At 42.1% G+C, this 72,089-nt stretch overlaps 2 protein-coding genes across 2 annotated transcripts in view; one reads left to right on the forward strand and one right to left on the reverse strand.

Annotated features, from left to right (window-relative positions):
• Nucleotides 1-5,832, reverse strand: part of ccdc80l2 (coiled-coil domain containing 80 like 2) — a 12,026-nt gene extending 6,194 nt beyond the window's left edge. The window contains exons 1-10 of the mRNA XM_034095442.1: nt 5,229-5,832; nt 5,066-5,154; nt 4,212-4,385; nt 3,943-4,094; nt 3,362-3,664; nt 2,936-3,176; nt 2,616-2,772; nt 715-851; nt 182-333; nt 1-64 (exon numbers count right to left, since the gene is read on the reverse strand). The exon at nt 1-64 is cut by the window's left edge and continues 40 nt beyond it. Coding sequence (XP_033951333.1) covers nt 1-64; nt 182-333; nt 715-851; nt 2,616-2,772; nt 2,936-3,176; nt 3,362-3,664; nt 3,943-4,094; nt 4,212-4,385; nt 5,066-5,154; nt 5,229-5,508 — 1,749 coding nt within the window. The 5' untranslated portion in view covers nt 5,509-5,832. The remainder of the gene's footprint in view (nt 65-181; nt 334-714; nt 852-2,615; nt 2,773-2,935; nt 3,177-3,361; nt 3,665-3,942; nt 4,095-4,211; nt 4,386-5,065; nt 5,155-5,228) is intronic.
• A 2,896-nt stretch (nt 5,833-8,728) lies between these two features.
• On the forward strand, nt 8,729-35,994 carry nnt (nicotinamide nucleotide transhydrogenase). Its single transcript, XM_034095280.2, has 22 exons — nt 8,729-8,818; nt 10,727-10,941; nt 13,639-13,868; nt 14,053-14,270; nt 14,351-14,438; nt 14,529-14,617; nt 14,849-15,036; nt 16,997-17,130; nt 17,211-17,402; nt 18,262-18,415; nt 19,361-19,522; nt 22,342-22,452; nt 24,354-24,499; nt 24,646-24,841; nt 25,722-25,955; nt 26,901-27,061; nt 28,131-28,310; nt 28,550-28,709; nt 30,792-30,873; nt 31,828-31,946; nt 32,398-32,513; nt 33,470-35,994. Exons 2-22 carry the CDS (start codon nt 10,788-10,790, stop codon nt 33,617-33,619), a joined length of 3,264 nt encoding a protein of 1,087 aa, XP_033951171.1. The 5' UTR covers nt 8,729-8,818; nt 10,727-10,787; the 3' UTR covers nt 33,620-35,994.
• The last annotated feature ends 36,095 nt before the right edge of the window (nt 35,995-72,089 follow it).

Consider the following 72,089-nt stretch of genomic DNA (forward strand, 5'->3'; position numbering starts at 1 on the left):
CTGGAAGGAGTAGTCGTCCTCAGAGGGAGCAGAGATGAGCAGCAGTCTCCTTTTAGACACGAACCTAGTTTGATAACGGGGTATCAGTCAGTGGTGGGTGACATCAGGTTAAGAGATGAGAGGATGTTTTTGTATCTGCGTTGTATTAGATGATAATGAACACTAAGCTAACGTGCAATACCTGAGCAGTATATTATCAGCTTCAGGCTTTTGCTTCCCATTGGAGCAGGACGGAGGGCTCCTCCTTTCCTTTTCTTTTTCTGAGCGCCTTGAGGCAAAGTTGTCAATGTACTCGAACAGAGCAGGACCTGATGGGGGGGCCTCAAAAACTCTCTAGGGTAAAGAAAAGCTAAATAGGTTAAATATTACATGGAATTACATTTCAATTGGTCCTGACATGCCTAAAACAACAACAAAACAAAAACACATCTATTTGTCAATTTCATTATATGTATCAATTCATTACAAACATCTCTTATTCAATTGTGCTCAATTCTATTGGATTTTCTCAAATAAATGAAATGGTGGTACTTGATGTGTAATTTTTAAAACATTTTGTCTGTGGCAGACGAGGTGAATATTGTTCTCAACAGACTGGCCAGCTGTGAACTAGACTACTTCCAGGTGTGATCCTGAGTGGTGCTGAGAACTAGCATGCACACTTATCTAAACCAGATAAAAAGACAATAAAAAGTTCAGAGAAGACTGTTTTACGTTGGGCTTGATGTCGTAGTCTGTGACGGTCATGGAAAAGAGGTCCGAGGACGACAGGCCGAGCTCTGATCTCAACAGAGAGATCAGACCAGAGTCTGAGAAATTTTCTGATCGGTCACTGAGTGGAGGCTCAGACTCTGAAACACACACAACGTAAATCAATGCGGGAACAGACAGTTATCTACATTAGTGTAACCCAGTGCAACCACCGTGTAATCTTCAGGGACTGTATTTGTAGGCCTGTTTTATGGGGTTTTCCGAAAGTTGATTTATGACCAAATACCTACATTCTTCAAAGATGAAGCACAAAGTTTGGGTCTTCTGCTAATTTGTCAAATATTAGCATGCTTACCCTCTAATCTAAGATGTTTTGAGAAGAGGAAGAAGCTTGAACAACATTTTGTTACAACATATGCAAGATTAAAAGGATTCACTGTTTGACAGTTTTGCAATTCACAGTAAACTAAGGCTGCGGCCACACGAGGACGACCGAATATGGCACTAAACGACTGAGGAAACGACAACGGGTCCCAAGGTGGATAGAAATGCATACGCCACTCTCTGGGGGGTCAAACAGCTCCGTGTGTGCGCCCTATACGGACATTTTCAGATCACTGATAGTGATTGCGCAATAGCCCCGCCTCTCCCCACCTCTTCTGCTCACCTCCTCTTACCCCGCGCCAGTGCTGAAGTGTTTCGCCACCAACAACAACAACAATGGCGGATCGCAGAGTTGCTATCGTGCTCCGGACGCTATTGACCATGCTACAGTTGTTTGTGCAACATCTACAGCAATAATGATGAGGCAATAGCCCCGCCTCTCCCCACCTCTGCTGCTCACCCCCACGTCAAAGTAAACTGCACCCTGAATTCAGATTATTTATCTTTCTCTCGCGAGTGAAGTCTAATCTGACAGGACGGAGACACGCAGCTCTGCTCCCCTGCAGCTCCTCCCGCTGCAGCAAAACACACACTTCAAGTCAGATCATCACCCTTAGCTATTTTAATTACCTCTCAAACTCCCTAAACTAGTTATAAATATGTTTATTTTTACAGTCGGCTGGGTCACTGATTACTGGATGAGCTGCTGCATGAGACAGACATGGCGCTGTCCGAAGAGAGGGAGGAAAAAGAGAGGCTCCGTGTATTTTATCATTATATTATATAGAGTCGTTATTCATTTGTTTTAAAGCTCAATAAATAACAAAGAAGACCTTTGACCGGCACTTTTATAATTTTGTCCGGAAGATTTCAACTTTAATACACGCTGACTGGCGAAAAACTCTGCCCGGTTCCCTCGGCCCCCACCGCGGAGAATAAACAGAAGGGCAACCATGACAACCTTGCTTCTTCGCTGCTTTTGTAGAGGAAGTTACAGCGCCACGTAGAGGCTCCTGCATATGTACTGCAGCTTCTCCAGCGGTTGGAGCTAAACGGAGCGGTCTCGTGTGGGCAGACACTATCCGGATAATTATTGCATGTGGACGGAAGCCGTTTGCGATTGCGTTTGCGTTAATCCTATGCGTTTAGCCGTTTTCGTCCTCGTGGGGCCGCAGCCTAAGCCTTTGCCCCTTGGAAACACCATATTTGCGTTTGGTTACACATTGTAGAAAAATACAAAGTGTTCCTCTGTTGGTTTCAAATATTCCGACAGTAGCTAGTTAAAACAAATAGATAATACCTGCTCAATATTTATTTCCGAGATCCTCCATAGAGGGAACCTAACCAAATGTTGTAGATGCAAATGTTCAAACAAACAACATCATACTGCACACACACACACACACACACACACACACACACACACACACACACACACACACACACACACACACACACACACACACACACACACACACACACACACACACACACACACACACACACACACACACACACACCTAGCTGGTGGTGTTGCATAGTTAGCGTGGCGTCACTTCCTTCTCCCACGATGGTCACCATGGTGATCTTCCTAATAGCGAGGTCACAGTGTTGCTTCATGCTGTCGTCGCTCTGCTGGATGTACAGAGTTGCCTCTCTGCTGGGCGTTGAGATCAACTATTACCAGGACAACACCAAAACAGATGCATCTCTCTTTAAATGGATGATGGGGAGTTACTGATCAGGCACACATATTCCTTTAAAGTCTATTTGTTGTGCATGCATTTACTGTAAAATGTGGATCAGGATCGGGTAAAAGATAAGGAAAAAAGGTTCTCACCATTAACCTTCTTGCCCCCTTCAACTTGTCCAAAAACTCCTTCAGGGCTGTTTTATCCTTCTCACTGAACTCTCTGTTGGACTTTTTCCCTCTGCCTTTTCCTTTCTTCCCTTTCTTCCCTTTACCCTTTTTCTTAGAGCTTTGTTTTTCCTGCGTGTCCTCCTTTACATTCTGCTCTTTTTTCTCATCACCGTTTTTCCCGCCATGTGTTCTCTTCCCTTCTTCCACAGCTGAGTCAGGCCTGCAGTAGAAAAGGAAAACATTACTTTGATGTTCGTCCAGTATTGAAAATAGCACCTCTTCCTGGTTTAAATGACTGGAGACAGATGGAAACATAACATCTAAGCAGGATGTAAGTGGAATCAAACATCAGCACACCTATGTCTGCCATGTTGGAAAGATTGACTATAAATATGAACATAGCACCTGTCTTTATTCACTTCTTCGATGCTCTTTGATACAGATGGAGGGCTTTGCACCTTTTGCTGTTTGTTAGAAGTGGCCCCACCTGCACTGCTAGACTCCTTCACCCTCGTTGACCCCTTACGGATAACAAACCTCGACCGTCCACTCAGTATTTCCTGGATTTTACTCTTAAGGGCAGCTTTTCTGTCCATGGGAGGTGTTCTCTGTAAAGCCACAACAGAAGTCACATTCCTTCTCCTCTGAGGGCTCAGTACCTTCTTCTTTTTCCTTTTCATCACAAGCTTCTTTTTAGTGGTTTTACATCTGAGTAAAACAAAACATAATACAGCATTTGTCAGGTCAAATGTATGTCGATTTTTCCAGAAAAACAACTCAGAAACGATCATTGAAATCCTTTACCATGTCACATTTACTTTGAATGTAACAAGCATTCTTCCATTGGTGCATTAACTCCTAACTGAAGAAGAATTTCCCAAAACATTTTTCCTAATAAAAGTACCACTTCAAATTGAAAGTAGACTGATTGAACTTGTAAAATCTTCCTTTGTTCTCTGTTTCAGTAAATGGCAGTATAATGAAACCTCAAGTTGGATCCTTTTCTGGTCATTTTCTCCAGCTTTCTCACAGGAAACTGATCAATGAGCTCCAAAACCGCCTCAATCCGGACCGGGTAAGGAAAGCGCTCACTGGCCCGAAGGTTTTTCTTTAGAACCAGCATGGTGAAGCCTTGCTCCTGAAACCATTGGTACAGACAAGGAGAAACGCTCAGGTACTGAAGAATGTACATACAAACTTTAAAAGGAAATGTTTGTAGCTAGCATATTATGTTGTTGAGCGACTAACTGGTTACCTGGCTGGTTAGCTCCAGGTAATGCAACAGTTTGCTAACTGTGTCCGGGTCCAGGCTCTCCACTGTGGCATCTCCTTCAAAAGTTGTTTTCTGGATTCGACCTTCCATCATGGCGTTCTGGATGATGGTGACGATGAATGTGTCTCTTTCTGCTAGACGGCAGTTCAGCGCTTTCTGAAAGAGTCCGGCAGAGACGCAAAACAAAGAAAAGGAGTTACAGAAAGGCTATTGAAGCCCTGCAATGCTAATGAGAAAAATAATCAGGTGATCCTTTTCCTAATTTTGATTTAACTTTTTTTTTTATTGTTTATATGAATTAAGAATAGGTGTAAAAAGGATTTTTTCTCAGAGTAATCTTTGTAAATGGTTTAAAACAAAGTTTATCTATGACAAAAGTGGAAAAAAAGCTTCGGATCATAACTCTAGGATATTATTTGAAGCGACTTAACATTATTCATCTGTGAGAAATACTCCATGATGACCCCAATGTTTTCTTCCAGGGGACTTTAATTTATCCATGTACTTTAAACACATAAGGTGTGGTGCACTTCAGCCTCTTGTGGACAAAATGAGTATTACAACAACAACAACAACAACAACAACAACAACAACAACAACAACAACAACAACACACACTGATACATGATCCTGACAAGAGCATCAAGATGAAATTGTGACTTCGAAAAAATAATCCGGGGGAAATGTGTTTCACAAGGGACTTTGGAAAGCTTTGCCTGGTAAGAACTTGATTTCTTCTACCTGTTCTCAAATTCCACAAATATTTTCACTTTCCATATTACATTTCTTTTTAAATAAAACTCTAAAGGGTATATCTAAAGAGAAAATAAACCTACCTGCTCCATTTCCTCCAGCTGTTTCTCCATCATACGAAGGTAGTGGTCATTATGGGATGGAGCTGTGATCACCCACAGTCTCTTTTTACCTGGAGGGGAGGAAGGGTTTAGAGGCAAGTAAACAGAAATGAAAATAACACAGCTGATAATTGTATTGTCTTGCCTGCAAAGTCTGCCAGGAAATCCAGCTCCGGAGCCAGGCTGGTTGAGGACTCTCCAGCTCCTCTGTTGTCGCCATGTTCGTCGTCTAACCCCAATCCCTGCTCGATCCCAGGGGGGAGGTCTGAATAGTCTCCCCACTCCCTCACATTGGGGTCCAGCGGCTCCTTGGGCTTGCTGCGACTGATGCCCGGCGATGCGGTGAGCAGACCCGGGTAGCTGAGGCTCCACAGAGCAGCAAAGAACAGCAGAGGCCAGTTTGACTTATTGAAATGAACAATCATTACTGACACAGATGAGTATAGTTGGTTTGTTAATCAGCTGGAAATAGTTAGCGGCTCACAAATCCTCGAGTTAAAAAATGCATTTGTTCTAGGCAGCAGCGTTGCATCTGAAACAGAATGGATTTGCCAGCTCTTTAGAAGGGATTTAAGAATACGAAAGCTTTAAATCATCAGTCGCAAAACCGAGTAATCCATATGTCGAATCCAAATTCAAAACCCCATTAAAGACGGGAAAATTCTGTATCATAGATAAAGCAGGTGGATCAAATCTGACATGAATCTCAAAGTTAAAAGGATAGAAGAGACTGCAGTTATGTTAACCCCTCTTACCAGCAGAGTGGGACTGAGTGGGGAGACTTCCCCCTCCTCAATCACACACACACACACACACACACACACACACACACACACACACACACACACACACACACACACACACACACACACACACACACACACACACACACACACACACACACACACACACACACACACACACACACACACACACACACACACACACACACACACACACACACACACACACACACACACACACACACACACACACTCCTGGTTCACATTATACCCCAGGATCGTTAACAGGAAACTGCTGTTTTTTAGGACTTCAAAGCATTTCTTGAGGAACGTTTTTTTCTTTCTTTCTCCCTCTCTCCTTCTCTTTCTCTCTCATATACACTTACACATTTTCTGTGTGTATGTGTGGTGCTGTTTTGTCCCACAGCTGACTGTTTTAGTGTCCATTATCTATGAAAGAAATGTCTCTTACATTTACACACACATTGTTGCATAACTGTAGGTATCAGTCAGGGGGCTGCAGTAAAGCTGATCTTGACCTTTGACCTCCCTCTAGAGCGGGGCAATTGAAGAGACAATAACCCTGCAAAATCAAATTATTTCCACTATTACACCGGTTAAAGATTGACCGCTTTTGACAGATTTATGTTTAAAATTCCGTAAGTATCTATCAGAGACTGACGGTGCCTGCTGCCTCCCACAAGTCAGAGGAAGAAGTGTTGACAGAATGGCGTAGTAAAAGTGGGTGATAATAGTAAAAGCAGTTCAGCTTAAAGCCATTTGTTCAACAGGAGTTAAAGCTTCTAAATGAAGGGGCTATGACCGTAAATGACCCAGACAGGCTAATGGATGCCGCAGTCTAGAAAGGTTCACACCAGTTCAGAGTCGTTCAGCAAAGGAAAATGTGCCCACAGGCTAGTTAACCCGACAAACTGTCAGGAAAAAGGTTTTCATCCCTCCCCCCGTCGGCCCATTAAAGCTCAACCTCCTTACATCATGACAACATTCAACTAAATCCTGAAACCAGCCATCTATCACTTTTTTTACAATCATCTCAACTATCAATTCTCAACAGAAATCAAACCTAGATTTTTCCCACTGAAAATGATAGGGCATTTTAAATGATCCAAATTCACTCTGTAAATATAATATAGTAAGTCCTCTCAGAGCACAAACACCTTCTTTTTTATGTAATGCCAGGATCAGTCACCATATGTCAAAGATGTGATGGCCCTTGATGTGCAATCACCCAAAATGCAATTGGTCTTCCTTCAATCCTTGTTTTTCAAAATAACGACCTGGGAAAAAACCAATTGGCCTGAAAAAAGAAATAGGAACAAAAGACACATATTTAACGAGCAATATATTATAAACATCTACTAAATGAGCAAGCTACAGTGACAGCAGGTAGTGTGAATTTATTAAAACAATGTCTCTTGAAAGGCATTAGGACTTGAAATGTTTCTCCATCTGCTCCCTGACCTTATAAGTACACATTTTGGTTGAGTTTGTAGTATGAATTTCATTGAGAAAGGAAAGGAAGACAGAATTTGGCAAAAATAAAAGCGAAGACATTGAGGCAAAGCCCACGCAATTAGATGAGCCTTCCTTAAGGGTGAAAGATTGAAATGAAAACCAGGCGTAGCTACAATGCATTCCACTCTCTGAGCCTGATAAAGAGAACCAGATGAACAGTATGTGAGCGAGAGTATTCATACTGGATGAAGTGCATATATTACACTGTTAGTGAAGGGGTGTGCTGTGGCGCACGATTAAATATGCTGAAGATAAGAGTTATTGCTCCTGTTCTCATGAGCAAAGTTTAACAGCTAAAAGCTTAAAAGGAAGGCCAACCACCTTTCATGTGTATCTACAAGCACAGACACACTTCTACCACCACGCCAATTATCTTATAATATATTTCATTATGTGTCATACAAGAATACTGCCCATAAATTGAAACCTCAATGGTAATTCTACTTACTGTATTCAGTTCATTAGATTCTTATTTTCAGGAGCTATTAACAAAAATGTAAATGAAAAAGCAATAGATGACACGATGTAAACTACTTTATTAAAAAGCACCGCTTAGTGGAGAATGTGAGTCTTGCACTATGTTTAAACAACTGAGGCATTGCTCGAACGTGGAACTGATTAGACCTTGAAGGGGCTGGAGGGGGCCCACCGCAGTTCAAACGGCGGTGAAATACTTTAAAAGGAATGTAATAGATTGTTTTAGACCTCTTATGTTAGACATTTCTATTTATATGTGAGTAGATATCCCATCATGACACCTTGACATCTTATAGAAGGGGATACACCACAATAAATACCGAAGTACACAAAAAGGAATGCATCACAGCTACAGTAACAGAAAATTACACTTATCTTTAAATGTATTAATTTTACTCAGTTTGAAATGGCATAGGCTTCAGTCTGCAAAACATACAAAGCTTTACAATGAATACATGGATGTTGCATACCCACAGTAGGCTATATTTCAGCAATGACATAATGTAGGCATATCCATAGCCCACATGCAAGCTCATTTGATTAATATCAGGTTAGAAGAAAAATTACATCTGAAAAAAACATAGCTAGACCAAATATTTTATTTACTTTTTTATTCCACAGTGCAATAGTTTGTATACATGGTCAAAGAGCGCTCCTCTGTGGAACAATACAGAGTTGCAACTTCAGTACATTTTGGGACGGCATTTCAGATGTGCTCTATTTTTATTTTAATCAAGACATTTGTTTAATTAATTTCTTGATTAATACATAGGTCTTTGCATGGTTTGTGATTAAGAAATGTGCTCTTGCATATTGGGTGACAAAAAGTTTGCACCTGTCACCCTGCTGTCACCTGATTTCCTCTGATGCATATTCTCATATGTTCCAATAACACTCCAGTGTCGCCCGCTTTCCCCGTCATCTTCCGGGTCAGCAGACAGTTCGCCTGCGCTGCACAGAGCCAGGACTTTCTGCAAAGGTCAGTCGAGTTTCTGCTCACCACTCTCACTTTTCACCTTGCATGTTTTACCCGTTTGCATTTATTTTCGTCTGTAGGGGGCTTTTTTACTCTTGCAGTACGTCGCATTCATCCAACAGACAGATGTGTGTGTTAGCTGACGGGCTAAAGCGCTAGCTAGCCAATGTTAGCTTTTTGTCCCGTTAGTAATGTGCAGACAAAAGGAGAGAAGTGGGAGGCAGCAGCTGTTTGAATTATAATCATGTTTATCTGTGAGCCACAGGGAAACTGCACTGCATTTAGCCCCAAACAAACACACATTGAATTAACCCTGACACTACGTGGTCTCTGAATGAAAGCACAGGTTGACAAAGTTGTGAGACTCAGATTAATTGGTGATTTATTGGGTCATACATTCAAATAAAGATGCCGTTAATCTGAGGGTTAGCCGTTCAAGTCCTGACCCGGGTTAAATCCTGAACATTCAGTCCAAACAACAAGCGTTTGCACTGTGACGCCGTGTTTTTATTTTTGTGAGCTAATGTTTTGTGTGAAAGTAACATGTTAAATGCATCTGTGTGATATGGAGTCAGATTTGGGTCAATATCTGACTCCATTGTGATTCATATTTTATGAAGACTGCCATACATTTTGCTGACGTGGTAGCTTCATTTTTGCTGACATGAAATAAGAGTTCTGAACACACCAGGCTGCACTGCTCTTCAAACGGCCTGTCTTTGCTTTTTAAATAGTTTCTTTTTAAAAGTTTACATAATATTTCAATTCTTATTTACTTATGAATCAAACTTTTCCTTTTTAACATTTCTCGAAGTTTTTTTTGCCTTTTTTTATTAGCTTCCTTTAATGGTAAAGTCAACTTGAACACACTTGACTAATTCAACTAATAGTAAACAAGACATCATTGACAACTTCAATTGGATTAGAGTAGACGTAGTGTATGCTTTGCACTTTAATATTAACCATTGATTATATGCAATGACATATGATCATTTTACTCGACTACAAAGTCTATCAAGTAGGTCAGTTCTGCAACCATGCCTGCATATGCTAATTTGTATCACCAATTGACTCAACTTTATTGTTTATGCTTTAAAATACCAGCACCTTGTAAAAAAACCATCAAAAGTAATTGGAGTCCAAAACTCAAACGCATCCAGTGTACAAAGATTTATATAAAAAATAGAGAGAAGTAGCTTTAATTTGCTTGAATAAGCCAATTATAAGCAGTTTTTCTTGATAAATCAGCTCTTGTTGAAGCACTAATGAAACTTTTTTTATTCTCAGTTGTCATTTGATTTCTCTTCCTTATCAGTGGCTGTTTTTGACCTTTTAACTAAAACACTCTTTATTCTGTGCACTGTTGAGTTTATTGCCAGTCAATTCTAGTTTAAACCCTACTTCACTAGCCAAGCCACCCCAGTCTATCCCAGTTCCATTATCTCCCTTTAGAGTAAACATGTTGTCCTTCATGCTGTTAACTGAGTCATTCAGTAGGCTAAAATAAAAATAAATGGAACATTGAAAATAACAATCTACAGATACCTATATGAGAGCAAATACCAGATTCCTAATGTGGCTGTCAGAATATGTGTTGATTTAAGTGCACATGCATATAGGGAAGTGTGACCTTTTCAATAAACATAGGTCATTTGTGTGTTTGATCTACAAGGGGAAAAGGTGAAACATATTTCTGTGGAACATGTGGGCACATACTTTCACTTGGGCACAAGTATGAGAGTATGTACAATTCAACAAAAAGCTAATAATGCAGAGATATTAACACATATATTTGTTTCTCTCTCTTTCACCTACATTCATCCTCCTGTTCCTCTTTACCCATAACCCACCCCCCCCCTCCCTCTCCTCTCTGTCTGCTGTTGCTCTATCTCTCACCTTGCGCTTTCACAGGAGGGGTGCCGTTTGTCCTCTATAGCTCCTCCTGGTGTGTGAGTGTCGGTGTGTGTGCACCATGGCGAGTCTCCTTCGTGTTGTGGTGGCTAGCTGCTCAGCCCCTGTGTTCAGCGGCGTCTCCTGTACCAAGCTGCAGCGTGGCGGTGCTATCAAATCATCATGCCTTCGCTTTTTCAGGACCAATCAAGCTCTGGGGCGATGTGCCAGTCCAGGTAAGACACTATGTAGGGCATGGGTATATGTACACAATTAAATGTCAGAAAGCATCTAAGGGTACAATAATGTAAGTAGTGATTACATTTTTTGTTTACATATAGTCAGTGAATTAACAACACTAAGACAATGCTTACAGTAAAAGCGGATATGTTTTACTAGGATGCCCACTGAGGATAAATTCAAAATGTACAAATGTTTTTTCTTTTATATTTATACATATAATGGTACATTAAATCTCTTTACGTTTTTCCTGTTGATCAGGGAAAAACTGCAGTTTGATTGTCACCTTGGGCTCTGGAAATTAGAGAAAGGCATTTTATTGACCAAAAGATTAATAAATTAAGTGATCGATTACTGGAATTAGCTTTAGTTGTGGCCCCATTTTACTACTGATAGAACACCTAAAGCCACACCACCTGTATGTTCCGTTTGCATTGTCATGAACCTGGGTATCAGCTGCAACATGTAGTGGACACATACTGATTACACTAACCTAAAGCTACTCTGCTTTAAAGTGGACAGACAAGCAAACTATTCATATAGTTCTTTCATTGGCCTTGGCAGCTGGTGAATCAAATCTGTCACAGTGATCAAAATGTGATAGTAGTAGATCCTGCTCTACCCATTCATTCATAATTTTCTGCATGTTTATCCCTTCTTTATGTTTTAAAAGTTTACTATAGAGGTCAGTGTTGCTACCAGGATTTGCTCTCTGAACCAAGGTCACATTTAGGATACGATAGTCCCCAGGCATTATTCTCCATTTTACATGCCCCCACTGTGTACACAGTAACCTGGCAGAAGGTGTGCATTTCTGTGTGCGAGAGATATCCAGTACCAGCTGGTTGCAGGTGCTTCATGTCTGCGTGCACTGGGTTCATGACTGGCAGAGGTCTCTATGTGTAGCTGGGTATTTAGGGGGTGCTGGTGACCTGGTTCATGCTGACATTCCTGCAGTGCAGATAGCTTCAGCAACAGCTGGTAGCCTATATTCTGGGCACACAAGGATCAGTTGACAGACTCTCAGACAAGTGGAGGAGTGGGACACAACACACACATTTGACATGCATGTGCTTATGCTCTGACCTCCAGGGAGCCTATAGACATACTGTATAGAGACTGAGTGTGTTGAAGTGAGACTGGATTTTTAATTTTTTGGATTATGACATGGACAAAATTACACCGTGCTCTATGAACTGCCTTTCTTAACTCGCAAGCATTACCAACTATGTAATGGAAATGTTTTGTGGGACGAGTGTTATGATATGAATTAAATAAATAAGGCCAGACTTTTATCATTTAGTCTGTTTTCATAAAGGTACACTGAGGATTAAATTGTTGTTGTTTCTTGCCTGAGAAACATTGTTTGTATTCTTAAGGTCTATTAAAAATGTTGAATGCACTTCATTCCTCAAAGTATTTGGAAATGTAAAGTTGTTTTTAGAGTCCTGAAGATATATACCTGCTTGTTAAAAGTATTCTTCTTAGGATGAAACAGCAGGAGAGTATTGTGCTGCCTGCTTGAAAGCACCTGTGTAACTTAGTTTGTGTATGATTTCTTTAATCTGCATGTTTATAGATGATAGTATAATCTTGATCGGTCAGGTGTATTTGCTGGTATTTACTTAATTGTACTTATACTATATTTTCTAACGAAAGGCAGGCGGCCATGGGATAGACTACCAGTTCTCTGATTTAAATCACTTCAGCTGATTGATAACTGGGTGCTTAATGTGTTGTCAGACACACATGGGACACACAGTGGTATGTGATCGCTGTTGGTTTATAGAGTTGGGTTGAGGGTTAAAGCAAAGGCAGACTGTCAGAGGCTGTTTATGTATAGACAAGGAGAAGGAGGTCCAAAAAAAAGAAAGAGCTGCAGTGGAATTTTCCATAGGAGCAACATGTGACTGAAATAAATAGGAGACGAAAATAACCTTCTTAAAATATTAATAGTTCCGTCTCTTGCCTATTTATTGCTACATGTTTATGCAAGTCACTTGACTCTGTTTTGATCCTTTTGTCCTACAATGTACAAAATAAATCTCATCATAAGCTTCCCTATTGTTGTAAGACATGTTGAATCAGGTCTGTTTCTTCTTCTTGGACAACACATTTGACTTTTATATCGCTTTATGTCTACATCTTACTTTGGTAAATAAGTTAATATCTTGACTATCATTTTGTTATCTTTGACCTGCAGGTGAGAGTTCTTTAGATATCTAACTAATGAAGTAGCACAATAATGGTATGGAAATACATTTTTCAGTTAAAATGTACTTTAGTTTATGACCAAATACTTGCAAAGCTAAAGACATGCAGCCTCATTAGCAGCTGAAGTCTCTGAGTGTTGTAGTTTGACATTGACCTTGTCTATCTGCCTACAAAGGCCATGCACATACAGGACAGTGTTTGTCATAAACATTGTTTTAACTCCACTCGTGTCCGTTTTCTGTAAATATTCTCCTTAAAGCTGCAGAACTATCTGAATATAAGATTGTTTATCTTCAAAATAAATCATTTGTGACGGATACAAGTTGAATCCATTCAATCAATGCAATTACAGTAAAGTATAATTGTTTGTGTATCTGTCTTTATGCTTTTTTTTTTTTTTTAATGTTTTGAATATATGAATCAATGTAATATCTGTCACTGATGTCACTCTTCTGTATTGTTCCCCCTTGCCTCTGCAGGTATTCCCTACAAACAACTCACAGTGGGTGTACCTAAAGAGATCTTCAAGAATGAGCGTCGTGTGGCGATTTCTCCCGCTGGCGTGCAGGCTCTCATCAAGCAGGGCTTCAACGTGGTGGTGGAGTCGGGAGCTGGAGAGCCTTCCAAGTTCCAGGACGAACAGTACATCCAGGCTGGAGCAACAATTAAAGACGTCAAAGATGTCATGGCCTCTGATGTGCTGGTCAAGGTAGGATTTCAGTGGGGGATGGAGGAGGAGTGGGAAGTAGGGTTTTGTGATAATTCAATAATCCAAATATTTCATTCGTTTAGACTATGCTTCTCGAAGAGCTTAAATAAATGTATTAAAACATTCTACCCTTTTATGTTTACTGCTTTTCCTAAACCTTTACAATGCAATAATTCGCTTCCAGGTCCGTGCTCCCATTTTCAACCCTGAGCTGGGTGCCCATGAGGTGGACATGATGAAGGAGTCGGCCACTTTAATGAGCTTCATCTACCCGGCCCAGAACCCCGAGCTGCTGGACCTGCTGTCCCAGAAGAAGGCCACCGTCCTGGCTATGGACCAGGTACCCCGAGTCACCATCGCCCAGGGTTACGATGCACTGAGCTCCATGGCAAACATTGCAGGGTATGTATGTTAATAATGACAAATATGGCTGTTCATACTTATATCTTTATTGCTTGATGTTTCACTCTGTTAATTTATAGGTACAAGGCAGTTGTATTGGCAGCTAACAACTTTGGTCGCTTTTTCACTGGACAAATAACAGCAGCTGGGAAGGTGCCGCCTGCAAAGGTATGTAGTATGAGTGTTTGTCTCTGTGTGAAGGTGTCTATGCCAGTTATAACACATTTAATCCATCTAATATGTCATGTATGCTTATAGGTTCTGATCATCGGAGGTGGGGTGGCTGGACTGGCTGCAGCCGGTTCTGCCAGGTCCATGGGAGCAATCGTCAGAGGATTTGACACCAGGTTTGCTATAGATCCTAATCCTTAAGATTTCAGTCCTGAAGGAAACACACTTCTTGAATGCCCAACAGATTTGTTTTGATAAATTTCTCCATTATGCCCATAGCAACTAATGTCTGTGAATGTTGTTGTGTGCAGTTTTAAGGACAAACAATATTACTCCTGCATGACTAGTCCAGCAAATATATTATCCTTCCACCTGAATAAAAATCCCCTTTCTCTCTCCTCTCCCAGAGCTGCGGCTTTGGAGCAGTTTAAATCTCTGGGCGCAGAGCCGCTGGAGTTGGACTTCAAGGAGTCAGGAGAGGGACAGGGAGGCTACGCCAAGGAAATGTCAAAGGAGTTCATCGAGGCTGAGATGAAGCTGTTTGCCAAGCAGTGTCAGGAGGTGGACATTGTCATCACCACGGCTCTTATCCCTGGTATGCACAGACACATTCACAGCAATAACGCTGACCATAAATACATGTAGAAGGTGAAGGACAAATTGCTCATGCAAACTAACGAAAGGTCATGGAATATCACAGACATGTGTTCTGGGCAGGTAGTCAGAGAATGTAGAAATAAAAAGGAACAGTCATGCAATATTGAACATTAAAATAGCGTTACAAGGACTTTATTGTACAACAGTTTCACATTTGTTCCACCACTCTGATGGTTTCATGAGTCTTTGTAGGGCCATGTATCCTCACTATCTGCAGTTTCACGAAGATGCGTATAATATCTTCCTTCCATCCATCCATCTTCTCCCGCTTATCCGTGGTCGGGTCCAGAGAGCCCCAAACTTTCTTATCCCTGGCCACATCAACCAGCTCTGACTGGGGGATCCCAAGGCGCTCCCAGGCCAGCGAAGAGATATAATCCCTCCACCTGGTCCTAGGTCTACCCCTTGGTCTCTTCCCAGCTGGACGTGCCTGGAACACCTCTCTAGGAAGGTGCCCAGTTGGCATCCTTACTAGGTGAAGGAGGTGCGGCTCAACTCCGAGTCCCTCCCTGATGACCGAACTTCTCACCTTATCCCTAAGGGAGACACCAGCCACCCTGCGGAGAAAACCCATCTCGGCTGCTTGTATCCGCAATCTCGTTCTTTCGGTCATGACCCATCCTTCATGACCATAGGTGAGGGTAGGAACGAAAATGGCCCGGTAGACTTATGCGGCTTTCACACCAGCGCTTTTCAGTTTCTAGCTCCGAGCGGGAGCTTTTCTGGTTCAGCTCCGGTTTCCCTTTTCAGCTCCCGTTCTGTGCACACCGCCCACTGGCGCCCCAGAGCTGCCCTTGCTGCGTCATGACGTCACCGTTTATATCGCTGATTTGCTCCCAAACGGCAGCCATTACGGCGCTCACAACAACAACAACAACTGCGTGGGGTCGATGATCGTGTTGCTTTTAATCACACGAAGCCAGAATAAATTGAATAACGACTTCTCCAACCTTATGCTTTTCTCCAGAGTGCCGTGGTTCATTGTTTATTAATGTGTTTCTGCAGCATTTACCGACCGCTGCAGTGCTCGCTGCTCTTCCACAGAGTTTCTTCTCCCGTTAGCTCCCGGTTAGCTCACACTGCAGCGGCCGCTCTAAAGTATTCACTGTCCGACTCACACAAGCAGCTGATGCATATCCCCAGTTCCCCTTAGCCTAAGTGAATGTGTGTCAGTCTGAATTGACACTGTTTGGTATCACAACGCTGTTATGAAAGTTTCTCTGGTATAAAACGGGTGATGTTGGCATAGCAACCGAAGCTAAACTGACTACTTGCATCCGATAGCTGCAATAATACAAAACAACACGTCTGCCTCTCTCCACAATGATCGATAACAGCGAACGGATGGTCAAAGTAAGGCACAAATAAACAGAATCACACGAAGCCTGGTTAGTGTTGCCTGACTTTATAAAGTGTGTTTATAAGCACTACTGCTTGTAGGCAGGCATAACAGTCGACCCATGTTCAGGGGAGGTGGGTTTAGTTTCCTGCACGCCTCGACGTAAGAGAGACGTAAGCGACGTCGCCTCTTAGCTCCAAAGCTCTTGCCTCTGGACCGACAATTTTTTGGAGCTGGAAGTGAACCGGATTCCGGCGCTAAGAGCCGGCGCCGCTGCGGTGTGAACAGGAAAACCCGGCGCTCTTCAGGCTCTAGCTCCGAGCCGGAGCTGAAAAGGCGCTGGTGTGAAAGGGGCAAGAGAGCTTTGCCTTCTGGCTCAGCTCCCTTTTCGTCACAACGGTGCGGTAAAGCGACTGCAGTACCGCTCCCGCTGCTCCGATTCTCCGGCCCATCTCACGCTCCATTGTTCCCTCACTCGAGAACAAGACCCCGAGATACTTGAACTCCTTCACTTGGGGTATAATATCTTGATGTATGTTTTTCCATTGTAACTTTGTAGGTAGGCGTGCACCCATCCTGATCACCAAACAGATGGTAGAGAGCATGAAAGACGGGTCAGTGGTGGTGGACTTGGCTGCTGAGGCGGGAGGAAACATTGAGACTATAGTACCTGGAGAGCTGTCAGTTCACAAGGTCAGTGTTTATAATCACACTCACACCAAACAGGATTTGTTGCACTTTGTCTTTTTAATTGCTTTTCCTTTCATTGTTAGGGAGTGACTCATGTTGGCTACACAGACCTGCCCAGCCGTTTGCCGACACAGTCCAGCACTCTGTACTCCAACAACATCACCAAGTTGATGAGGGCCATCAGCCCCGACACGGAGAACTTCTACCTGAACGTAAAGGAAGAGTTTGACTACGGCACCATGGATCACGTCGTCAGGGGATCCGTTGTTATGCAGGTACGCGGTATAATGTTGCCGGACAAACATGCATGTATGTGTACAGCTGACAGGTCGCACATATTTCTCAGCCGATGCCAAGGTTGCAACACGGGGGCAAACAGAGGATTCATTCAGTCAAAGGGAAAATAATGTATGGCCTGCAGTTCCCTTTCACCGTCACTAGATGTCACCCTAACTACAATGTTTCTTACACTTTCAGCTGTAATGTCCCTCGCAGAAACAATGGCTCTTCTTTACTTTGAAAGTCTTTTTTTCTTTGGTGGTAAATTGAATTTAAAGGTCTTGCACAAGTTAATTTTTCAACCTGTGAAATGTCCTGGTCAGTACATTTAAAATAATGTTTATTTTCATGATGTTGGAAACCAATTATCATAGTTCTTTAATCATAGCTCATTGTTTTATTTAATGGATATTATTTCTGCTGTTATCAATCTTAGTAAAGCTGTGTTCCTTCTTTTGGAGTAAGCTATTAGATTTCTGGTTGTTATTTGAGCCATGTGTGATTGCAATAATGGTCACACATCTTACAAATGATGCTGAAATGCAGATATACCTGCTCTGCTTACTGATCATTAGTTTCCTTACTTTGATCTTGACAGCACAGTCTAATGTTTCACAGATGTACGAATGCAACAGAGGACATTGTACACCATTAGGTGATGAGATCAGGGGAAAAAGCAAAGATCATATAAGCTCCTAATAAATGTCATTTGATATTGTTGATATAACTAACAGTTATCCTTATCACTGTGCAGGCATTTCTTTGTATAACCATTAGTTTAGATTGATTGAACTTTTTGTTTCTTTCTCACTTTAACATCATACCATTCTCTGTCTAAATTATTGTCTTCACCAGGATGGAAGGAACCTGTTCCCCGCTCCCCAGCCTAACAATATACCTGTTGCACCTCCTCCTAAACCCAAGTCTATCAAGGAACTGAATAAAGAGAAGGCTGCACAAATCTCCCCCTTTAAGGCTAGACTCACTACTGCTGGCGCGTACACTGGAGGTTAGTAGAATATTCCAATAGATGTACATTTTGTGGACAAGTCGTGAAATCAGGGAGATGCTATTTCTGAGAGCTCATGGGTTTAATCTTGTTCATTGTCTACTGTTGGGTCTTAAAGGAGGTTGAAGTCTGCAAGAAGGTGAAGCAGAGGTTAATAATAATCAGCTTCTTAGGTGGAATGTGCACAGGAGGCGAGAAGTGACAAACACAGACACCCTGTTAGTTGTCAGGAAGTGTGCATTGTAAAAAGAAAAAAGTGTGTGTGTTTGAAGTAGTGCTGCAGTGAGTGGTTCCCATGGTGCCACACAGCACTCTGTGTAAGTGCGCCACATGCAGTTAATGCGGTTCACACATTGTTCGGGTGGTTTCCTACTTCACAAAGCTGCTCGTGTTAGGTCCTCTTGAAGAGTGAGAACTTGCTTTGTGCCCATTAGTGTGGCATGAAAAGTTGTTTTATTAGTTTTCGATGAACTCTCATGGATATTGATTCCTGTTTGCAACACCAGGCAATCTGTAACATGCCACCAGTCTCGCAAATGTAACCAGACTTTTTTTGCTTTTAAACAGATAATTATGTCTGTTAAAGTAACAGGAAATAAGGACATGTTGGGTGGTCAAATACCTACCACATCTTGCAGTCAAAAAAGTGCTTAAAGTTGCATCCAAAGCTCATTTACACTAATTAAACTGGGCTGACATTAAAGTCAGAGGGGTTTAAAAAAATAAGCCCAACATTTTTACAAACTAATTTTGGCCTTTTATTGTAAGAAATATTGTACAGTTTTCAGTGTGCTGAAATAACAACAATTTAGCCTAATAAATAAACTGTAGACTACATGTTAATTATCATTGTTTTCATATTATTTAAATAAAATCTGCCCCCAGATGTACTGTTGAAGTGTTCTGTATTTCTCACAGTCGCTCTCTGGTTCCTTCTTTAACTAGGTGCTGCCACCCTGCTGGGTCTGGGCCTAGTGGCTCCTAACGCCGCCTTCACTCAGATCGTCACCACCTTTGGTCTGGCTGGCATCGTGGGATACCACACAGTGTGGGGGGTCAGTCCTGCTCTGCACTCTCCCCTCATGTCTGTCACCAACGCTATCTCAGGTTGGTCGTGTTTCATGTGTCTCTTACACCTTTCAGTATAATGCAATCCAGAACACCTCCACTGCTAGGCACAGGGTAGGGCTGAATATCTGAATGTAAAGCTTGATGAAGTGTCACATTCATGCTTATAGTAATAGTTAATAATAGAGTTGCCATTCTAGCGCATTCTTACATTTATTTATTTATCTGATTTAATTACAAAAAGACCAGTTTTAGTTTCCGGCTAAATGGTCTTTTTTTGCACATTTTGACGAGGGTACATTTTGATAAATAATAGAACTGACTCTTTAGTATTACATTCAGTAAACTGGGGTTTATAGAGGACAATATAACATTATTGTCCAACAGAGTGGATATATATAATAAAAAAAACACAACAAACTGACCATGCAGAAACACGCGGTATACTATTAGATGGTATTAATAAAATATGTGAAACAAACAATAGAATATGAAACCATAAAGTACAGACTTAGCTAGAGGATCAAACATCTTGTCCGTCAGTCCATCGTGTCTCTGCAGCCATGCTGGTGCTTCTTAGAGTCCAAATAAAGATTGTGTCCTCATTGTCGGCTGCCACTTAACACAGAGGGGTTAAGAGGTTAGAGAGGTAAGTGCATGTGTGTGTTCTCACGCCTTTGATCACACTCGAGACCCTCACTAGGGTAGGAAGTAACAAACTTTCGGTGATCTTTGAGGTTCAGGGAAGTCCTTCGCTCATTTACTCGTCCACCCAGCCGGACATGAGAGCAGGGTCACGGAGCTTCACATTACCATCTTCACACCATCGTTCTTGTTTCTTTGGGATTGTGCCTTTTTACATTTTCCACCCTGTTATGGTTCACTTTATGTTACTGTCAAATTCCATCAATAAATATAATTTTTACATGACATTGTTTTGCATTTTATAACCAAATGTACAACTTTGTTTTGTCCCTTCAGTGACTGTAGTTCTGGAAATATTGAGACCAACGTAATTCTGATGTTGTTGTGCCAGGCCTCGTAAAGACACACGGAATCATTCACAGACATTAGGGAATCGTATTGGAATGTAGTGTCTGAGTGAGGGACAGTTATACTCTTCATGGGGGGATTCTAGTGTTACAATCATTGGTGACTCTGGCTGGTGGCTCATGATGGTATCTTCAGACTATGGTCTCATATCCAGAGGCTCATTGAGGCACATCTTTATATCTGGTGTCTGATACAAACCCTTTCATCTACTTGAGAGCACTGACTCACTGTCGCCTGGGAGCTGATGTTTGTCACACACCTACCGGCAATGGCCCACCCAGGACATACGTGTGTGTGTGTCCACTGATGCCTATTGGCTTTCATTCTGGCTAATCTATTAGTTGCGGTGGCCAAGCGTGCCTTTGATCTCAGTCTAAATGGTGTAACTTCACCTCTTTTTGGATCAAGTAGCTCACAAAAAGTAAAGTGTGCCAAATTTGGGTAAATCTGTTATTGAAATATTGAATCAACATTTAGATAAGTACAAGTTTCCCTGCAACAGACTCAATAAATACAAGTTGATTGGGACATCCCGTGTCACTTTTCCCCCGTCGGACCTGTGTGAATTTGAGAGTATACACAACAAGCTTGCAGATCAGACTCGAGGTGTTTGGGTTGCATCCGAGTTACACATCTATCACTAGACTGTGGAGAACATGAATCATCAGTGACATCCTGACAAACTGTAAGATGTCTTTGTACTTGAAACCCAACCGCAAATGTTTTTAAAGCTTGTCATTCCCGTGGCACTAACAAAAGTATTTTTTGTTATAACAGTGAATTATTTCATTTATCCTTTATTCACATAGTAATGTTTACATAGCAATTGAAACGTGCACAGTTTAGAAGCTGATATACACACATGATTATAAAGTTGACTTTGTTAATGTAATGAAGAGAAGGTCAAACTTTGGATTTGTCTCATTTGGGAAATCAAGCTTACATTATTGACTTCAACATGCACACACTGGTACACACACTACCTGCTGGTCAGCCTAAATTGTCCTCAGACATGATTCCGTGTGAATGCAGGCTGCTGCGTGTTGCATCTTACTGCCTGTAAGTCATTACAGGGCTGATGTTATCAAGGTTTCCTGAGTCTCTTTTGATAAACACACACTCCCTCTTTTTCTCCCCCCTTCTTTTTTTATCTTGAAATCTTCCCTTTTCTGTCTTTTTCCGATGTGGAAAGCAGGAGTATTCTGAGCTTAGGAACACAACTCTTAAATGTCTATAGATGTTAAACAATGGTAATTGAAGTGTTAAGATTAACTTGTTAATGACTGAATTAGGGCTTTGGTGTTTTTGTAACATTTCCCCTACACATGGGACATGTGAACATTATACTAGCCAAAATAAATGTTTGCCTTGACTATCATCAACATATGCTTTATACTCATAAGCTTTACATTACGTCTTAGTTAATAAACATACATTTTTCCACCGACAACTATATTCCAAGTGAACACCTTTTCATGTAGAAAACTCCCAAAAACGTAATTATCTTCATCATATAATGGCATATAATGATGAATACAAAAATATAATTCTTAATCAAACCTATATAATCAAAATCAGGCTCTATGGTTTAATTTTCTACCACGTTATCAAGTTGGGAGCTTTTTCAAGTCACCCATGTGTAGATAGTCACAATAATCTCGATAATAAAACTTCTAAACAAACCAATTAATCTGCAATTCAATCCTATATTGTTCCATTCCTAATATTCACTGAAACTTTCAATGTCTTCTGTAATGAACTATGTAAATGGAGGTTCATGAATTTAAATTGTCCTCGTTCTGCAGGTCTGACGGCTGTGGGTGGTCTGTCCCTGATGAGTGGGGGCTACGCTCCATCATCTACCGCTGGGACACTGGCCGTGCTGGCGGCCTTTATCTCCTCCGTCAACATCGCTGGTGAGTCACCCGCACAAAGACACCTCGCAGTGATCCCCGCCAGTTACAGCAACCTTTCGCCAATAAAATATCAACTTCGACTGCAGATTGAAGAGTTTTTATTGATTGTACAATAACATGCTTCGAACCAAGTTGAGCAGCTGCCCTCTCTACCCACCTGCTCGTAGGGAGTCGGTGCCTGTGCCTTGGACCACACACATTCTTCCCTGCTATTACCCTTAATAATTCCCATTACACTGCCAAAGTGTTCCTGGAGTCATTATCGTACTCATCACTCTCTAATAGTCCTGGGAAACAGTGTTCCTGCAGGGCTGAGCCGCGGATTTGTTTTAATTTCCCTGGTTAGCTCACCGCTATTCACCACTGAAGACTCTAGGGAATGAAAAGTTAACTTGCATAATGGATCACTTTAGCTTATTAGTTGAGTTTATTTACGCGAGATACACCACAACAATGTTGACGTTAAAAACCATGCTGTGAATCCTGCTAAATATGTTGGGTCCTCCAGGCTCTACTGTATAGCCTTACTGTTCTAACCCTCTATCAGTCTTATAGATTTTTCATAACAAAAGCATACTGAAATACCATAGCCTTTATGGACATATCTCGTTTCAATTTTCTCTCTTCTACAATATTTTACATGGGTTCCTTTCCACACGCACATTTCTAAGTGGTTTACCACATTACCCATAAACCCCTGGGAACAGAGAAAAACATTCCTTGGAAGGTACGAGAAACAATAGTGAAATGCTGCTCCGATAAAATAGCCCCTGAGCTTTTTGAGTTGGTGAGTCTGTTGTGTGGAACAGGTCCCTGGCTCGAGCTACTTGTTTTCCTTGTGTGTCTCCACAGCCGTAAGGTGTTGGAGTAAAAGTGGATGGAAAACACCTGGGTCTCTGAATAACTTTAGATAAACATGTTCATACAAAACAAATTTCTCTCTGCTCTATGAAATTCCATAAAACCCATAGTCCACGAACGTTATTCGTTTCATTCATTGATTTGAATCTTATTAACTTTGATTTATTGATGTCTTAAAATGTATGGTATTTGTTCAAAACATTATTTGACAATCATATACCTGCAACACTAATGACATTCCCATCACCCTCGCTTTATGTTTTGAGCTATTTGGAAGTTGGCTAACCGCTAACGTTGGCTAATGTTCACAGAGCTGCTTCTATAATGGCTGCAGACTCTGAGCCTCGTGGCTTGGCACGTGTTGCTGACTTGCTTCTATTCTTGTAAACGTTCTAAATATAGTGTCGGCAGACCCATTCTGGGTACAAAAAACAAAATAGAAAATGAACATTCCTCCATATTAATATATTGACTCAGATTGGTCAGTAATAATATTAGTCAGATTGTGTTTCGTGTTTTAACTAAGATATTCTAGGACTGAAATGACAAGAACTGGAAAAATGCAGGTGCTAGCCTCTGATTCACCCTTGTACATTTATGTGCATATACGTGTGTTTTGTTCCAATCATGCCAATCAAGGGAGAGCTTTGTGATCTCCTCGCGTAGAGCAGTGAGACACCGTCTGCTCACGGTTTGACGCTTTTGAGGTTTTCTACTTGAAATATTTACACTGAAATTAAGTAGACTAATTCCATTCCTCACTTTGGTTATAATGCTTGGCAACGTTTTTTAGCAATTGTCTTTGAAAAATCTTCCCCCAGATGTACTGTTAAAGCTTTCTTTATTTGAGATGCATGTACCATAGATGCCTGGACCTCCCTGCCTCGAAACCTCGTACACTCCTATTTTGCCGCCTTGAAATTAGTTTTTTCCATAAATAAAGTTTTTTTTGTAATCCCTACTCTGTGTTAAGTAACTTTCAAACCTGAATTTGAGCGTCTGTGTAGTGTACGTCCGTTAATGTTCTTTGTCTCTCCCAGGTGGTTTCCTTGTAACAAAGAAGATGTTGGACATGTTCAAGCGTCCCACTGATCCTCCAGAGCACAGCTACCTCTATCTGCTTCCTGCTGGTGTCTTTGTCGGTGGCTATGGAGTTGCACTGCAATCTGGATACAACATTGAACAGGTGCGAGAGAGGATGTTTATGCCCGGTCCCCCCGTGTTTTCCCAGATGTAGAACAGAACCTTCAAAGTAGATCATTTGTCCTTATTTCTCATCCTGTGGTCCCTAATTGTCTAAAACCCCCTCTTTACGTCTCTTTCTCTCTCCAGATGATGTACTTGGGTTCAGGTCTGTGCTGTGTCGGCGCCCTGGCTGGCCTTTCCAACCAGAAAACATCCCGTCTGGGAAACACTCTGGGTATGATCGGAGTTGCGGGGGGTATCGCTGCGACTCTTGGTGCCCTCCAACCCAGTCTTGAGCTCCTGGGACAGATGAGTGCAGCCATGGCTGTCGGCGGTACTACTGGTGAGTCCCTGTTGAAAATAATGGGATAACAGGCTTAGAGGCAAACTCAAGTTCTTGTCCAACAGTGTTGCAGCAGCTCCAAATGACTGGACATCTGTGCGTGTGCGTGTGCATTGATTCCGAGCTTGACTAAATTAAGCAGCAGGTGTGCAGGGCGCAGACACATCTCTGTGATGTTTACAGCAAACAAAATGTGACTAACTCCCCTCCAGACTCTGGAGGTCTGTCTTAAACGGTCAGCAGCAGGTATTACTCACATTCTTTTGCCTGTTCAGGACAGTTTGTTACTGGAACAATTAGCATTTAAATGATCAGAGTCCACCCAGACTAAACTATCCCAACAAACACAAATGCTAATTTCCAGGCTTCCTGCAGGACATGCATACACACACACACACACACACACACACACACACACACACACACACACACACACACACACACACACACACACACACACACACACACACACACACACACACACACACACACACACACACACACACACACACACACACACACACACACACACACACACACACACACACACACACACACACACACACACACACACACACACACACACACACACACACACACACACACACACACACACACACACACACACACACACACACACACACACACACACACACACACACACACACACACACACACACACACACAGTATACTGTATACCCACTCACAAACATGGAATTTCCCCGAACAGGCCTCATCAGCAACACCTGTTTCTTTCGATGGACCCACTTCCCAGCAGTCCTTTGATAGTGTGTGATTTGGATGTTATTACTGTGTGAGTCTTTCAGGATCACTGCACTTCATTTACGTGTTATCTCTCTCTCTCCTGCCCCCCTTAAGGCCTGGTCATTGCTAAGAAGATCCAGATCACGGAGCTGCCCCAGCTGGTGGCGGCCTTCCACAGCCTGGTGGGTCTGGCTGCCGTGCTCACCTGCGTGGCAGAGTACATGATCGAGTACCCCCACTTCGCCACAGACCCTGCCGCCAACTTCACCAAGATAATCGCGTACCTCGGCACCTTCATCGGTGCAATCACCTTCAGTGGCTCTTTGGTGGCATATGGCAAACTAAACGGTGAGAGAAGCACAGTCTGATTCATGTTCCCTGCAAACATTTTCACTGATCCCCAGAGAGAACATGCATCCTTGCTGTTGTGGAATTATAAAGCGTATTTATTACACATGTATTTACACTGGTAGACAAAGAGAAGGCCTTAACTGCATATTAAATGTGGCCCTTTATGTGTTTATAATAAACACAAAAAAGTAATAAATGTTTCATAGGATTTACTTTACAAGATCTACATTGGAAAAATAACTTTGTCGGGGATAGCATTGGCCCTCTCTCCCAAATCTCTCTTCTTTGTTATATATAGTGTTTCGGGAAAGTTAACCATGGCTATATTTTAGAATGTGTTTTTATATATATATATATATATATATATATATATATATATATTACATTTTATGTTAATAATTGTACAAATGTATTTGGTATAATCGTTTTATTCAGTGTTCATGTTATTGCACTCTATTATACGAAGGGGTATTAAGGTGACCATTTTGCTTTTTTTTAATGTGAATTACCTCTCCAATCAGGATTATTCGTGTAGTGTTTTATGGCAGTCTGGCCGACCTGTGGTTATCAACAAGAGAAGGTCTGATTCTTCATATGTACTGCTGCCAGCTGTGCAGGGGAAAGAGGGAAAAAAAGAGTTCATCGGGTTCATTCTGCTGGCACCAGTCCTACTAACCACATTTTAATGTTGACTGCAAGCGTTTCATGAGGGCAAATTATGCATGAACATGACATTCAGTTAATGACAGGTCTCAAGTGGTGACTGCTGCAGGATGAATCTAACGCTGCTCAGGCTTTTTTCCCTCTAGTCTGAGATATTTATCTCTAAGACAAGTTCACAGCTGTTAAATGAATTGAAGTGTTTATGAGCAGTTGTTAGTTGTGATTATCATTCAATTGTCTGCTGAATCCGCTCTCTCCCTGCGTGTTCTCCCTCTGTAGGTGTTCTGAGCAGCTCTCCCCTGATGCTCCCTGGTCGCCATGCTCTGAACGCGTCTCTCATGGCAGCCTGTGTTGGCGGGATGGTTCCCTACCTGCTGGATCCCAGCTACATCACAGGCATCACCTGCCTCGGATCAGTCTCTGCTCTCTCCGCTGTCATGGTATGGCGTGTGTGCTTGTGTTTTTGTAGCTTCAGTAAGACCTATCAAAAGAGAAGTCTGACCTCAAATTCTACCGATACGATTTTCTTACATGCTGACAGAAGAACATGTCAAATTTGTTTTTTATAGACTTAAATAAACACAGAAGGAATGGGAAATACGAACACGGGGAGAAAGTTAGGCTAAAAAGACAAAGCAGGATTTGTTATGCGATTTTAAATAAAACAAAAAGGACTTAATACAATTCAGGCTCTTGCACAGTAGATTTTTAAATATGGAGTCAGTGTTGAGCAGAGAGCTCTAAATAGTCGGGCAGCCATACTGTCCAACAGCTTAGCTTGTATTTGACGCCATTAAATGAATGTCCAGCATTGTTAAGTCATGCTTAACAAAGAAATGTGCTACAGTCTTTGTGAGAGAAAAGATCTCCATGATCAACAGTACAATGTGTGACAGGTTCACCTCTTGCATGACGTGCACATACTCTAGAGAGACTGTATTAGTCTTCAGAGTTTCTGGAGGCTTACTTCAGTAGAATACTTAAACTGGAATCTGCTCCACTTCTGAACATAGATTATAATCATGTGAATCTAGGCAAGCAGACGGCAGCAAGGAGCACGCACTAATGTACACTACAAAGTGATCAATTCATGCTTGATTTGCATTGGTCCATGTGTTGCTTGGAAAATTTGAATCTGGAGTCAATCCCAGAAACAATGATCAGTGTATCCCTAGAGAAGAAAGATGAACATCATATTAGTTTCAGATTAAAACAATTACAGTAATGGACCATCCATTGTGCTTTTAATGTGTGTCTTTACTCCTTCAGATAAGTCTACAGTATGTCAACATGAACAATCTATCATACGCACCTGTGCACTTGGAATAACAAAACTCTGCTGCTGCTTTGATAACTGCCTTTGTAAAACAAAACGATACATAGATGGTAAAGGGAGAGATGTCCAGTGAATGTGATTGTGAAAAATGGCAGTGCAGCAGGAAAGGCTGTTTTCCTTTATTTGGAAGAATGACTGAAACGCCTCTCCTGGTCTCCTCTTTTCTCCCTTAGGGTGTCACCTTGACATCTGCGATCGGAGGCGCGGACATGCCGGTGGTTATCACCGTGCTGAACAGTTACTCAGGCTGGGCCCTGTGTGCCGAGGGCTTCCTGCTCAATAACAACCTGCTGACCATCGTCGGAGCTCTCATCGGGTCCTCTGGAGCCATTCTGTCATACATTATGTGTGTGGTAAGTGTTGGAGTCTCAGCAACACTGTATATGTTAATGAACATGTGATTGTTCCTCTCCTGTCCACCAGGAGGGACTGTTACTTTGCATCAGTCCCCTTTCTAAATAAGATCTCGGGTCACACATGTGTGTTTTCTGAGGGATTTTCACTCTGAAATTGTCTCTGGTTGCTGAACACAGTCAATCAAGTGAAAGCAAAATGTAATCATAAAATGCTAAATATCATTCTCCCCTCTCAGGCCATGAATCGTTCCCTGGCTAACGTGATCCTGGGGGGCTACGGCACCACTTCTACCGGAACAGGAAAGCCCATGGAGATCGTCGGGACACACACAGAGGTCAACATTGATCAGACCGTCGAGATGATCAAAGACGCCCAGAGCATAATCATCACTCCAGGTAATACACACACAATTACAAGCAAGCACGCACGCACACACACACACACTTACACACCCTTCAAAGGTTGTGTACGTAAGTTGAAAAACATGCTACTTTGACTTCAGTTTTCTTTTCTTTTTTCATCATTAGCAAAGTGAGTGTTCTGTTTATTTAACCTTTTCCTGACCCATGTTGCATCACCATTTTGCTAGGCTAATTGACAAGTCATGGAAGAGTGGCCACACACATACACACACTCTTAGGTTTCTGTGTGGTCGTCAGTCCCAGGTAAATAGACATTCTACAGTGCAGCGTATATCTGCGAGGTCAAGGGAAAATGAGATGGGAAAGAGGGTATGCTTGGTTTATGTTGACAATTCAAGTGCTACGTTCAAAGTCAGCTTCTAGTCCCTTTTGTCGGGGTCAGGGCACAGGTCCACCCTTTGTTCAAGGTACATGCTGTTCTTCATTTCACATGTTTTGAATATTTGACTTTAAATACGTGTCTGAACCTCCCACTCTGATTATTGTGATGGTGCTCTGTGCTGCTGTCCTCAAACCATCATTGTGTGGCCCGGTGACATTTCAGTCCTCTCACCAGACGGTTCCAAAGAGTGGTTTTACTCACGTGGGTACATGTAAACACAGACTAAAAGCATCCAGCCTGCAAATTGGTGATTCCAGTCACAGTGCTGACTGAGTGTCTGTATACAAAACTAACAGAGGAATTAGAGCTTGGAAAAGAAAATCAGTGGGAAAGAAGTGATCCATGTATGTAGCAGCATCCAATCTAAATTAAAGCATGTTGTTTTTAATCACTCTTTTGGGACCATAATAAGACCAAGAGGAACACGTCCGACTGCTGAAACGAAAAACAGGCATAATGCATTTAAGTTAGGAGGCAGAATGTTTTTTGAGCCTTTTTCTCAAAATTGTATACAAACCAAGACATGGCAAATCAAAAAATGCCAGACAATGGGTTATAGGACAAAATAAACAAATAGAAAGATTAAAAAAGTTGAAAGAAATCCTGATATACTTTGTAACTCTATAAATTGGTTTATTTTAAAGCCATAAATTAAATTAATTACCCAGTGAGATCAGGGATATTTCTATCTGCCGTTTCTTTTAAATGCTAATGACCTCACCTCCAAAACACGTACCCTACAAACGCATAATTCTTTAATCTATCGTGTAGTGTGAAGTCAGACTGGTATTATCCATATGCCAGCTTTTACTTGCCCCCCTTGTTTCCATTTTAACCAGCCTCCCTAATTGGAGCCGTCACAGTCACTTTGCCTGATTGACATCTGTGGAAACGGTTAAGACTCGGCCTGATAAACATAAATGTTTTCCTGGCTTCGTCTGGTCCATCTCCGCATGGCCTGCATCCACTTTGCTTTTCCTTATAGGAGAAACTCCTGAGAGAATATTTAAAGCACAAAGAATTAAAGAACTGTGATAAAGAGAAAAAATCCTTCAAGTATTGAGCTGAACTGCAGACAGTTTCCAAAGTTATTTGTTTCTCCTTTCTCTATGCTGAATTGAAAGCCCTGTCATTTTGACCAGTGTGATGGAAACAGACAGTTGGTGACTGGTTGTTGTGACAGGGCGAGTAAACACCACCGGACCGTGTGACGTGTGTTTGGTTCTATGACAGTGTGATAAAATCAAGTCCCACACACCAGCAAAATGAATCCTAAAGGGAATCAGAGACTTCAAGAAAAAACATACAATGTGTTTAAAACTCCATGCCAGCTTTATTTATATAATCTGAATGTTTGATATGGAATACATGATTGAAAGTTTATCAGTTACAGAAAATGGTTATCATTTCATCTAACTGGAACTCAGTAGTGGTAACATGATCATTCAACTATAAAACAATTTTGTGTCAGGGTAGCGAAAATGTCCATCACCAATCTTCTAGAGCTGAAGGTGACATATTAAGACTTCAAAAGAAGATTTATAGTTTACTATCATTTAAGACTAAGGTTATATGAAAATGTTTCTGAATCAACATGAGAGGTCTGTCTTATATCTCAAAAGAAGGTCTTATTGGGGAAACTAATTCTTACCTGTTTTCAAAATCTCGTTCAGGTTATGGACTCTGCGCTGCAAAGGCCCAGTACCCCATCGCTGAGCTGGTGAAGATGCTGTTAGAGGCTGGCAAGAACGTCAGGTAAAGGGGCGATAAAGCTAACTGATCTATGTTAAATGAACATATATGTCAGGCAAATAGTTATAATCAGTCTACTGTAATTCAATCAAAGGGGATGGATGTAATTAGATAAAAACATTAGAGATGTATGAATATAAAATTGGGAAGGAAAAAACAATTTCCTACCCAATACCAAATGTAAACGGAGCCATGAAAGACAACAAAAAGGAGGGTTGTGGTTTTGAGCTTGATGCCAAGAAGATGGGACAGGACTGATAGCAAGAGACCTGTCTGCGTAGAAAGAATGAGAGAAAGGAAATGTGAAGGAGAGGAAGGACAAGGTACAGCGGAAGCTTGTGTAATTGTCCTGCCGCAGTCCTTTGATCCTGGCTGAGGCAGCTGCTGCTACTTACAGCATTTGTACTTGATTAGAGGAAAGTGGGTGGTCAGAAGAAAAAACTCCTTCACCATGATCTCTTACTTTCCTCTCTTATTTTTCTGTTTTCTGAATTGTGATGTATTGCCTTGATGTGTCCCTTGTCTTCCTGTTCATTATATACACTGGTCTTTTCCTCTTCCCTACACACCACAGTATATTTACAGTGTGAAGTTTGGAAGCACACCACTTTCATTTCTCAAAGACCAAAGCCTTTGCGTCTACCCACTGTCTTCTAATACATTCAGACGGTATAGAATTACATGAAAGGCAGAAAATGACTGCAGCCACAGTTGCTAATAGATTCCAGAACCAACTGAACATTGAATCGGCCTTAACTCACCAAATAAAAAATAAATAAAGCTCAGCAGTGATTAGTCAGAATCACCAGAATTCAGTGTTAATATCATACCCTGGTAACATTTCATGGCTATTTGAGTTTGAGAACAATGAATACCAAGTCACACACATGCGCCCACACTCAAAAATGAATAACACATTGTTTGTAACCTCTTTGTAACCATCTCACCTTTCCACAGGTTTGGTATTCACCCTGTGGCCGGCCGTATGCCCGGTCAGCTCAACGTGCTGTTGGCTGAAGCTGGTGTCCCATATGATATTGTCCTGGAAATGGAAGAGATTAATGAAGACTTCGCCCGTAATATACCATTTTATATACGCTACCTACCATGATGTTAACTGATTTATACAAAAGTTATTGTGACCTAGCATGTTGGTTTTTGTTGCAGCTTTAAAAAAATGTGTTAGTGGCATCTAAAATATGGAGTTGGAGATACATTTAAAGCTTAAAGCTAAACGGCTAGTCGAACTCTGACCACATTTAAGTGGCAAAGAGTACATTTTCCCCTCCAGTATTTCAGAGTGGAATTATTGTTGGAGCCACTTTTGTAAAAGAAAAAATCTATCACTTTATTTTTCCTACCACTAGGGACATATTTAGCAACTTATTCAGACCGTTGGGAGGAAAGCAAATAAGGTTTGATAAGGGAATGATCGGACAGGGTTTAAGAACCAAAACAAATGTGTTTATAAACACAAAGTAAAAGGAGACATGATATCTGATCTTAATTTGTTATGTTTCCAATCAGAAACGGACCTGGTCATGGTGATCGGTGCCAATGACACGGTGAACTCAGCCTCCCAGGAAGATCCCAACTCTATCATTGCTGGCATGCCGGTGCTGGAGGTCTGGAAGTCTAAGCAGGTGAGACATCTGGTACATGCATGTGTGATTATGAGGTTGTCCTGAAGCCCCAAAAGGTAAAGAGGAATGGAAGATTTAACAACTGGACTGCTTTTTATCGTCTCAACTGAATGCTGGAGTCAACACCCGTAGAGAGGCCTCTTTTTGAAGACACACACAGACACACACACATCTGAAGAATTGCATACACACACACACACACACACACACACACACACACACACACACACACACACACACACAGAATCAGACCGTTCCAGGTGCAGTCCCATCCTGATCCAATTAGCGGTGCCTGTGTCGCCGTGGAATGACGACATTCGGAGCATCCCACTGGCACCGCTCTGAAATCCACACACACTTTCCCCTGGGGAAATCAAAGAGGACATTCTACCCTTACCTCACATGGACACAAACACAGACACACATACAGGTGCACAGATAAAAACTGGGTTCATAAAAGAGTGCTTTTAAAATATATTCTTAGGCGCTCAATTACAAACGCATGAGTCATGTGAGAACACACACTGTCTGGAAATACTTACACTACTTTAAGACCTTTGTTGAAGTACGACTTGTGTAAAAAAAATACTTTTATTGAATTAATGTTGTCTAAAAGAGTTGCAAGTTATAATTTAATTAGCCAAATCAGTTTTGAATTGATGATTGTAGATTTTTTTTGTATTGTAATCATTGTTGTTTAATATGTTATAACAACAGCTGTTAGTGTTTTCTTTTTTACATTTCAAACATCCCAGATTTATTTTGAGATAAAAGGATAATTTACAGTTTTACCTTAGAAAGAAAAATGGCTTGGATTAAAATATAATTTTGCATCTCCACAAACCTATTTCTTATATCTGCTTCATCCGTATTTTCACATTGACTCTTCCTATTAGATGCTTAAGAATGTGTGTGTGTGTGTGGGTGTCTTTTTATGTGTTTCTCTTGCACTCTAGGTGGTTGTGATGAAGCGTTCCCTGGGTGTGGGATACGCAGCTGTTGACAACCCCATCTTCTACAAGCCCAACACTGCGATGTTGCTAGGCGACGCCAAGAAGACTTGTGACGCGCTGCAGGCCAAGATCCGCGAGGCCCAGAACGAGTAAGACGAGCACCTCCACTCGAAGCACACAGGGAGCGAGGAAGGTCGAAGACAATGATTCAAACGGTTTTTCAAAAAATATACCCCACATTAAGATGATCTTTGTCCCATTGTGACTCGAACAATTGAGCAAAGATGATTTAATAGATGTTGGCACACCCATCCTATCATCTATTAATGAAAAACATTGCAATGTGGTTGTTAAAAATGCACTTGTGCAGTATGAGCCAAGCAATGCATGCACTGTTGTTCTTCTCTTAGTGCTTTTGATTAGGTAATGTAATAAGATTCATATTTACAGGGATGTCTTTTTATTTTTGGATATTATAGGAATGGTATGTCAACTATTCACATGTGGTGTGTGTAATCGGGGGGGCAACTTCTTCATATTAATGTAAACCTTCAGAAATGTAGATGCATTAAGATGTTAGATATAGGAAATGTCTCTATTAGGAAATAGTCTATAGTTGAAAATGTAGATGAATTGGAATTTAAAAGAAGAAGAGCTGAGATGTAAAGAGAAAGAGGTATGAGAGACTTAAATGTTACCCTACATTGTTTTCTCCCAGGTATTGTATTCCCTTCGATAGATTTATTTGCACGAAAACTTATGCCACAAATAATTTTTCTGTACAAGTGAAAAGGAAAAAAAGCAGATCAACAAGTCCTTTCAATTCCAATTGTATATGGTGTTAGAGATGTTTGTATTTGGTCTCATAATAATCATAAAACTAACAAAACACATTTTAGAAGCAATAGCCCATTATATAAATGTGGTCATTCTTTTTGCTTTTTTTGCTTTTCACTTGCACACGTGTCCTGTGAACTCCACTGTTGCCGTTGGTGAACCAATCAAACATGGATCCAAAAACATTAAAGATCCAGTCACACCTTTTTAAGTGTGATACCACAGCTGTCATGTAATGCTAGTAAAGACTGTATGATCCTAAAAAAGAAACACTCTGATTTGGTTTAATGATGTCTTTAAACCAGGTGCATCACACCATCTTGTGTGGTTCTGATGTTACAGTACGTATGATGATAGCCTTTGGCCTTTGCGGTAAAGAAGGGTGTTTTTTTTCTCTTTCTCAATTGACTGTGGCTCTATCCACTCCAATATGTGTCCTCATTATTTTTGTAGAGGGAAATGAAGAATCACTGTTTGTAAACAAAATGATTAACCTGACTGTTATGTAAAGAGTCTAAAGCAGCGCTGAATTTAATTCATTCAATTTGAAATTGTCGTCACATTTTCAGAATACATGAATAATTCAACATTTTTATTAAGCTTTTTTAAATTAAAATAGTCCTTTTTTTACCTTTTGCTATGAAAACAAAAGTGCCAACATTTCCCATTTTACAATGAATCTGGATAGAATTTACAGCAGATATAGTTTCTATATTACAACTTTAGTAATTCTTGAAAGATCGCTGACAAAATGACAGTAGCTCTCACTCGATACCGAACTTAAAACACCAAAAACATAGTCCATCAAGTTAACAATAGTCTATCAACTTTTACTTTTAACTAAGTTGGATTGCTCCCATCCTTTTCCATTACTTATACTTGTTCACAGTTTTGATGGTCATGATACAGTAGATTAATTAGATGGTTTCCTGTTACAATGTTTGAGGAACAATACGGTCTTATAATGACAGGCCTGCAGTCTTCGATACTATTGAAATCTATGTACGTACTAAGAGAGTTGTTATAGTGTAACCTTGGGCCCTGATACATTTACTATGACAACTATCCTACCTCTCCGTAAAACTACCAATAAATACCCAGAGGACCATCATCTGACCAATCAACTTGAACTGAATCTACCACAGGATTTCTCACATTATTTCCACCTACCACACCTTAATTCAACCAGTCAACTTACATGTTTCCTAAACCTGACCAATTGCCTTCCGTTTTTGTGTTTCCATCACATTTTCAACCATCAGACCTCCGTTTGCCGCTGGCTAGTTTACCGTATGTGATGCAAGTGTAGAGCTGCTGATGTCATTTCTGCTCATGAGAGGTTATTATGCTTCAATTTGCACAAGTGCAGTCTTTAGGGAAATTTAGGCTAAGCTTGTTGCTTAATATTTGTAGCTTGTTGCCATGTTTGAGGTTTTGATCAAATCAAGGGAGACGGGGAATATTAATATTTTTGCCAATGTGCCATGTAATACCCCTCATATATATTGTCGGCTTCTTATGGAAAGTATTTTTGTATAGAAGCACCAAATTTGTGAGGAGCAACAATGGGGTTTTGAAGTTGTACAATGTTTCAGTGCACGGTGTTGTAGAGATGAAATGTACTGTGAATGTTTATCCTCCTGTTCGTCATGGAACATTTTCATCCCTAATAAACCTGTATTTACACTAGATGTTGCCTAAGGGTGTCATTTTGTTCACGACTGTTAAGGAAACTCTGTTGACTTGATTCTGTTAAATAATAAACAAGTTGATCCCTACGTTTTCCCTTAGGTCTACCACAGCTTTGATGGTAATGCTACCTGCCCAATTTGGCACCGCGGGGTTCAAAACGCAAATATTTGCAGCAATTACCTGGGTGAAGGATCATGAGAGGAAGGACTTGTACTTGACTTGCACACATACTTCACCTGTGGAGTGCTGATTTACAGAGGGTACACCAAATAATGTAAACACTATATGCATAAGAAGTTTAGGGTTACTTTTAAGGCCATCTAAAGCTACTGACCGGGGGGGGGGGGAAGTTCCAGGTGCATCAGAAAGAAAAAAACTATATTGAACATTTTGAAAGGAAAATAAATTATTTAAAAATAAATAAAGGTAAATTACTGTAGATGTTTCAGGGTGAACTTGTTGAATTGCCATGTTGCTGTTTCCAATTTTGTATCACACATACATGGAAATTAAGTACTGAAGAGCTCAAGATGGCACATTCTTTCAGAAATATTCCTAAACTTTTACTTAAAATAAGTCTGGATAAGCTGTTGAGACACAGCATGGAAGTGGTTTGCTGTCCTTCCACAGGTGTCGTGCATTGATCCTCTTTTTCAAAAATGAAGATGTGCACAATAGCTAAGTCTCGATGAGGGAAAGCAAGGAAAAAGGATTCCCTGGTTCGGAAAGCCACCCCTGAAACCTCAAAGTGCAACAGACTGGGATCGCATGAGCCCGTCATGAGGGTTGTGATAATGACTGAAATGTAAATAACGGTTTAAGTGACATTTTCACCTACAAGCGGCACTTGATTGCTATTCATCAGCAGAGAGTGAGCTGGAGGTACTTAGAAGGGGAGTGCTGCTACAGAGATGGAGTAGATTACACTGAAGATACATTTGTGAAGATGGGGATTGCATGTGTGTGAGATGAGGGTGGCTTCATCCTGTAACAAGTAGCACTCAGACAGGCTGTTATCTGCGCTCAGGCTGGAGGAGATCTAAAGAGAACTGTCACTCCCACAGCTGAGGCAAGATCCAGCGATAGTTACAAGAGTATGGGTTGAGATATTAATATTTAGTTGGATTTGTTATCCTTTTAAATGAGTTTAGCTTCATCTAAATTCAGAAGATTATTTCTTGAAGGTATTTATTTCTAATGAAATAAGCATGTGGAGGGTCTCAGGTGCTGACAAAGGTCATGTGTGTCTTATTGGTGTGTAATAGCATGAAGATCCAAGAGTGATAAGCATTGAGGTGACAGCCTCCTCGGATCAAGCTGGTCTATTGTCACACCACCAGCATTTACTCAGGGTGCTGAAAGATGGCCAGCATGGTCTAGTCACACAATAAACCTGTATATCTTCTCCCTACAGAAATAGTCTGTCTTCCTGTAAAAAAAAAAGAGGAAAAGTTTGTTTTGCCTGGCTTTGCATGCAATTTGACATGGAGGGTATTTTATAATGTTGATCGTGAGGGTTAGTATGTTGATTTCATGTGATAAGGTCAGTAACCATGAATGTGTGAGAAGAAAATATGTATTCAAAGTGTTCAGATTGTCTTACTTTATGAAGGTATGGTAGTTGATCGGCTATTTCTCTTATTGTATAAAGGCCTATGAAGTTCAATTTGGAACAATTCCTCTTTTATAAACTGATAGCGTTGTGTATGTGAAAAAGCTCTTAAAAGTAAGCGGTGTGATGTTTTACCATACAACACATGTTTAATGAACCACATGCACCGGACACACCTGTTGCAAATGATAATCAATTTAAAGCGCTAAGCCCACACGTTAGCAGTGATGCTAAATTGCAAGCAAATGATTCCTCTGTAAAACTGCAATGTCGCATTTAAAAAAATAAAAACCGCCCGTTCGGTTGTTTTACGCTTTACGGATGTATTATGTCATTACCCAAACAAAGTGGACGTTTGGTGTCAGGAAGGAGCCTTCATTTGGACGCCACTTCAAGTACAAAGGAGGTTTCCCGTCAGGTGTTTGCTAACTCGGGACTGCCGCTTGGCCTCTGGAAGGACTGAGAGGATCCTGCTTCACTTCAACTAGCTAAGTACCACATTTAGTTTATTCATTTATTTCCTTCTTCCTGCTGCTAATGCTGTTGTTGTGAATGAATTTCAAGTTTACTGGTCCGTTTTTGTTTGCGTGCATGGAAATAGTTGTCTTCAGGAGTCTATGGTGCTTAATTGGCTGGTCTTGAAATAATTTGCTTTGGTGGTTATGAGGTTCATGTTATGTACTTTTTAAAAATATATTTTGTCCAAACACTGAATACCTACATTATAAACTGAGCATTGGTGAAATGTTTTAAAGCGTTTGACACCGTTGATCATCGCATTTTAAAGCAGAGGCTACTCAGTATTGGCATATCCAGCCATGCAGTGGGGTGGTTTGTGAACTACCTCTCTGAAAGGTCCCAATGTGTTCATTTTTGATGGACTGTCTTCTGAGTGGTTAAACATTTCTAATGGTGTACCACAAGGTTCTGTTTTAGGACCACTTTTATTCTCCATATATATTAACAGCGTAGGTGATAATGTCCATTAAAGAGGCTGTTGTTAAATTACAGGCCGTTTTTAACACTATTCAGACTCAGCTCTCTGAATTAAAGCTTCTTTTAAATGTGGATAAAACCAAGGTAATGCTCTTTTCAAAAGCAAAAAAGACACCAGAGCCTGTTTTAGATATTGTAACTACGCAAGGAACAAAACTTGAAGTTGTTGCCTGTTACACATACCTTGGTATCTGGCTTGATGATTTTCTCTCTTTTAAACTTCATGTCAATAACCTGCTTAAAAAACTGAGGGTTAGGCTAGGGTTCTTTTTCAGAAACAAGTCCTGTTTCTTGCTTGAGGCCAGGAAAAGGCTAGTCACTGTGACCTTTTTACCTGTGCTGGACTATGGTGATTTGTTGTATATGACTGCACCTGCCAATTACCTGAGCAAATTGGATGCTGCGTATCACAGTGCTCTGAGATTTGTCACAAATTGTAAAGCGCTTACACATCACTGTACACTGTATACCAAGGCAGGTTTACCATCACTCTCTGTACGGAGGCTCAGTCACTGGTACACTTTTATTTATAAAGCTATGTTGGGCAAACTCCCGTATTACATCTGTTCTCTAGTAAAGCAGAAAGTTGCGGGCAGCTATTGTCTGAGATCGCAGGATGTGGTCTTGTTAGATGTGCCAAGAGTGAGGACTGTCTTAGGTAAGACGGCTTTTATGTGCACAGCTCCACTTGCTTGGAACAACAGCCTACAGTCAAAATTGAAATTGAGCAATTTTATTTCTCTGAATGTTTTTAAGGCACGTCTGCACGAGATGCTTTCTGACACTATGGGTGTTTGTAAGTGTTGGTGAATATGTAAATACGATGTCCTCTATTGTTTGTTCTGCCAGCTTGCTTTGTTTAAATATTTATGTCGACCTATTGCTGCTGCTTCACTCAACTGCAACATTGATAATCTGTTTTTCGTTTACTGTTTTATGGAAGATTGTCAGCCAATTGTTAAGCCAATGGTTCACAAGAGCTTAGTCTAAGACTGAGGCTGCATAACAGGTGGATTGTTGAGGATAATAAATGTTTTTCAATGTCTTGAGGTGCTGTGTTTGGAAATGAGCCACACCATGAGGCAGGGCCGGACTGGGACAATAAGTCAGGCTGGGAATTATACACCCAGCCAGGCCACTACCAGTTCTCATTCATAACACTCCGTTCGATGTCTCACTATGGGATGCGCCTCATCGCGGAGCAAACAGAAGAATCAATCTCATTATGCCAATCCTGATTGGCTGGTGATCTTGACGTCAACGTCAGGGAATCACCCCCTATAAGTAGCTTGCGCCACGACGCATGCGTCATTCAAACACCTCTTCTCGCTTCAGAGCACATCTCTATAGTAGCCGGACAAGCTGAACGGTCCACAGACTGAACCCAAATATAACCATTTCGGTCGACGGGCGCTCGCTGGCTACTCCTTCTGCTTTGCAGGAAGCCGGTAATACTAACGCCAGTTAGTATTGAAATCGACCTCGCCCTTCTCTTCCCCGGAAAGTAAGGTAGGTCTGATTTTTTTTTTTCATGCTAGCTACGCACCTGTTGCTAGCTAGCTTACTAGCTTACCGTCACCACGGTAGCGAGGACGCTTTTCTTTTTCTCTCTCACGGAGTAGAAAAGGATTAGAAGTATATTGACACACCAGTCAATATTCTTTGAGAACAAAGCACCCACACCGTCCCTTTTTCTCCGGATTAAGGATGGGTTGGTAATACTTTTCTCTCAACGACGTACCTGTTACGCGCGGGTCCTCTCCACGCCACGAGGCGAACAAGATGGACGCCTCACACCAGAGGAGTCAGGGACTCGGTCATGCGGCTGCGGGTTGAAGATAGCAGGCACAGACTCACACCAGGTCTGCTCGTCCTGCCTCGGGCTGGAACACGCCCAGGAGGCTATCGACAACCCCGGCTCGTGCAGGCATTGTGCCCTTTTCACCCGAAAGAGCCTCCACCGACGGCTAGCACACCAAGCTAGCTTGTTGGAACAGGACTCCCTCATGTCCACTGATTCGCCGTTTGGCAATCAAGACACGGGGGCGTCCGCCGCAGAGACTGAGCCCCTCACTGTGTCGGTCTGGGGCTCACTAACAGCGGCAGCTGCGGAACCGGGATCCCACGCCGTGTCAGGCCAGGACCCGGTGGTGGCAAGATACGCGGCAACGGAGCCCCACGCCTCACCAGGCGGGAGCTCCCGGCAAGACCTCACCATGCTCTCGCCCGCGGAGGATGTCCTGGAATTAGACTACATGGAGTACGAAGAGGACACCTCTGAGTCCCTCCTGTCTGATTCGGATGAGCAAGAAGAAGATATCTTCATGTCATCGGCTCAAATGGCAAAGCCAGGAGCGATGGCTGCTCTCCCGGGCGATAGCACACCAGCTTCGCCCTGTCTGAGCATGGACCTGCAGGCCGCGTGTCAGCGCGCTGCGTCCAGGCTAGACATCTCGTGGCCCGAAATGGCCAAGGAGACCGCCAGGTCCCGTTACGAGGGGAAACATTCTCCCCAAGCAACGAGGACAAGGAGGCAACTCTTCCCGGAGATGTTGGATGAGGTGTCGGTCTCGTGGAGGGACCGACCCTTTAGCAACAAGGCCCCAATCCAGGGTGTCTCCTCCCTAGACTGCAACGGTATGGAGAGGCTCGGCCTGCTTCGCATACCGCCGATGGAACTGCTGGTGGCAGCCCACCTACTACCGAGGATGGGCCCATCACCAAGCAGGAACCCCACGCTGCCAGCGAAGGTGGACCGTTTCCAGTCGACCATGACTGAACGGTCCTACAGAGCCGCAGCGTTGTCCGCCAGGGCTCTGAACGTTTCCTCACTGCTAACCGTATACCAAGCGGAGCTCTGTGAGGATATGTCGAGTAATCCTGGACCGGCCGTTCTGGACGAGTTGGCCCCGGTCACAGACATTTATCTCCGTGTCCAACGCTGCGCCGTCCAGGCCACGGGCAAAACAATGGGGATCATGGTGGTGCAGGAAAGAGCTAGATGGCTCAACCTCACCAACCTCCCAGACCGGGAAAAGGAGGATGTGCTTGACATGCCCATCTTTCCCGTGGGGATTTTTGGCTCCGCTCTTGCCTCCATGCAGAAGAGATGCGAGTCGAAAAAGAAGGAGGACGAGGCCCTCCACCTCTGCCTCCCTCGAAGGGCCCAGCCGCTGCCTTCGCTGCGGCAGCCCTTCGCTGCGGCAGCCCTTCGCTGCGGCAGCCCTTCGTCCAAGCTGCCCCGAACCCTGCTCGGTTCAAAATACCGAAAACGCAGAGGTCGCAGTCCGCCCGAGTCCCCAGCCCAGGCAGGGGACGAGGGCGAGCTGGTCTAGAAAATCTCCGGTTCCGGCTGCAGCCAACCCAGAATTTCGGCCAGCAGTCGAGGAGGAAGAAGAAGCGAGCGGCCTGACAGCCCCTCCTTCTCCCCTCTGTGACAGAGCTGGAAGTCTACGGTTCCCCAGCTCTAATTGTGTTCCCGCCGCCTCGACAGATGCCTCAACACCATCCTCAAGTCCGCATTAACACATGTCACATGATTTTTCTGTCATAAAACATTTTCCGCTGACGCATCCAGGCTTAGAGCCAAGGGCGCAGCTCGGAAAAATAAAAACAATAAACAGTCCGTCAACTGTTCCCCTTCTGAGAGCAGCTACGGCCTCTCTCAAAGGGCGGACAATTGACGGGTCTGTGAAGGCACCACCGTCACGCGCATGCGCAGTGCCGGCTGGGGTCGTGAGGGCACCACCGTCACGCGCATGCGCAGTGCCGGCTGGGGTCGTGAGGGCACCACCGTCACGCGCATGCGCAGTGCCGGCTGGGGTCGTGAGGGCACCACCGTCACGCGCATGCGCAGTGCTGGCTGGGGTCCTGAGGGCACCACCGTCACGCGCATGCGCAGTGCCGGCCACGGCGTGCGGAGAGTATTGGTTATTATGAAATGCGTAGTGGCACTACGCCACTGGCCGCACCCGACTTTTCTAGTACGGGGCGCGCCTACGGGTGCTGTCCTTTCACGGAAGGTGGTCACCACGGACGCATGTCTGACAGACTGATAGGGTATTTAGGAAGGTCGCCGGGTGAGGGGTCTCTGGAGCAGAGACCTCCAGCGGGCGCACGTAAATCACCCGGAGCTTTTAGCGGTGTTCCCCACCCTAAAACGCTTTCTGCCTTCTCTCAGAGGACACCATGTCCTCGTGAGGACAGACAACACGACCACAGTATCGTGTATGAACCGCCAAGGAAGGTTGCGTTGTCTCCAGTCACACACACTGGCACACAAACTGATCCCTTGGAGCGGAAGACGTCTCCTCTCTCTGAGAGCGACGCATGTACCAGGAGTGATGTACCTCGGGACAGAACTACTGTCCAGAGGTGCACCACTCTATGCAGACTGGACTCCACATCCAAGGATCGTGAGTCCGCTGTGGGTGCGTTACGGCAGAGCCGCGTTAAATCTGTTCGCATAAAGGTAAAATGCTCAATGACAGCTGTTCTCTTTAATGCATGATTTAAACGCACCGTTAGGCGTGGACGCACTCGTACATGATTGACCTCCGGGTCTTCTGTACGCGTTCCCACCCCTGGCTCTGATACCCCCAACTCTGGCCAGAGTGAAGGAGCAACGCCACACACTTATCCTGATGGCTCCGCCCTAGCCCACAACGTACGGGCTGGCGGAGATATATCAGCTGTTGTGCGGGCAGCCATGGCAGCCCCCACTACGCAGGGACAGATTGTCTCAGGCGGCGGGGGCGATCCTTCACCCACGCCCAGAGCGCGGGGCACTATGGGCCTGACCCGTGAGTGGTACAATCTGAATACAGTGGGACTCCCTCAGAAGGTGATAAACACTATTCAGAGTGCGAGAGCTTCCTCCACCAGGTCTCTTTACGACTGTAATGCCCCTTTCACACCAGCGCCTTTTCAGCTCCGGCTCGGAGCTAGAGCCTGAAAAGCGCCGGGTTTTCCAGTTCACACTGGAGCTGCGCCGGCTCTTAGCTCCGGAATCCGCTTCATTTCCAGCTCCAAAAAATTGTCGGTCCAGAGGCAAGAGCTTTGGAGCTAAGAGGTGACGTCGCTTACGTCTCTCTTACGTCGAGGCGTGCAGGAAACTAAACCCACCTCCCCTGAACATGGGTCGACTGTTATGCCTGCCTACAAGCAGTAGTGCCTATAAACACACTTTATAAAGTCAGGCAACACTAACCAGGCTTCGTGTGATTCTGTTTATTTGTGCCTTACTTTGACCATCCGTTCGCTGTTATCGATCATTGTGGAGAGAGGCAGACGTGTTGTTTTGTATTATTGCAGCTATCAGATGCAAGTAGTCAGTTTAGCTTCGGTTGCTATGCTAACCTCACCCGTTTTATACCAGAGAAACTTTCATAACAGCGTTGTGATACCAAACAGTGTCAATTCAGACTGACACACATTCACTTAGGCTAAGGGGAACTGGGGATATGCATCAGCTGCTTGTGTGAGTCGGACAGTGAATACCGCTGCAGTGTGAGCTAACCGGGAGCTAACGGGAGAATAAACTCCCGTGGAAGAGCAGCCAGCACTGCAGCGGTCGGTAAATGCTGCAGAAACACATTAATAAACAATGAACCACGGCACTCTGGAGCAAAGCATAAGGTTGGAGAAGTCGTTATTCAATTTATTCTGGCTTCGTGTGATTAAAAGCAACACGATCATCGACCCGACGCAGTTGTTGTTGTTGTTGTGAGCTGCCGTAATGGCTGCCGTTAGGGAGCAAATCAGCGATGTAAACGGTGACGTCATGACGCAGCAAGGGCAGCTCTGGGGCGCCAGTGGGCGGTGTGCACAGAGCGGGAGCTGAAAAGGGAAACCGGAGCTGAACCAGAAAAGCTCCCGCTCGGAGCTAGAAACTGAAAAGCGCTGGTGTGAAAGCCGCATAAGTGGAGGGTGTTTGAGGAGTGGTGCCTTCAAGAAGGACACATCTCTTTTCAATGTCCTGTCGGGGTGATTTTATCATTCCTACAGGACTTGATCGATAAACACAGAGCTTTCTCCACGATCAAGGTGTACCTGGCTGCTATTGCTGCATGCCATGTGGGCTTTGAGGGTAAGACGGCTAGCCAACATCCTTTGGTCTGCCGTTTTATGAAGGGAGCTCGCAGGCTCCTCCCTGTCTCCAGGTCACTGGTGCCCTTATGGGACTTGGCAGTGGTTTTAAATGGGCTCAGAATGACCCCATTTGAACCCCTGGAAGGAGCTGACATGAAACATCTGTCACTCAAGACAGTGCTGTTACTGACCCTGGCATCCGCCAAGCGGGTCAGTGATATTCATGCGCTGTCTGTACATCCTTCATGCACTCAGTTCGCCCCAAGGCAAACGAGAGTGTTGTTGAAGCCCAACCCTGCCTTTACACCAAAGGTGGTTGGTTTGTGTACCCCAATTGACATTGAGGCATTTCCTCCGCCGCTGGTTTCCTCGGGGGAGCAGCAGCAGGATCTGTTGTGTCTAGTCCGTGCTTTACGCACATATATGGACAGATCAAAGGAGCTTCGTCTTAATGACCAACTCTTTGTGTCCTGGGCTAACCCTCACAAGGGCAAGCCTGTTACTAAGCAACGGCTCTCCTACTGGATTGTGGAGGCAATTGCTTTGGCCTATACGAGTCAGAGTTTGCAAGCACCTTCGGGTCTGCGGGCTCACTCGACTCGGGGCCTGGCTACATCCTGGGCTTTGTTCAAGGGTGTTTCCATCCAAGACATCTGTGCAGCGGCGAGCTGGTCCTCGCCGCTCACTTTTGTCCGCTTTTACAGGCTAGACGTCTCCGCTCCAAGCGTGGCCCGAGCAGTGCTGGGCACCTTGTTGAGTCGGGACTGGTTGGTTGGTGATTTTCGAGATAAGCTCGTCTGGCAATACGGGAGCTACAATTTCCCATAGTGAGACATCGAACGGAGTGTTATGAATGAGAACTATAGGTTACTTACATAACCCCAGTTCTCAGAGTAATGTAATGTAATGTTGGACTTAAATGCATCAATCTGATGCACTTTGAAGGGGAAATAAAGAGACTACACCCATATGAAACATAACTGTATACATTTAAACAATCATAAAATCCTAAGAACATGGCCATAACAAATAACATACCATATCCAATATGAAAAAACATTGTAACTTGTTTATTTATTTGTTTTTGGTTCATTTATAGTTGTGAGTGTGTCTGGGCTCCTGAACCAGCCTCACCTGTCTCCCTCCTCTCCTCCCTGCTCCTCTTTGAGGCAGCAGCAACGACTTTTAGCTCTCAACACGTTGTTAAGTTTATCTTACCTTTTTTCACCTAGTTAAAAACTATTTTTTTATTATTCATGCATATTTGACTAATCACTCCCCCTTCAAATGGAAATATTTGTTTACATAAATGGTGACCAAACGAGGGCATTAGTGTATGATCTGTATGAAAGTGGCCATGTCGGCAGGCCACATCATGTAGACAGCCAGTCACCCTCTGTGAGGCAGAGTCAGACCCACATTTGCGCAGCGTTGCGTTCAAAATACATACATAAAAAAAAAATTCCTCAGGCCAGCAGCCCACTTAACAGGCCAGGCCATCGGGAAACCTCCCGGTCCTACCGATGGCCAGACCGGGCCTGCCATGAGGCACATGGGCATAGTTCAGCATCCCCCATACTTTGCAGTAGGCTACTTGTTCTTTCTTAGTGTTAAGGTCATAGCTGACACCAAATGAACTCAAATTAAAGTGTACTGTACTACATTTACTCGTAAATTCCTGAAACTGCACTTGGCAAATGGGATGTAATGCTATACAGCAACAGTTCATCTTCACTCATCACTATATAAACCATGCTGTCTCTAGCACTGTTGGTTTGAAGAAACACGTTTTAAATCAATGCTACACATAGCAGGCTACTGGCACAAGTCTTTCTGCAGTGTGTTTGATCGTGTGATGAGCGCCAACCTCAGACCCTGCAGCCCTCAAAACTATCTGCAGCTCAAAACCCACAGACTCTAGGGAGAAGGCCCATAGCCGTACATGAAGTAATCCCCGATGAAAGGCTTGCAGATGAAACTATGTGTGATTGGAGAGATGTGTAGCTCGCCCTCCTACCACAGATGAATTGTCTGTCTGTGTCTGTCAAAATCAAGCCAGAGGATGTGGCTGTGCTACGGGATGAAACCGTTCCACAAGCATTTATAGCAGCATCGACATCTGTTTAACATGTCTTTCTACCATTTGTCAGTCTGAACTTGAACTACATGCCATACTTGCTACTCAGCTGACATGCAACATGGATGTATACACCCTTAACTCACCACAGTTGATGCTATTAATAGTTGTTAACTTGAGTCCCAATTCATGGAATCTCGTGACCTCACTGCGAAGTCTTATCAAACTACGTTGTTGCTTGTTGTGCTCAACAGACATATGAACACAACTAATTGTGTCCAATTATTACAAAGGCATTAGGTCAAGTAATTCAGTTTCATACTTTGACTTACCAGACCTGAGGAAATTAAGAACCAAGCACATTGTAGTGAACCTTATTATACTATGGCTTAAAACTGCTGGCTTTAAAACTGCTGGCTTTAAACGATAACCATGTAAAAAAAAGTAATAGCAGCAATTGCTTGTCTAAACTAAAGTACATTTCCTGAATATGGGATATATTCCACTCTAGATTCATTGTTTTGATAATTTCACAGTATTCTTGTAGCACCTCCAGCTTTTCATAATGAAAAATACATTGGGATGTCACTTTTAAAAATATTTGACGTTTAAGAAGTATGCATCCTTTTTTATTAAAGTAAGGTCAACATAAAGTAGTAATAAATCAGATCATTAGTTTTTGCCCCACAAGCTTGGAAAAGAAAGCCGTCTTGCTTTTAATAATATGTTTTTCTGTTTGTTTTTATTAACCACCATCAACCTTGACTAAAAGTTATAAACTATTACATTTGAGATCCATCTTCCTCATATACTACTGCAGCACTAATCTTTTTAGATCTACCGGTAGAGTGATGGTGTAGCATCAGTCTCCGTTACGAATAGTGAACCTCTCAACAAGCAGTAACACTTTCATCCTTCATCTAGAGCAAGTTCCCTCCCTTAATGTCTAATCTGATCCTCCTAACAGCTTGTTTGGAGAAACTGTGTTATTGAGCGGGGTCTTAAAAGCCCCCGGACCCTGGCCTCTCCAGAATACACGGTCCCATAGAGACACACACAAACATACACAGCGTTTGCCCCTGACTGTCCTCACATCGTTTGGACTGTGACAGTCAGAGATAAATGTAGACACACTAACCTGGCCAGTGAGCAACACAACTGCCCTCTTTACTGTTCAATTTCATTACTGCTCATGGCTGGCTAACGTAAACATCGTGGGAGTGTGTCCTTTTAAGCTGCTTTTATTGTCCAGCTGCTTCGCAACCTCTGGTCGTTAATTGACGAAAGGTCGGGATGGAAGGATGGGAAAAGAGGGAAATTAGGGCGGGGGTGAAAATAGGCAAGGGGTGGTTAATATAGTGGTAAGAAGTGTGTGTGTGTGGATGTGATATTCTCTGAAGTAAGGCGGGATTCATTTTAGAGTGGTTTCTCTGTGTGTGTATCTCAGTATCTGTATGTTTGTGCATATGTGTCATTAAAGCATCATAAAGTTCAGAGAAACAAAATGTGTATTGAAACATCTTCCAAGACCACTTAGCATCAGTTTGTTATTTTCTTGTGGCTAGGCGAGAGTTGTAGGGGCAAAGAGAAATGCAAAAGGAAACAAAATTGTATTTACGCTGAATGGTTAGGAAACCCAGCCTATGCAAATGAAGGGAAATCACACTCAAAGCCTCTGAAGCTGATGTAGCCTCACTGTGGCCGTCAGACACAAACACTGGGATGGAAATCCTTGGAAATATGTCTGCTATGCAACTGTGGTAGGATATTTTTTCATAATATTATGTTCGTTCTGAGAGCAAACATTTTACACATTTTCCCATGCCTCCATTTACTGACTTTCAAACGAAAAATAACTGGCAGATGGGAGACATTTTGTTACGCGTTGCTTGCATTTCATCGCTGCGTATAAATGTTTGTTATGTGCACACACAGAGTACTTGTATATGTATGTTGACAGCCAGAGTGTTGTGTAAGGTATGCACTGTAGGTGCCCTGTTGGTTGACACAAGATGAATATATGTAAACCAGAAGTATTTGTGGTTCAACAAGGATGTATTCCATGCTAAATGTGTTTTCAATATTTGCCCAACTGCTTTGTTTGTGTTGTTTCATGGGAGAAAACATACTTTCTTTTTATATTATAGAATTAAGGTTTAAATCATTCACAGGCATATGGGATGTCTGAGACTGCATTCAAACCGACTGACTGAACCGTGGCCAGTTTGGTTGTAAAATGGATCATGTAGGGAGGTAGTTTGTGACCTAGAACAGCTCTCTGGGTGTAAAGAGAGAAAGATATCATTAGTAATTGCTTTAGTGGTCCATCTGGTCTATTTTGTAAAATGTTTAAACAGTCCATGTCATTGGTCTGTTTGAATGTTTATTGATCCTGGATGATCTGATGCCAAGTCCCCACACAATCGCAAACTGTATTTAAGATGTATCTGTTTACACAGGCGCTCATAGACGCTGTTCCAGCTGTCAGTGGCTGTTCTATCAACAGGAGGCTCTGTATTGCACTGTAAGCTTTTCTCTTTAGTTTTTTGTCAGTTTAGATACAAGTGTCTTGTGGAGTTGTCCAGAAATGACCTCAATCACTTTAAATTGAGAAGGTTCACTTGATGTTTACTTTCAAGCCTTTTATGGACCTGTGTTTTGCCAGCTGTGGATTAAGTCTAAGCCTACAGATTTAGTGTATGTCCGGGGATGGACTTGGCAACAGAATGCTTTTATATGCACCCTATAAAAAAGGTTTTTTTGGGCATTCTTTTTAATGGGTTGATTGAAACATATGTAGAACCTCAACAATTAATTATGATGTGTCTGCGTCTGGCTGCTCCCTAAGTCATGAAAGATGGAGATTACATATTTTGAGTTGCACAAATGATCTATTATACCACTGGTTAAAATATGTGGATGAGCGACAGAGAGAGATGCGTTGAGAGAAGATCCGCTGTTGTTAAAGGTGGGGTAGGTAAGTTTGAGAAGCCGGCTCGAGATACACTTTCTCTTATATTCCATGGAATGCTCTTAACATCCCGATAGCAATGAATATCTGTGGAAGCCGTAGTACTGTAAAAAGCACGACCAATCATTTTAGCCGGCCCGGCTAAAGTAACTGGATGGCCTACCTGCCTGTCAGCCTTCCATCTGTGCACAAACTTATCTCGTGCCCTCATTGGTCATGTGCGCGTTCGTGTGTGTTGGAGGAGGGGCTCTGTAAGGAAGTGGCAGATTTTTTCCGGCTGTGTATTTTCAAATTCTAGCGCACTCGAGCTGGTTTCTCCAAAATTATCTACCCCACCTTTAAGCCAATAGAAAATCAGTGGTAATGTTGTATTGTGTTCTAAAATGTGCAATGTCACGCACAATCACATAGAGCAGGGGTGGCCAACCCGCGGCTCTCTTTGCCCAGTTTCATGCGGCTCTTCAGTTCATATTGAATTCTATATGTGTGAGTGTGGCGGAGAGACACGGACTCCTGACAGTTAAACCTGCTATTTAGTAGTTCTGTTAAGTATTGAATGCTGATCAATTTGGCCGGTCAAAGTTGTTTGGGCTCGGATAAAATCGCTCCGTTACTTTCGCCCCGTGTTACTTTCGTCCCGTGTTACTTTCGTCCCATGTTACTTTCGTCCCGGCCGGCTCTCCCTACGTGTGTATGTGTGGTGTCAGGTGTCAGTATGAGAGCGCGTCTAATTTTGATGTGACCCAAGAGCCAATCACAATAATACCTGCGATGCAGTGAACCAATCACCTTTGAGGGGGGGGAAAACCTATCGTTGATTAAACACTATCTGACCATGAACTGAGTTTGATCCTAAAATGGCAGGGAAGAAATGCACAGCTAAGCGAAAATATGAAGACGAACATAGGACGTTTTTAGTAGAGTGGGAGAGTTCATGCTTTTTTATCGAACGCAATTGCAAGCCATTTTGCCTTATATGCCAGACAGCATTAACCCATTTCAAGGCTTCAAATCTTCAGCGCCATTTCACCTCACTCCATGCTAACATCAACCAGGACTTCCCAAAAGGTATGGAACTTCGCAAGCAGAAGATAAACACCTTGAAAAGTCAGGCAGAAAAGCAGACAGTTTTTCAAAAAAATAACGAAGCACTTTTAAAGTTGTTTAAAGATAAAAAAGTAAAATAAAAAACCTTTTCAATTTTGTTTACTGAGAGTTTGTGTGTGAGTGCACACAATGTTCATTGTTATGTTGTTATGTTAACTGGCCTCTGAATACTGGTAGGAGAGGTTTGATTCAATTTCTGTCAATATTATGGTGTGTGACATACAATAAATCTGTCTGAGCAGAGCTATGTGTGTCAGGGTTCTTACGGTCATTAAAAACCTGGAAAAGTCGTGAAAATTCAAAATGCTAATTCCAGGCCCTGGAAAAGATATGGAAAACAATATTTTTCCAAAAGTCATGGAAATGTAACTAAAGTTGCATCTATATAATTTATATTTTATCTAATCGCCGAAATAGTAATACTATAATGATAATACATACTGTGTATCGTATAGTAATGAAACGTAAAATGGCATTTAACTGTCGCGGTATTTTGCTTATTTTCCTGTTCCATGTTAAAATAACCCATTTTTAGTGGTACTGCTGAGAAAGAGTAATTGTTTTGGTCATGGAAAATTAGGTAAAGGTCATGGAGAAGTCATTGAAAATCATTGGTGAAAAAGTGTGTGTGTGTGTGTGTGTGTGTGTGTGTGTGTGTGTGTGTGTGTGTGTGTGTGTGTGTGTGTGTGTGTGTGTGTGTGTGTGGTGTGTGTGTGTGTGTGTGTGTGTGTGTGTGTGTGTGTGTGTGTGTGTGTGTGTGTGTGTGTGTGTGTGTGTGTGTGTGTGTGTGTGTGTGTGTGTGTGTGTGTGTGTGTGTGTGTGTGTGTGTGTGTGTGTGTGTGTGTGTGTGGTTTTAGATTTTTATTTTATCTGTGTGAGAGAGAGAGAGGAGGAAGAAAGTAAAGGAGCACAGAGTAAGGCTGAGAACAAAAGAGAGAAGGAGGTGGGGGTGCATCTGTGACTGTGTGTCTGATGTGGCTCTTTGCAGTAACATAGTAAAATGTTTGGCTCTTAACCTCTGACTGGTTGGCCACCCCTGACATAGAGTAAAGAGTTGTCATCATACTTTTACTGCTTATTTTTTCTTTCAATCTTGTTATCGCAATATGTTAGGCACACTTTATTATACACATTATTTCTTATTTGGTACATATTGGGCCATAATTAAAAAATGTATTTGCTAATAAGTACAACTTTAAACAGATGTCTAATCGGATTAAATGATGAAGAAATTCCATTAAGGACCGACATGATTGTAAACTGGAATGATTGAAGTATTCAACAGTGAAGCATTAATTTAATTGTAGTTCAAACAGACACACATATTACTTCCTCTTGTTTCAAATTCATACCTACCCCAGCGCACTTAAACACACCCAGTCTATGTTTGGACATGGTGACCACTTCGGTCCATCATCTGAGGTGTGTTTTATCCAAGGGGAACTCCAGCACTTTCTGTGAATCACGGGAAAAACCTCCAGGAGTCTGGAGGGGAGCTTAATACATCTGACCTATATGTGTCCTGAGTAGTGGGGATGGTTAGCGAGTTTACGTCTCAAGGTGATGAAAGTTTACTCATTTTTATTAACGACTGAAATATGCTCCAATCAAGGCGACTGAAAAGAAGCCATAGGTCTTTCAATACCACGATATCACTCAAGGGTGAAGAGAAGGAATAATGAAAACAAGAGGCAGCAACCAGAGAAAAGGACATGCAGATGGTAGCAGATGTGTAGAAGAGAAAATGTATATCTCCCACCACACTCCCACTCTTCTCTCCCTCCCTTTCCCCCTCTCAGCGGTGATGTAAGCGTTTTCCAACACTTCTCCTGTGGTATCTTTTTGTGGTGTGACCTCCTGTGTATCTGTGTTAGGATGGCAGAGAAGTGATTAAAAGACTGAGGGAACAAAGAAGAAAGGAAGAAACTGAGAGACAGAGGCTTGTGTGTAAGGAAACTGAAGAAAAGAGGGATGCGTGCATGTATGCGTGTCCATGTGTTTGAGAGAAAAGTGTCTTCAATGGGAGTCGGGTATCAGCTGCATAACCTCTTCAGTGTCAAGGGGGCCTCATCAGCAACGTACACAAAAGGGCTACTGACACAATGAAAGAGGGATATGGTTTCACAGACGGGGCAGGAAAAAGAAAACATCACATCCCGCTCCTCGCTTTCTCTTTCTGTCTCACTCACTTTCTGTCTCCTTCTTCGTGATTGTGAAACTACAAAGGGAGAAACACCTGAGCCCCTTATTTGGGCAGCACTATGTCATACAAAGAATGTGCCACTTGTGTGAGGCTGTGTGTCTGTTTGGGTATTTGGATGAGAGCGTCCGGCCGCAGCCTGCATGCCTCACCTGCCTACCTACCTGAGAGCCTTTGAACGCTCCCCAGCTGTATGGTGGCACATTCAGTGACCAGCGGCTCGCAGAAAGTGTTTGATCATCTGAGAGAGTATCTGATGAAACCTGTTTGTTAGACGGATGTGTTGTCACACTGATATTTTGGACTGATATCTGACTTTTGTATCTAAAACTGAAAAGAAAACAGGGCAACCAATAACATGCAACAGCAGCGTCTAGTGTTGTTGAGCCACAAGATTTAAAAATGGTAATTTAGCTCCTGCGCCATGTTAATCACCCGTGATGATTCCTGCGTATGCCCTGCGTGAGACCCTTCTGCTCTTATTGTGCTTTGCAAACCATGGACACTTCCAACACAAAACGTTAAAAGTGAATAAGTAAGGTTGAAAATAATTGAGTGAAATGCTGTTTCCTTACTTACATTGATAACCGCGTTAATTTAATATTTACTTGTAGGTCGCTAAGATCTTCTATTGATCTTATTGTCTTTTTGTTTCCATTCTATCAATCTGGGATTTATTGTGTTAATTTGAAAATATTAAAAAGTGCTGACAGCAAATATTCCACTATGTGCTCTCACCGTATACAGTATTTAGAGATGATCTATTGGCTTCATGGCAGACAGTACAGCATCTTTCCATGTAGAGTTGTATTTACAGGCAGCAAAAACAAAGCAAAGGGAGGTTAACTTCAACCTTGTGTTGGAAACCAAAAAGACACATTGAGGTCAGGTTCTGATGGATAGACTTATTAAGATTCCCCCCTCCCCCTTCCCCGTTAATGTTCACACTCCAGACCGTTGTGACACAGATCCATCAAAGCCTTGTTAACAGTCTTGAATAATATGACAGACTTTGACACATTGAACAGATTACAGGCAGAGAAAAACAACAGCAGTGCCAGAAGAGAAACAACTCATAAATCAATCACTCACACAGGAGAGATCCCGTACCATGCAGATGTTTCAGTATTGATTTATGTGCCTGGTAAGGAATGCAAGCAGTATGCCACTTTGATGGTTATAGAAGTTGATCAATCATAACAAAAATGCTTATTTTTTCATTTCTGCTGCTCTACATCAAATCATTTTGATGGCAAATACAAACTCTGCCACATGTGTTGTGATGTTTTCACTCAAACCCACTCTAGCCTTCTCCACATTTTCTGTGTCTCTGCTCAATGCTGTATGAGCGTATTACAGAGCCTTACAGGGTGTTCAGACTTTAAACAGCGCTGTGTTCAAAAATGTCTATGTTCCTTTGTAATTGGTCAGACAAAATACATGCCAAGCACTCCGGTTAGAGTAATGGATCCATTTGTTTGAAGGCTGAAAGTAGTTTGACTGTGGCTTGGATTGCACCTCATTTGTTTGTCACATTGGACCAATTAATTAATTTAAAAAGGGGAGAGGATGTGACCCGGCAGTCTCTGTTGTTAAAGTCAGAGCTTGTTCTAAAACTGTTGAGTAGACCTAACTCTTAACAGGAGGAGGGGACTCACCACGATACATTAGGAGACCTTCTATCGGCAATTCTCAAATCATCTTGCTTTGTAAGCAACTAATATGGTCTCATAAAAGCTCAAATCAAAGTCCAGCAGCAGTAAGAGGAAGATAATCAAGACCTTTTTCAATGTTTGTTTTTTTACGACATTAGAACCTTGTGCTTATTATGGTGGATGAATATGAACCCAGTTAAAAAAAATGTTGTCTCCACATTTGTATCATTGGCTTTAAAGGTGGGGTAGGTAAGTTTCAGAAACCGGCTCGAGTGCACTACAATTTGAAAGTACACAGCCGAAAAGAATCCGCCCCTTCCTTCAGACTTCCTTACAGAGCACCTCCTCCAACACACATGAACGCGCACATGACGTCAGCAGAATGGTGAAAGTGGCCGCCTGTTGCTGGCGAGTCATTGAAGTACTGCTGCAATGCACGCCCAATGAGGGCACGAGATACATTTGTGCAGGGCGGCAATAGCCGGGCTAAACGGATTGGTTGTACTTTTTAAAGTACTACGGCTTCCACAGATGACATTTTTTCATGGATTTTTTTGTCAAAGCACTTAAGATATTCATTGCTATCGGGATGTTAAGAGCATTCCATGGAATATAACAAAAAGTGTATCTCGAGCCGGTTTCTCAAACTTACCTACCCCACCTTTAAATTACCTTGATTATTGAATTCAACTTTTATGCAAATTAATTGCGATCAGGCGACTATGTTGCTATTGCAACACTCTTAAAAAGCAGCATACAGTAATAAACAGTGGGGGAAAATGAGATAGAAGAAAGGGAAGCCCTCATTAGCGTGACAGACCGATGAGTCACCATTTAGGATCAATCAATCAATGTCAATCAATCAATGTTTATTTATATAGCCCAATATCACAAATGTTACATTTGTCTCAGTGGTCTTCACAGTGTGTACAGAATATCAGTATGACAATACGACACCCTCTGTCCTTAGACCCTCACATCGTACAAGGAAAAACTTCCGTAGAAAACCCACAGTTTAAAGGGATAATGGGAGAAACCTCAGGGAGAGCAACAGAGGAGGGATCCCTCTCCCAGGACGGACAGACGTGCAATAGATGCCGTGTGTAAATTGAAAAGATAATACATTTGCAACATAGGTAGTCCAAATGTTTGGAAATGCATGTGTGTATAATAGGAAGATGAATCCACGAGGATATCCATCCAGGACCTATGATCCAGGACCACAGCCACGACTCAAGATCCAGGGCTCGCGATGCAGGACACAGGATCGCAGGATCATCCATGACTCCGGATCCCAGCGTATATAGACACCAAAAAGAAAGAAATTTGGGGAAGCTGGGTTAATCGGAACATGAGAGTACACAGATATAGACAGAGAGAAGGAAGAAGTAAGATGTCCCCTGACAAACTAAGCCTATATCAGCAAAACTAGAGGCTGAATCTAATCAGCCCTAACTATAAGCTTTATCAAAAAGGAAGGTCTTAAGCGCACTCTTAAAAACTGATAGGGTGTGTGCCGCCCGAACACAAACTGGAAGCTGATTCCACAAATGTGGAGCTTGATAAGAAAAGGCTCTGGCTCCCATTGTACTTTTAGAGACTCTAGGAACAACCAACAATCCTGCATTCTTGGAACGCAATGCCCTAGTAGGACAGTATGGAAAATGAGTTATTTAAGGTAAGATGGCGCCTGCCCATTAAGGGCTTCGTAGGCGAGAAGAATAATTAAAAATTCTATACTGTGTTCTATAGGGAGCCAGTGTAAGGCAGCCAGAACAGGAGTAATGTGGTCCCTTTTCCTAACTCTGGTTAGTACACGAGCTGCAGCATTTTGAATCAGCTGAAGCGACTTGATTGACTTCTTGGTACACCCTGATAATAAGGAGTTACAATAATCCAGCCTTGAAGTAACAAATGCATGGACTAGTTTCTCTGCATCATTTTGTGGCAAGATATGCCTGATTTTTTCAATGTTACGTAGATGGAAGGCGGTCCTTGAAATTGATTTTATGTGGGCGTTAAAGGATAAATCCTGATCAAATATAACACCACGATTCCTTATAGTCTCACTGGAGGCCAAATTAATGCCATCCATAGTTAGTATATCTTTAGATAATTTGTTTCATAGATTATTCGGGCCAAGTACAATAACTTCAGTTTTGGTCGTGTTTAACATCAAAAAATGTAAGGTCATCCACGTTTTTAAGTCCTTAAGGCAGTCTTGAATTTTATTTAGATGATTAATTTCATCAGGCTTGATTGATAAATATAGTTGAGTATCATCCGCATAACAATGAAAGTTTACAGAATGATTCCTTATAATATTGCCTAACGGAAGCATATATAATGTGAACAAAATAGGTCTGAGCACTGAGCCCTGTGGCACTCCATGGCTAACCCTGGTTTGCATGGAAGATTCATCGCTGACGCGTACAAACTGAGAGCGTTCAGATAGATAGGACCTAAACCAGCCTAAAGCAGTTCCCTGTATGCCAACTAAGTGCTCTAGTCTTTGCAATAGGATATCATGGTCGATAGTATCAAATGCAGCACTGAGATCGAGCAAAACAAGAATAGAGACATGTCCCTTGTCTGAGGCTATTAGAATGTAATTTGTGACTTTAACCAGAGCTGTCTCTGTGCTATGATGTGTTCTAAAGCCAGACTGAACATCTTCAAATAAATCATTGTTTTTTAAGTAATCACACAGCTGTTTTGCGACCGCTTTCTCAAGAATTTTTGAGAGGAACGGAAGATTAGAAATAGGTCTATAGTTGGCTAAAACCTCTGGATCGAGGTTGTGCTTTTTAAGAAACGGTGTTATCACTGCTACTTTGAATGATTGTGGAACATAGCCTGATAATAAAGACATATTCATAATATTTAATAAATAAGTGCCAATTAATGCAAAAACTTCCTTCAACAGCTTAGTTGGAATTGGGTCTAACATGCACGTTGATGGTTTAGAAGAGAGAATCATTGAATTTAATTGTTCAAGGTCAATGGCTGAAAAGCATTCTAGTTTACTATCTAGTGTAATATTAGAACTTACGTTTCTGGGAGCTGTTGATAACACTATACTGGTCAAAGGCAAGAGGTCATTAATTTTGTTTCTAAGAGTAACAATTTTATCGTTAAAAAAAGCACATAAAATCATTACTACTGAGTGCTATGGGAATAGAAGGCTCAATCGAGCTATGGCTCTCTGTCAGCCTGGCTACCGTGCTGAAAATAAATCTTGCATTATTCTTATTCTCATCTATTAATGAAGAGTAGTAGGCTGCTCTCGCTTTACGATGAAAGGATGACAACTTTATTTAGGCCAAAGATGCTATTTTGTTAAGCTCTGATGTGTTTGTGCAGACAGGCTACACACTGCAGAAGCATTGCTCAGTCTGCCAAGAGAACAAACCAGAATAGGAAATATTAATAAGAGTCTCTGACCTGCCTACCTGTGTATGTTTGTGCATGCAAGTATGTAGCTGTGGATACAGCGTCAGTGTGAGATGTTACTCAGCTGTTGCAGGGGAAGCTTGGAGGTCATGATTTAAAAAAAACTGCCACTGCCTGTTTAATAGCAAGTACAACTTTGATTCAGTCCAGCAGGTTCATAGAAAAAACGGATAGTGTGAGGGGCTTGTTAGTACTTACTTTGATTGTGGACCAAGAACACCATGTACATACCTGAGTTATGAGAGGGCTTGAGACACATTGAACCCAAAGCAGGTTTGAGTGTTTTAATGACTTTGTTTTCCCCTTCTAACAAAAAACATGGTTAAGGAATGTCACATTTGGTTTGTCCGTGTCCAGATTGACTTCTGGCTCTTGGCATCGTAATGTTGATTATTCCATCACTTTTGTACAAACTGACATAACCATTGTACAGATTAGCATCATTTGTACAGACATTCATGGCCCCCAGTGGATGCATCCTATTAACATTAGTAATCACTTACAATGGGTTTTGGTGCATGAGGAGAAAACCACACTGAAACATGTGAATGTAATACTCTCCAGCCTTTTAAAGTCGCGCCCAAAGTCGGAATATTGTTCTTTCAAAATGAGTGTGCATTTGTCTGGAGATCAAATATGCTCTGAATCCTGGAATTCTCTCCAGTGTCTTTCCTGGTTATGTTCTCAACCCAGAGACCACCATCAATTCTTGTTGTCTCAAGATAATTCTTGAGACCAGAGCTACAGTTCCACACTTGTCTTTTTAATTACTTTTTAGACACAAATCAGATTCAGCAAAAATGGTTATTGGATCCTCCAGAGCAGATGAATCAGCGGTCAAGCGTGCATTCAACACAGTCTGCATGCAAACCACCCACAATGCAGATGCACATACATAGAAAGTGGGTAAAAAAAAGGTATGTAAACACAGGGAATGCACTTTGTCACAGGACAGGCTGATGTTGAGGCTGAGAATAGATGTATGGCTTTTTAAATTGATTCAGTATCAGACCCTTCTGATGGCTTGAGCAGAAGGTGATGAGTGTATAAACAGAATCGACGTGTTAGTACTATGATTTTGGAAAGTTGATTCTAGTTATTGCAAAATGTGCAAGTATCTTCTAAGGCTTGAAACAAGATAGGCATGACAATATTTTTGAGAGATGGTTTCTGAACTTGTGAAACAAACAGAAATATGATATCAAACAGTGTGTGTGATCATAGAATTGATGTAGTAAAATATGAAGTCTGACGGAGCCAACCTGAGCCTTCATAATGCCCTCACATGCATGTCAATATTTCAAACTCCAAATGCATTCAGCTATTAGGACTATTAATAAAGACCAATTGCTAATGGGCAAGACGAATGTTTAATGTTTGCTTCTAAATATTGTTTCCATCATCTGCTCACATCAGTTCAGGATGTTTATCCCAAATGTTCCACACACCTGGAATTTGATGTGGTTTTTATTCCCATAGTCCAGATGTGTGTGTGCCTCATCTTTGTTTCTGCGCAAAATTGGCAGTGTGTTTTGAAACGTTACCCCTCACACCCAGACGTGCACATGGATCGCTCCATGTGCCAGCTCATCGTGTGTGTGTGTACGCTGATGTGTGGGTGTTCCTTGATTACTCTGTAGTCCTTTGAGGTATAAGGTTAACTAGCAGTGCAGCATTGGCTGAAAGACTACCCAGGAAGGTGCATCATCATCAAAACTAAACTGATGACCGTAATATGAAATGCAGGCTTTTTACTTTAATCTGTTTATGTTCTTTTATATGTCCTTTTATTGCACGTAATAAAACATTTATTTTCAGAAACGGGTTTATTGCCAGGTAGGTTCATACATACGAGGAATTTGACTTGATGTCGTGGTCCATACATAAAATATAAAACAAAGAATGGAGCAGTTGATCTTATTTTCCACCAACCTATCATCAATGTATTTTATTTTTCTGTTAGACATTTTGCTAAGGGATGAAGGGGCTAAACAAAATGATACTCATCTCAACCAGTGTTATACCCCTCACCTACAGTATGGCATTCTACTATTATAACATCCCTATTGTTTCATCAAATAGCAAAATAACAAAATATTTAGTAAAGTCCCCAAAATTGTGTGCGCCCCTAACTGTAGCTCTACACTAATTTTGCCCTCCACATTATATTATATAATAATAATAATAATATTTCTTCAAACTTATTATCATGAGACCACTTTCTACCTACACCTGCAGTATGTTCCATGTCCTAGGGAATTCTTAAAGAAGTTCACAGCCAAAGCAGTCATTTGGGTTGTAAGAAAAACGAAAAAGAGGGGATTGTCTTTAATAGTGTTTCCATGCTTCTGATAACATGCTTTTCTCTAGATCCAGAAAAGTTTAACAAGACAGCATTTATAGATGTAAGTCCTTGAAGTTCAAGTGCTATAGCTTACTGCTGATTCAATATCTTAGCTCTTACAATAAAGGGACAGAACTTTCGCAAGAAACTCCATGAAGAAATGCTTGAGTGTTTCACTAACGTCACTCAACGTCTTACTACATTTTCTCCTTCGCTTAAGCAATGTCTGTTTTTTGTGTGTATCTGATGCATACATGAGTGTGTCTGTCAGTGAGTTTGTGTTTCTCTGAACAGTCCTACGGTGTCCGGACTATAAAACAAATACAGCAGGAGGTCACAGTTAAAGATGGGCCAAGAGAGGCAAAGAGGAGAGAGAAATGTCAAATAAACTTGCTGACTATAACATCTTGTTTATCCGTCTACTGGTGACTCACTCTGAATGTATCTTTTCTCTGCTTTTTATTGCTTTTCAATGTGTGTGTAAGCAAGCTTAAGTTTGTGTGAGTGACATATGTATATTTGTATGTACTGTGTATTGCAACATATCTGTGGTTAACCTGGGTAGGCCTATCTGCCACTGCTGGTAGCTCGTATATATTTGAAAGTGTTTGTTTAGTTTTTGTTTCATTGCTTCATCTACTTGGGCTGCCTGACTTATATCTCATCCACTGGCAGTGTTTCACACACTGTTTATACTTTGGGGGGCTGCCCAGGTGTAATAATTGACGGCAATGATAACTGATCAACCTAGACCTATACTCTTTTTGATATCTGACTTAATTTATGATTTTGAGTAAAGATTATAAAAAGTCACCATTTCTGATTCCAGCTTCCTCTATATAAATATGGTCTGGTTTCTTTGATCCTCCTCTAGTTGAGATGAAGACAGAAAGAGGCTTTGGGAAACACTGAGTGACATTTATTTTAACCATTTTCTGACATGTTAGTGTATTAATCCACACAAAAATTGACATATTCATCCAGGATGAAAATAATCATTAGTTGCAGCTCTAAAATTAGATGTATCTATCGTAGGTTCAAAGATAGATACACACTGGTACCTTCACTTGTTTGCTCCTTTTAAACTTGATCTCTTCCGTCTTTATACTTTATTAAAGTTGCTCTTAACGGTCAAGTTGTTCTGTGTGCCAAACATGTTTTTGGACACTTGGGCCTATTACTCATGTTCATGTGTTTCTGAGTGGTACAGAGTTACTTTGGGGTGATTGTATTAACAAAGGGTGAATCATCGCACCCCTAGTTGAATGTCTCCCCACTGGGGACTATTGTAAATATTTGAGAGGAACTGTTGACATGAAGATAACACTGACTAATGGATGTACAAGCACTGATGGGTCTGTGAGAGTGGTGGAGGAAAGGATGGGTGGGTGTGAGATATATTGGATGGGGAGAAAAGAGGAAAGGATGGAAGAGGGCAAAGAGGGGAGCGGAGGGCAGAAAACACCTGAACTTTGATATAACATTCATCTGGCTGCTACTTAGACATTATTGATCTAATATATCATATTTCAATAACTTGTATATAGACTATCAGTTCACTATTTCACTTTTTTTACAATTTTCTTTTTGTATTTACTTGCACTATTTCTTTCTGTTTTTCAGTTGTATTGTGTTGCACTGTTGGAGGAGCCTGTGACCTAAGATTTTCATCGTCATAACTACACTGTAGCTATGTTCTTATGACCAATAAAAGCCTTGAACCTTGAAAGTTTGAAAAAACATATTGTGTGATGGAAAAAGAGGTGACGAGGTAAAGACTGGGGGATAAACAATTATGGAAACTGCTAAAGCCTATTTCACACACATTAAGCAAAACTATATTATTAAACTAACAGCAAACTATTTTATCCGTCTCATTTTCCAATGCCGTGCCACAGTTTCATTTTGATGAGTGAAAAGTACAAAGCCAAGGGATAGCAGGAGGCTTGAAGGGGAGAACTTTCCATTCCAGCACTGGTGTTTAGTTTGAGATTATATCAATATTGATAAAACTGTCTGTAACACTGATTTCATGCAGATTACCTTTACTATTCTGAGGAGCAAATAACAGTAGAAAGGAGGTGACTGCTGCTATCTAATACACAAGCTAATACCAAGCCTGAGTTAAGTCTGTCTCTCCAGGACAACGGTACAGAGTTATTTATTTTGAATAAAGTGTTGGAGATGTAGCGATGTTTACACTTTAACAATAATAAGGATAACTATGAGTTCTATTAACAAAAGAAAGGTCAGTGCAGAATTTAGCCATGAGATTAAGTTAAACACAAACACGCGATTTCTTCACTACTTTCCAGTTAAGTCTGTTTTGTTTGTCTTTGCACAATGTTAGTTTTAGCAATGCTTTTACTGGAACAACTGTTTGACTGTTAAGATGTTGTCCTGGCGTCACGTTACAAGGGACATTCTTAAAAAGCGCTGACAATCTGGCCATCTCTTTCTGCTGCTGTGTGCGCACACACTTTCACACGCTTCATACATCCTATCATAGTAGCAGATAATACCTTACTCAAAGGAAAAACCTCTGGTGCAGTAGGATCAGCTAAAGAATTCCTCTCCAGGAGGGTTCAGGGAGTTCAGTGAAGGAGCAGGGTTAAGCTCAATATACATTTAAACACTATACAGAACCCATCAAATCATCTTTTTAAAACATCTTTGCCAACAGACAAGTTTCCATCCACAAGTAGCACACATTTGTACTCTAGAATGAATTTTGTTGTCCTCTAAAGTTTTGCTATTTTTTAGCGCACTTAATATAAGATAATACTTTATTGATCCCAATTTTGGACATTTTTGTGTCAACTTAACGAATGATGCCAATTGTATATCTGCCAGTCATAATGTAAGACTCTTGTGATCTCTTGTGAATAATGCTATTCATATTCTGCCATTATCAGCAGCAAGTACCCAACAAGCATGACTCGTATAAATGTGTACATTTACTTTAAGTTCAGCCCAACGGACAGCCTTAGCCTCCAAAAGGTGAGGGGTGGTGGTGGCTCCTTTGGTCCTATCTGATGCAGCTGCAAGCTTTTCTGATTATCTTTCTGTTAAGAGGTCTAAAGATGGTGTAAAAGAAATGAATACCTGGAAGGTTATTGTTCCTTTTGACCAAACACTGCAGTGCTTTCCTGTCCAACTGAACAGCCCCCGCAGCCTAAATGTAGTGCCACTGGTCAGTAGACTCTCCTACTCGCAGCTCTCTCTTGTTTGTCGTTGAGACTCCTTCACTAGTGAGGCAGTGTTCTGGCTCCATGAGGGGTTGTCAGTGGACCAGTATGTTGTAGCTGCGGTGGTGATTAATATCCCATAACATAAACTTAGCTCTTCAGATTTAGGATGGCTTCTCCAAAACCAAACTGAGTTGATCTGTGGCTGCGAACAGGCAGTGAGAAGAGGCAATAGTTTTTCCTTTAAAGGAGGAAGAAGAGACAAACAGTTTGTGGCGGCGTTCTCTTTTATCCAAGATTAATATGCGTGACAGTTGGAGACTAGTGGCTCTCTGTTCCGCATCTTAGCATTCCTTGTGGTTTCTGTTCTGGCCTGTTTGTGTTCCTTAATGTTGCTGTCTATAACTTGAGCATATCCAGGCTTTGATAGAGTCTTTGACTGCCAAGTCCATATTGTACTGTTATGCGCATGCTTTATTGTTCACACTGCATGTTGCCATACATACTCTCTTTTCTATATGCCTTATATCAGTTTTCCAATTTTCCTGGTTAAATAAGTAAACGTGTCCTCCTTTGAATCACTTGGCCAATCAGGCAGCAGCAAACAGTTCATGCAATCAAAATCAGAACAGGTTCAGCATGTATGACTTTAAGGTATTTATTTCACTGGGATGTTTGAGAAGAAGGTTTCCAAGCTTTATATCTTCGCCGATGTTACCACAATTATCAAAAAGACAAATAATAATGCCTAAGTAAATCTTGCCCTTTCTCGTTAAGGGAAAACACGCAATATATTTGAACAGCTTTATTGCCAATAAGTACAAACAAGCATCCATGGAAAATAAAAGCATTCTCCAATGCTCTCCCAAGGAAAGGGTATGCTAAGAATTCAGAATATGAGCAATGCCAAAGTTCAGTCAAATAACCATCATGGCAAAGGGAAACCACAATCCAGGACTTGGAATCTCAAAAAGCCATGAAGAATGTAGAAAAGAAAGACTTTAAAATAAGTAGAGAAACAGTCTACAGGGAGAAAAGAAAGAACAATACAAATTCAACACATACTATGTGAGTTAAGCATTGCATTTACTTACATATGATCTACAGACAGCAGGGGGTTACCCGGATGTTTCCCCCACCAATACCCCAATCCGGTGGGTTTCAAAGTCTGACCCCCCAGACCGAGGCCCCTCAGAAACATGACTACTACACTACTCCCCCAGTAATGTCCTGAACAGGGAAGTGTCACCCGCCAGAGCCTGTTATACTGTTTGTGTCATGTCCATGTGTTACGATTAAAGCCAGTTATGACTCAGAGAATTACGCAAATTGCGGCAATCAGACGTTTCAAAGTACTTTAATGTCCTCACTAAGCTGTGTGTCAGCTCCTGCTGCTCCTACAACTGCTGAACATGTTGACAAACAGGCTAAAATACTATAATTACCTGTATTTTTATTTTCAGAAAAAGGCATGTGGCTCAGCCCATCCCAAATTATAAGAGTTATGTACTACATAAAAGACACTTTGATTTAAGATGATCAAATGGGGGAAACAAATCCATGCATCTTCACGATTTTGGCAAGATTTGCAAATCATCAGCTCAAGTTCCCGTCAAATAAAACTTCAGCGAATCATTTATTTTACCGTGAAATTAAGAATTTCCTATGCTTTCTTGATTTTACAATGCTCCAAATTTGATTACAATCAAAGCAACATTAACATAGTTGCCAGTGAATCAAGAAAGAAGGGGAAGGGGGGGAAGGGAGTGTGTCACTTAGCAGTTTAATTGAACACAGTGTTTGAGCTGTTGCCCAAATTGGTGTGTGTGTGTGTGTGTGTGTGTGTGTGTGTGTGTGTGTGTGTGTGTGTGTGTGTGTGTGTGTTGTGTGTGTGTGTGTGTGTGTGTGTGTGTGTGTGTGTGTGTGTGTGTGTGTGTGTGTGTGTGTGTGTGTGTGTGTGTGTGTGTGTGTGTGTGTGTGTGTGTGTGTGTGTGTGTGTGTGTGTGTGTGTGTGTGTGTGTGTGTGTGTGTGTGTGTGTGTGTGTGTGTGTGTGTGTGTGTGTGTGTGTGTGTGTGTGTGTGTGTGTGTGTGTGTGTGTGTGTGTGTGTGTGTGTGTGTGTGTGTGTGTGTGTGTGTGTGTGTGTGTGTACAATGTTAACTGTTCCAGGAATCAAAGTTAAATGAGAGGGAAAAAAACTTGAGCACCAAAGGACCTTAACTATGCCCCGAAGGGCAAGCAGGCCCCTGTCCCCTCATTGTACACATGCACACACACAGCAAATTAACCTGTGGCCTAGGTGAACCCCAGAAAGAGGGGAGCTGCCTATAAAGCATGGCTTAAGTAAAGAAAACTAAATTAGAAGTATTCAAACTAGCAGCACTATAAAATGTAAAGCTTTTTTTGGACCAGAATCAAGTATTTTATACTCTGTACTTTGTAATGTTAATTTACAACACCTGAGTTCTTGGGGGTTAATGATCACCTTGTTTTAGAAAAGTGGGGCTGAGATTGTAACTTTCTGTAAGATGGATAAAAGGTGAGAGACTTAGGATAATGCTCAAAAACTTCCTTGTTGCATAGTGAGCGATTGCAACAAAAATAACCCAACTTTTATTATTTAAATTAAATTATTTATAGAATGTGTTTTCTCCAAGATCAAAGCAGGCATCAGTGGGTGACATGGAGGTCCTTGTAGTCTGATTCAAGGTGTGTGTGTGTGTGTGTGTGTGTGTGTGTGTGTGTGTGTGTGTGTGTGTGTGTGTGTGTGTGTGTGTGTGTGTGTGTGTGTGTGTGTGTGTGTGTGTGTGTGTGTGTGTGTGTGTGTGTGTGTGTGTGTGTGTGTGTGTGTGTGTGTGTGTGTGTGTGTGTGTGTGTGTGTGTGTGTGTGTGTGTGTGTGTGTGTGTGTGTGTGTGTGTGTGTGTGTGTGTGTGTGTGTGTGTGTGTGTGTGTGTGTGTGTGTGTGTGTGTGTGTGTGTGTGTGTGTGTGTGTGTGTTTTGGTCAAGGTAGGAGCAGGGGTCGAAATTAACTTTTTTCCTGAGTGTCCCACAACTGTCCCGAATTCTACTTTGTATTGTCCCGGATATAACCAGCAATGTCCCAAATTTAAATTTGTATCGTCGCCCCCCCAATTATGCAGAATACATATAATTTGTCAGTTAATCATCACACCATAGACTCTGGTCCACCATGTAAGTTTAAAATACTTATTCTTTTAAACACATCATATAACATATACAGATCAGCCATTAGTCTGATCTGTTGCCTCTCCGAGAGTAGAAGGGAAGAGAGTTGTTTTAAGACATGTTTTTCTATTGTTTCTCAATATCCAGACTAATGTATCATTGTCATGTCAACATTGAAGAATTCTGATTTGTATTTTTCAATTCAATATGGTATGGCTGTATGGTCTCTGTGTTTTATGATCGGAACCCTCTATCTGGCAATAAAAGTGGTATGAATGATAATAAAAAAACAGAAGTTCCATAATACAGTTTAATAAATGTATCTATCTAAACAGATATTCACATTTACTATTTACATGTATGTAGTTGCTAAACATGGGTCGTCGTGTTCTCTGGCCACTTTGCCACCACTTCTCAACTGCCTGCTCTGCATTATAGTCCTCAACCTCAGGGCCATGCAGAGATATACGGAGGAGGGAATTTAGCATTTGGTTAGAGAGGGATCCTCTCCAGTAAGACTTGATCCTTTTCATGCAGGAGAAGCCTCTCTCACAGCATGATGTTGACATCGGGAACACAAGCAGTATCTCTACGATCATCTGCATGTGGGGAAACTGTTCAGGCCTCCCTATGGCACCTTGCAAAAGTCTCTGCCATAACACCTGAGACTGAAGATGCCTGAACACAGTGGAAGCCGTCTTCCACTGTGGTAAGTTAGTTGTCTTAAGTGTCAATGTTAGCTAGCGCTAGCGCGAGCGCTAGCTAACATTGACACTTAAGACAACTAACTTACCACAGTGGAAGACGATGCATCATGACCAGGACTTGGGACTTTCTCGTTTCTGGAGTCGGCAGAATTGGCATTGGGGCTTGCATCAGGGCTAGGGGGCTGCTTATTCAACCACCTCAGCATTTCTTTCTTCTTGTTTCTTTCTGTCGTGACCGTTGCATTGGCGCGACTCGAGTCTAGCAGCAGTCAGCAGCAGAGTGGATGACGTAGAATGCATTCTATGATTTGACAGCCCAATGACTTTGAAAATAACACCCATTTTGAAGTTTACTTTTAATTTTTTTTTCACTGTCCCGAAATTGTCCCGGACAAAATAGATTTGTGTCCCAGTAGGAATTGTTATGGTCCCCGAGACATCGGGACATTGTTAGCTGCGAGCCCTGGGTAGGAGTGTGTGAGTCATGCTGCTTACAGCTGTGGTCCATATGAAGGAGGCCACCTGCTCCCTCCCTTCTCTTCAGATTCTTACCTCCATCATTTACACATTCTCCCAGACATACAAACAACCTCCAATTAGGCCAACCTTGACTCACTATGTCTGTACTTTATACACATCCATGCACATACTGTATACGCACTGCTGCATCTCATATTGGGTGTACACTCTTGTTGATGCAGTGTCTGTCTGGCAGTGTCTGTCTGTTTGAAACAGATAAAGAAAGAAAAGGATGCAGAGAAGTAAACAGACATTTGATTGAGTTTGCTTGAAAGTGCTACTTCCAATTCGGTATAGTTTGTGCTTCATGATGTTATGTTTGCAGAGATTAAACTGGGATGATTCTCCCAAACCATCCTCTGCTACCACCTGAACCAGGTCTTGATGTAACACATCTCCCATATGGCCTGAGCGGTTGGTGCTGGCCCTGAAGAAGGAGATAAAGCTGATGTTAGAGCTGGGGATCATCGAAGTGTCAACCAGTGAGTGGTGCAGTCCAGTGGTGCTTGTACCAAAGAAAGATGGCTCCTTACGATTTTGCATTGACTTCAGATATCTTAACAGCATCTCAAAGTTTGACCCATACCCCATGCCAAGAATCGACGAGTTGTTAGAGAGGGTGAGACGAGCAAAGTTCATCACCACATTGGACCTCACCAAGGGGCAGGTGGCACTGGCACCTGAGGCCAAGCTGCTGACGGCCTTTACTACCCCGTTTGGACTGTTCCAGTTCCAGGTAATGCCCTTTGGACTGCATGGTGCCCCTGCGACCTTCCAGAGGCTCATGGACCAACTATTGCGGGAGTTTGCAACATTTTCTGCAGCTTACTTGGGCGATGTTGTGATCTTCAGCCAAATATGGGAAGAACACAGGGATCACCTACAACAGGTCCTCCATGCGATCCAAGCTGCTGGACTGACCATCAACCCCCGTAAATGCGCCTTTGCCAAGGAAGAGGTGGAGTACCTGAGCTACGTCATTGGGGGAGGTGTCATCCGCCCACAGCTGAGTAAGATCGAAGCGATTACCTCCTACCCCGTGCCAACCACAAAGAAGAAGGTAAAGTCCTTCTTGGGGTTAGTCAATTGGTACCGGAAGTTCATCCGTCAGCTGTCAGAAAGAGCAGTGGTGTTGACCAACCTCACCAAGGCCTCGGGGCCAGCCAAAGTCCGCTGGAACGAGGGCTGTGACAGAGCTTTCAAGGACCTGAAGCAAGCGATTACCACTAAGTCAGTCCTTCACTCTCCAGACTTTAATCAGCTATTCACCGTTCAGACGGATGCTTCAGGGGTAGGCCTTGGAGCAGTATTGCTACAGGAAGTGGATGGGGAGCTGAAACCGGTGGTTTTCCTCAGTCGGAAGCTGTTGGACAGGGAGACAAGGTACTCGACCATTGAAAAGGAGTGCCTGGCGATGAAGTGGGCCATCGACTCCCTGAGGTACTACCTTCTCGGACGGCAGTTCATACTGGAGACAGACCATCGTGCACTTCAATGGCTTCACAAGATGAAGGACGCAAACATGCGTATCGCGGGTGGTACCTTGCCTTGCAGCCGTATAACTTTATGGTCAGGTACCGGCCGGGGAAGTCAAACCTGATAGCTGACTGGTTGTTCCGAAGCCAAAACGGTTAGGACACTGTGCTTCCTGGGAGAGGGGGAAGGAAATGTGACGAAGGTAACTTCGTCACTATGGACTGACGGCTTCGGGCCGGGTAATCTTGCACATGTGGGTTTGCACAGGACAAATGTCACTCAGCACTTTAGTGAACAGTTTGCACTTTATGAGCGGGATTTGCACAGTACAGTTAAACATTGCCTATATGCACATTTTATACTATTTATTATGTAGTGTGTATTAAATGATTCAACCGTATTAAATTGTGATGTCGTCTGGCAGGCGCTGGTCGGGCTATCGGCTCCACCTGGACAGAAAGGGGAGTTATAGCAAGAGCGCCAAAAGTGTTGGTTTGTGTAGATTGACAGTGTTAGTTTATAACGGTTTTCCTTTCATACAGTAATTAAATATAATGTAAGTAAAGGATGTTTGTCATTCTCCACTAAATGTTTATTGTGAATAACTACGGTCCTTATCTGAGCTGACCATCTCTGCACATGCCACCCTTTTTGGATGGTACGGTCCAATGGGTGGGGCTATAAAGGGTGGCATGTTGGGCTCATTTGAAAAAGGATAGTGTGGGAGACAGTCATTGGGGGATATTGATGTGGTCAACCATGTACAAAAGATGAATAAATACCCACACCGGGTTGTATCAAGACGTTCTGCCTCTGTCTCCTTACTTAGTCGGACCGCTCACTTGTCAGCCTCGCAATCTTCCACACCACCTTGGCTGATACCAATGTTTTTTTTGGAAGGAATGTGACTTACTGTAAACTTAAGATCCAAGTCATATTAGTACAGACTTGCAAGATAGTAGATATCCAACTTGGCAAGGCAGTTGTTAGACTGAACTGCTCAGAGAATACCTCATATTTCCAAAAAGTCTACAACCAAAAAAAGAAGAAATCATTTCAAACATTGCTTAGATCTCCTATAAGATACAGAATTCCTATGATGCTAAATTCTTTCAAAAACATGGATAAATGGAAAAACATTATTTCACAGTTTAAATCTGTAGAAGTGAATTGTTCTTGTTCTCTGTCTCCTGTGTTAAAGCTGTGCTCACACACATAATGCATTGTACCAAGTCAAACTTTAACATGAATATTCTCTCTTGTCAGGAACGACTGGATGCTTGCGGTTTGTGTGTTTGTGTCTCATTCAGTCACGGTGGTCGTCGGTTGGACCACACTAGGTGTGTGTATGTTTCCATGTGCGCGTGAGTTTGGAGGGATGTAATGTGTTGGTGTGTGTTGTAGAGGCGTGCGTGCTCAGTTGTGTCTGTGCGCACGTGTGCATTGTGTGGTAGACTCCGTATCAACCAGCCATATCAAATGTGAGGATAAATAATAGGCATCGCTTTGCCCAATTTCATGCACTCAACCAACCAATCAACCTGAGTTCAGTGTCTGTCCTGATTGAAGGAGATGTGCTCTGAATTCCTGTTGGTAATGCTAATTACCCAGCATGCTGTTCTACTTGCGTTTCATCCCAGAATTGGTATTCCTAGATCAGGTCTGTATCCTGTGTTTGGGCTGCAATGTCTAACAGCACTTTAAAAGTTAGACGTGTTGTTCTTTCAAGACGTCCCTGACTTCCTCAGATTAAAAAACAAAACAAATAGGCAATCAAAATGTCCAAAGCACGATGGTTTAAATAAAAAAGGCAAAGGCATGTTAAAATATTCCCTCTCTAACTATCTTCCCATCCCATCTTCTAAGCTATGCATTTATTTTGGCTCTTATTCTAAAATGTTTGCTGCATTTACATGAATCAGAAAAATGCATACTGTCCCTGCTTTAAACTGTAGTCATAACATACTGTACACAACCTGAATGAATACATTGCAAAAGAAGGTGGTCATTTCACAAACAATGACTTCTGCTGCTTTCAAAGATCTGCCGGATGAATCCCAAAAAGTTACACAAACATCCATGAAATCAACCATCAGCTCAAACAACACATTATTTTGAATATCAGAATAACTTTCCTTAGGAATCACATATTCAAGATGTTACATATTAATGCTTGGTATTCTACTAGAACCTTGAAAAGCAACATGTAATGTTCAAGAGATCAATGAACGCCATTTGAGAAAGCACTGTGCAGTATATTGATAACACATTTCTGGTTTCTTAGTCTTGCTCCTGTGGACACCATTTTTTGAATTTTTATAAAAGCATATCAAAACGTCTAGTCTATAAATGGTATTTCTGTGTTTATCCCTGTTCTCCATTTCAGCCTCCGTACATTCCAGTGAAATGAGGCCTCCCATTGGACCCAGTCAGTAATCAGCCCACTGCTGGCTGCTGCTGTTCTGTAATAATATTCTAATAAGCAGTGACTGCTGCTTTGATGAAGGCCTGCT

The sequence above is a fragment of the Pseudochaenichthys georgianus genome, chromosome 12, assembly GCF_902827115.2.
Source record: "Pseudochaenichthys georgianus chromosome 12, fPseGeo1.2, whole genome shotgun sequence".
NCBI classification, from domain to species: Eukaryota; Metazoa; Chordata; class Actinopteri; order Perciformes; family Channichthyidae; genus Pseudochaenichthys; species Pseudochaenichthys georgianus.

Bases quoted from the DNA above. Each gene is read 5' to 3' on its own strand.
- nnt (XM_034095280.2), top strand. From the start codon at position 10,788: ATGGCGAGTCTCCTTCGTGTTGTGGTGGCTAGCTGCTCAGCCCCTGTG. The intron at 17,403-18,261 runs GTACGCGGTATA...TGTCTTCACCAG, and splicing joins GGGGATCCGTTGTTATGCAG to GATGGAAGGAACCTGTTCCC. The intron at 27,062-28,130 runs GTATGGCGTGTG...TTTCTCCCTTAG, and splicing joins CTGCTCTCTCCGCTGTCATG to GGTGTCACCTTGACATCTGC.